The sequence below is a fragment of the Cornus florida genome, unplaced genomic scaffold (genome assembly GCF_030987335.1).
Source record: "Cornus florida cultivar Cherokee Brave unplaced genomic scaffold, ASM3098733v1 CherokeeBrave_3.0.0_Hap2_Chr09, whole genome shotgun sequence".
In the NCBI taxonomy this organism is placed as follows: Eukaryota; Viridiplantae; Streptophyta; class Magnoliopsida; order Cornales; family Cornaceae; genus Cornus; species Cornus florida.
The window spans coordinates 86525584-86597672 of NW_026775579.1; the positions used below are offsets into that span (position 1 = coordinate 86525584).

Genomic DNA, 72089 nt, shown 5'->3' on the forward strand with positions numbered 1-72089 from the left:
TTAATTAATGTTTAAATTCATGGACTGAACCTGTTCTGGGTTGTTTTAACAAGGTAGAAATAAAAAAACTGAAACTTGGTAACCTTGCTCTATTGAGTAACAGTTTGGTTTTCAATTCAAGTTTTGATTAAATATCATTATAGGTCCTTGTTTTATAATCAATCTGGAATTGAATTAGACCTTAAAACATGCACTAAAAGTTACTGCAAGAACTGGTACTCACAGAAAACAGAGAAGACGACGAAGCGGACGAAGCTGATAAGGGGAAAAGGGAGCAGGCTCTTAGAACCCCTTAGAGCCGGCTCCTAGAAGGTAGAGCCGGCTCTAGGATGTTGTGGAGCCTGCTCTGAAGAAAATAAGAGCAGGCTCTTTTAATTTCTAGAGCCTGCTCTCTCTTAAACTGTCCAAAAACTGCATTTTGTGGTCCGTTTGGCTGAGGTTTGAATTTTTTAAAATTAATTGAAAGCTACTGAAGGTTGTAATTTAAGGTTTAAGACTTATAAAAGTGTTGGGAAACAAGCCTACATTCAAATAATGAGGATGGAATTAATCCGAGTTTAGATAGAAAACTGGTAGGAGGATGAATGGAAATTAAATTTCTATTGTTTACTGATTTTGGAATTTTGCTTCCTCTGCCAAATCTTAAACTGCTAATCAAGTTTATGTTGTGATACAAGCATATAGTAGTATAGTCAAATGTATGCATGGATGAAATTAACTGATCGTGTAAACGGGATATGGATTGCATCAGTTATGGTAATTGTTGGAGAAGTAAATTGCATGTCTTTGTTTGTCGTTTAACGGACTGTAATTTGGATTTCTTGGTTTAGTACTGTTTTAATTACATGTACACAGTGTTCTAAGCATAGTAAATTCTTGGAATTAGCTATGTTTGGTTGGAAGTAAATTGATATAACAATTCAGTTAATTTTATCAATTAGTGGACTTGATGCATGATGTAAATGCTGTATTTTATAAATAACAAATTTAATGGTTGGAATATAATTTCTAGGCCTGGACTGAATGCCTAAGTTTTATAATTATGGATTGATTTGGTTTGTGCATATTTTGGGAGTTGGGTTAATGACTATCTAGTACAGTTTTATCTCGTCAGTTCTAGGGTTAGAGTTTAGACGTGCAAAGCAGATACAGCTATTCATTCCTCCAATTATGTAGGAATCTTCTCTATGTTAGTTTTGGATTTTCTTTTTATTATTTTTTCAGTATCTTTTGGAGAATTTTAATAAGGGGTCCAATGGATGGATTCCCGAGTTATAAACTTATGGAATTTTGGATTATCAGGTTTTAAGTATTTAATTATAAAGGATTTTATTTCTAGATTCTTTCAGCTTATGATTTTTATTTCTTATTTTATCTTGTATTCTGTGTTCGGTTACATATTGATTGTTTGATATCCCTCGGGTTTGGACCTGGGCCTGATAAACCCGTGTCTCGGATCTGAGGGGTATCACAGCTATCGCCACCACCTTCCACCACCTTCCACCACTGCCACCGCCATAGCCCTACACTACCACCGCCGCCGCCTTCCAACACCACCACCGCCGCCTTCCACAACCACCAACGCTGCCGCCATCACCTTCCACCACCGCCATCGCCACCTTCCACCACCACCGCCTTCTACCACCTTCCATCACCACCTTCCACCACGCCATCGCCACCACCATCGCCACTACCACCATCGTCACTACCACCATCGTCACCACCTTCCTCCACCACCACTGCTGCCACCAATTTCCACCATTACTACCGCCACCGCCTTCCAACACCACCACCTACACTACTACCATTTTTCACCATCCACCACCACCACTGCCACCATTTATTTTAAAAAAATTATTAGAGAATATCATTTTGTTATTTTAATTTAATTTATTTGTTACTAAGAGGGATATTTTGGAGAATTCAATAAAAAATTTATTCCATTCTAAATTTTAAATTGGTCCAACCAAATACTAGAATGAATGATTATTATCATTCTATTCCTACACATTTCATATTTACAACCAAATAATAGAATGAGAATGACCATTCCATTCCATTCTCATTCTCATTCTCATTCCATTCCCACTTGCATTCCATTTCATTCCTGCACACCAAACGTAGCATAAGTGTCATTGGTTGTTTTAACTGTTACTCATTTCTTTGTGATAAATTGAGTAAATAGTTATTTTAGGGTAAGTGCAAGAAACATCCCTTAAGTATACCTTTCATAACATTTTTATCTCTATTTAAAAAGGTATACAAAAAACATCCATATTCTTTTCAATTTATACAAAAACACCCCTCAATTAATATAATGCCCATTTTACCCTTTTACTCTTCCAAAAATACCCCTACCAAACTTTATTCTCCACCCCAAAATGGAAACCACCGGGTAAAGCGAGTACATCGTGCTTTATGCTCGACTGGTTTGTGGAACCGGCAATTAAAGTGGTGAAAGATATACATAGAGAATTACAAGTTGAAAGACATACACAGAGAATTAAATTACTTAAATCCCTGACATAGAGACTATAGAGAGTAGAGAGAGAAATGAAACCCCAATCTATACTACACCCAATTTTGCTTTCACTCTTCTTCTTCTTCATCATCACTGAATCAACAGACATCCAATTAGGATCAACCTTCTACGCCTTAAACCAAAATAGTAGCTGGAACTTACCAAACAACATGGCTCCGGCGCCATTATCTGGCAGTCCATCACCACCGGTCGCGGCTTCTCCTCCGTTGCCCTCGACGACTCAGGACATTGTTTCACCGGAGACTAGCCGGAAATGACGATGGCTTCAGCACGCGACGACTTAGGAACTGGTGGATTTTGACCACAACTGGCATCCCGTCATCTTCTTACTCCCCTTTGCATTGGTCTCTGAAACCGGGCTTGGTTCACCTTCACCTGCACTAGAAAACTGCTTCTTCGGTGTTATATTTTATGATTTTTTATGTTGAGGGGTCGGCCAAGGAGAAGGATCCGGCACTCATGGCTGGGATTTGGTCCCTTGGCCTTGACTTTGAAATATCACACGGATGCGAAGTACCACGGCTCAGTATCGTGCACGTCGCCATCACCGTGCCCAGGTCCTCTTCACAGCCGCGAGTTCACCGTCACAGCTGCCGCAAGTTCACCGTCACAGCCGTAGCGAGTTCACTGTCACAGCCGCCGCGAGTTCACCATCACAGCCCGTTGCTGCCGACTCAATCCAGCCCTCCACCTGCTGAGCTCTCCTTACCGTTCTCCATCTCTTGCTCGCCACCGCCTCCATCACGGTCGAGCCACATTGCCGAGTTATCTCTCGCTCGTCGCCGCCTCCATTACAGCCGAGCTTTGCCTCACCGGTCGTCCCTCACCACAGCCGAGCCCGTTTTCTCCTTGCCCATCGGTGCCGCGCCAACTCATCACAGCCGAGTCCTCCGTTCCAAGCCAATTAAGCAGTCATTTCAACCCTCACCACCCAAACCCAAATTCCAGTTAAGGGCGTTGAGGAACTAATCCTCTAATTTCGTAGAGTTCTCTGGCAGAAACCCAATTTAAGGAATATGAGAGAAAACAGAGGGCTTTGACAGTGGAGAGTTGCAGATTTCGACAAGTTGATGAACCAATCCTCTTATGGGTGTTGGGTTAAACGGCGATGGCTAAAGAAGAAGAAAAAGGGTCAAACCCTTTTTAGTCCTTTCACAATATATATATTTTATATATATATGTTATAAAATGTGTTGCTAACGGCATTTTAGTTCAATTTGTATAAATATGATCTATTTCCACAAATGTCATAGTTTAGAGGTCTTTTTTGCACTGGAGGGATGCAATATGCACTATAAGTATACTATAGGAGTGTTTTTTACACTTAACCCTAGTTATTTTATTCATGTTGTTAAACATTTATGTATTTGAAAAATTAATAAATTAATTGATAATTAGTAATTTTTTATTTTTAAGAAAATGTAAACCTACTAAGGATGTCCTCTTATAATATTTTCCAACTCAAAATATATGTGTTTTTGTTTTGAAATCCCAATCCAACTGCAGAAGAGAGACTCGCACTATAACATAGTTTTAAGCACCCAAAACTCTCAATCCAATGGCTAAAACGAGTGTTCTCATATATTGTTATATATAAGAAAATTTTAGTATATTATATATTTTAATATATATTTAACGATGGTTATGTTTGATGTGAGATTTTTTTTTCTCTCTATGTATTAAATATATATATATGTGTGTGTGTGTGTAAAAAAGAGAGAGACACTCCACTTTTCTCCAATTCCACTATACTTACAATTTTCTTTAAAATGATAAGAAAGTCATTGAATTCATTAATGCACCGTTCCTTATTCTATAATATCATAATTACCTTTTATACAATTTTAACTTTCTCTCACATTCTTTACTCCTTTTACTACTTTTATTATATATATATTTTTTCTTCAGAGGTCCTCTCAAATAAGATAATTTATTTCATATTGATAATTTTATTTTTGATAGTCAAAAGAGATAATTTATTCAATAGTTTTTTCTTTTTCTTTTTCTTTTTCTTTTCTTTTCTTTCTTCTTCTTTTTTTTTCTTTTTTTTTTTTTTTTTTTTTTTTTTTTTTTTTTGGTATAGTTGAAACAGAGAATTTATTCAACAAAGTTAACCTTTTTTCCGGTCAAAAGAGGTAATTTTTTTATTTTTTATTTTTAAAATTTTTGATAGGTCAAATAAGTTATTCAGTAGAAATAATCTCTCTTTTTTTTTTTCTTTTTTTTTTTTTCTTTTTCTAGGGTCTTATCAAAAAAGATAATTTATTTTATATCTCCTTTTTTTTATTTACATTTTTTTTTTTTGGATCTTGACAAAAGAGAGAATTTTTTAAAAATGATTACTTTTTATTTTTCTGGGTCTGATCAAAAGAGGCAATTTATTCAACATAAATTTTTTTTTGGTTTTTCGGTCCTGTAAGGAAAAAAAAATATTATTCAACATTTTTTTTTTATATATTGTCAAAAGAAACCTAAAATATTAAATATTAGAGATAAGAAAGGAAATTTGAGAGGTCATTTGTATCATTTTAAAAATAATCATCATTTACTTGTACAGTTAAGGTTAGAATTATCATTTTATTTAAAATTATAATGTAAATGTAAAAATATAGATTACGAATATTGTTTCCCATAAACAAAAAAAAAAAAAAAACATAGCATGCCAGAATTGAAGCAGTCCACCCACTTATGGAACTGGTACCCACACAGAGGAAGTCAATAATTTTGCATGATGACAACCCTTAGCTTATGATTAATTAGTAGTGGCAACACAATATGTAATGTTTCAACTTTTGAACGGTTCAGATTGTCTCAGCATATAGTGGCATAGAGATTCAGGAGGAGGCAAGTTTTTAAGATCTTATTTTTGAACTGTATTTTTAATTTAAATGATAAATGTGTTGTGCAGTCGATATACATGAAAAAAAAATAATACTTTACGAGACTCAACTACAATTTTTGTTATTTAATCATTTTTTGCCACTTTGTATTATATTCTTTCAATGTATTTCTAATTACTTTCTTTTGTGGAACATTTGAGGAATTTAGAAGACTAAAAACGAAGCCTTCATAACCCGAAAAGAGTCCATTTGAAATTATTGTTTACTCACTTAAAATGGTTTTCTATTTAAAAAAATCACTTTTTATGTTTGTAGTAACTGAAAAAACACTTATAAATGCCTGAGATTTTAACTCATTTATATAATTTAAAAAATGTGTTTTGAGTACAAGTTTTATATTTTAGGTTATTTTGACAATTTTATTCATTTTTATTTTTTATAAAAATAATTTTATCTTCTCTTTTACAAAATCCTACGGTTGTGGAAGAGTAAGGATTGCTGGCCTTAGTATACTTTTCATTAGATTTTCGTCTTTTTGTCATTAGTCATTATCATATACAAATATTGAAGAACAAATTTAGTCATTTGAAAAATGGTTATATAGTCAAAATTTTATATTAAAATTCATTTATATTACGTTTAGAAATAAAGAATTGACATTTTAGAATTAGAATCGAAGAAAATTTAGTTTAAATTTTGAATTAAATTTTTTTTAATTTCAAATCAAATGCATCGATTCGGTGGTACACCCAAACATAACATTACAGTAAATCAAACAAATCAATCAAAATCTTACCCTCTTTCTTTTGATCAAATTACACACTAATTTTGATCATTTCATCTAATTTTATTTTATAGTTTTTTTTTTTTTTTTTACAAACAAATCACTTTAATATTGATAATGTGATGATATGATTAAAGCATTATTTTATTTGCCCAAAATATGCTAATTTCAAGAAAACTTTGTGAGAAGAGTTTGAGAGAGACCTCGTAGTAAAATTATTAATTGAGATTGGCCGAGCATAATTTTTGTATAATTTTTTATTTTTAATTTTATAAAAGAAGAAATTATTTCTAAAATTACAATCCAAACACGTGCCCTAACCATCTCCTGAAATTTTTATTATTTTTTACAATTAATCTTTTCCCATCAATCACATTTAATATGAGACATGAATGTCACGTTCTCACTGGTTGCTGTTTGGATTACATGTTCCATTATAACTTTAACATTGAATTGCAAACTTCCAACGTCTCTTTTACTTTCTACTTTTGTAAGTCCAATATTCTTGTGATTTTATGTGGTTGAGAAAAAAACAAACACAGTTTTAATTGAGAACTAAACATCCAAACATCGAACCGATTCGTATCATCTATATGTCAAACTCTGCTCTAAAGGTACAGCTTGGCAGGGAAAGAAAAAGATAAAAGAAACGAAAAAAAAAAAGAAAAAGGTTATTGTGTTTTTTCATAGATTGTCTCAAGTGTAATAAATAGGCATGTTTGAATACAGTCAGTCACAGTTCAAACTTATTTGAGATTTGGAGTATTCTTTAACTGCAATGTATTTTAAATCTTATGGCCTATCTGGTTTAGTTTTTTTTTTTAATATATATTTTCTTTTTAACTAAAAAAAAGGAGAGCAATACATTATTAAGCTTGGTGACTGTTTTTTTGCGGATAATTTTTTAAAACTTGAGAGAAAAAAGAAGAAGAAGTAATGATAGATATCAAACAAACGTGTTCTTTTTTAATCATTTTTTAACTTGTATTATATTTTTACTCTATTGTACAAATGTGTCATCTTAATTTTAGTTTATCTTCACTTCATATTAAATTGGCATATCTGTTACTTATTTGGATATCTGTTACTTATGTTAATTTTGTAATTACACCAACGCAATTATTAAGGGACTGCTCTACCACTGAGTTAATGGCCAATCATGCGAGTCACCCACGAACTCGCTATGCTAAAAGCCAGAGAAATCTCATTTATCTCTTTCTCTTTTTTTGCCCATGTGTGTCGGCACCCAGAGGACACGTGATGAAAAAAAAAAAAAAAAAAAAAAAAAAAAATCCTATCAACTTATTTTCAAACAATAAGCTCATGAGAGATAGGTTTTATATATTATATAAAAGATGGACAATCAAATCTATTCTATTTCTCAATTCAATAAAAGTCCTAGGTAAATAAGGTCTTGTGGTGTGTCAATATGTATGTCTATTAAGGCCTAATATATCAAAGGGTCTTTGTTTAATGGTATAATTTCTTTATCTTCAAAAAGGAATGGAGGGATTCGAACCCACGCGTAGGCAAAAAAGTGTGTGAATATTTGCTTTATGAGGTGATAATTTATCAAAAACCTTATAACATAGTGATATCTACTGAACCTTTTAATCATTTGGGTTTGAGTCTTTTTTACCAATGTAAATATATATATATATATATATATATATATGTATATATATATATTGAGAATTTAATATATGATCCTTTGGACCAATTTTTTGTTTCTGCAAGTTGTAAAAACAGTGCAAATTCATAAGGATCAGACTCAAAATTTTTGGGTTGGGTTCAGGTTGGGCCGGGTTGGCCCATTCAAGTTGCACCCTTTGGCTCAGTTTGGTAGAGTGGGTTTGAAGGGAAAGGGAAGGGAAGGTGATGGAGAGTTATAAAAAAATTGTGTTTGGGTAAAATGAGTAAAGGGAAAGGGAAGGAGAGGGAAGGGTTTGGAGGGTTATTTATAACAATGTACAGTAATTTCTTTAACCTTCCAAAAATGGAAAGATAAGGAAGGAAAGGGAAGGCAATGGTAGGCAATGGCTCATATAATATTTGTCATGCCAATTTTACCCTCAAAATTGCACTTGATATTAGGGCATGTATTCAGCGCGGGAACAAATGAAAGCATGTATTCAGCGCAGTAACAAAGGCTCCAAAATTCACTGCTATAAGAAGAAATAGGAGAGAGAAAAGGGGGAAGTGGGTTTACGTATGGGAGAGAGAGAAGGGGAAGTAGGTTCACATTGTGGTCTCGGTGCCGGAGGAGGAAGTATATAGGAGAGAGAGAAGGGAAAGATTTGTAACGGTTAAATTAATTAAAAAATCTAGGGTTTACAAACAGCGCTTTTGGAGCTACACAAGCCTTTCGAAAATTCATCTGATTTCATCATCTTCTTGGAGTATTCGATCTCGAGGTGTGTTTCTTCAATCGATCTAAGTTTTCCTCTTTTATTATTATTATTTTTTCCTTAAGATTTGTCAGCATATAGTTGGAGATTTAATGTTATATTCTACGGAAAAAATTCATGCGATTATCTTTAATTATGTCGATGGTTTTCTTGTGAACTCTGTAATTTTGTGGATTTCTCTCTTTTATCTTTTTGTTATAGTTAATGTGAATTTAGAAAGGGAAAAAAAACACACACTTGATCTTCATTCTAGTAGCTAAAATTGGTATTCTAGTAGTTAAAATTGGTTCCCAGAACAATTTTTCTTGAAAGGAGCCGCCTCCCATTTTTGGGAGCCTGCTCTACTCATATTCGAGCCTCTCTACTGTAAAGCCTCTCCATTCATATTGGAGCCTCCTCCTCTTTTTATAAGATTTGAATTACTTGAGCCGGCTCCTCTTGGGACAAAAATGTTGTTGCATATTTAAATCTCAAAATTTATCTTTTAAAATATAAAAAGGACATGATAGTAAATTTATTATTATTCTTCCCTTTCCTTTCTCTTCTCAAACATGATTGTTATCCGTCCCTTTCTTTTCCTTCATTAATCAACCAAACACGATTGAGGATTAAACTAATCCTTCCCTTCCCTTTTCCTCATAACTAATATTAACCTCCCTTTCAAACCTATCCTACCAAACATAGCCTTAATGGTAAGAGAGTGACTTCCCGAGACAGTTCATGTATAATATCATTCGCACTCCTCTTTTTTTTAAATTCAATTGGAATAGATATTATTATCTATCCAAAGATGAAAGCCCCTATGCCTTTTAATTTATTTCAATATGGCCCACACCCAATAGTCCTACACCAATCATATTCTCCTCCATACACAAGGGTGGGAAATGATTTTATTTGTCGCTCAATATATAACTATAGTAGTCCAAATAACCAAAAGAATACAACATATTTCAAAACAACTAAAACAGTTTTTTTCATCGAGTTAAAAAGAAAATGAAAAAAGCGTGGACTAGTGTGACGTTGGACGCTACGAGTTTTAAAATAGTGTAATAGATGTAGAAGTGTATAGATGTGTAATGTAAAAATATTTATGCAAGATAACTGAATGTTGGAGAGATCTAAATGGATAATCTTTATCGTTTGTGAGATTACACCTTATCCGTTGGATTGTGTTATTCATCATCGTTCGTGAGATTGCATCTTATCCATTGGGGATGGTGTGATATCTATTTATAGGGAGTGAGTTCATTTATAAGAGGCAAACTACAAACACAAAACAAAAAAACACACTCTCAATGTGGAGCAAGCAACCAAGGTGAGTATGAAACAAATTTACAAAGTGTATAGATGTGTAGTATATAAATACTCGTGTAAGAGAACTTCTTAGCCATTAGGGAATGTGTCTATTTATAGGGGATTAGTATATTTACCTATTAGAGAAGTGAATGTTTTGTGGGATTACATCTTAGCCATTAGGGATTGTGTGATGTCGATTTATAGGGGCAAGTTCATTTATAAGAGGCAAGCTCCAAAAGTAAAATAATCCCAATGCGGAGTAAGCAGCACTGAGTATGCAACAAATTTACAAATGTACAAAAGAAATACGAACGAATTTTTAAATAAATAAAAAATATTTTGTTCCCTTTAAATTTCTTATTTTCGCTAAACTTATAACTTCTATTAAAATCATTACCAAAAATCATTACCGAAAAAGGTAAAAAAATAAAATAAAATATTCGTAGTAAATAGCAGCTATGTTCCACTAAGGAAAGATAATAATAATAAATAATTAAATAAATAATTGCAACATAGTTATAAACTCTAGTTAAAAACTCCCAAACTGCATCCTTTCAAATAATCTCTGAAGATAGTTAATTTATAAACTTGTTCACATTAATAAACAAGTATCCCAGCTTATCCGTTGTATCATAGTTGTTTTCAAAATTTAAAAATTTGTTTTAAAAAATCCAATACTTTTTCAAAATATCACAAGGATAAGTATCTTCCTAAGTTTATAAGGATACGGTATAGTACACGTCTCACACATGGTTTATGAGGATAAGGATAAACTGGTGTTCTTAATTGTTGAGTCAATAGCTTGTTAGAAAGCAAATCTCAGCCTAACAATGGAGGAAATATATACCACATTTTAAAACTCACTATGTCTTATCCAAATGATGTTTTTATTGGGTTAGATCTCACTCAAAAGAAGTTACCCCCGAGGAACAAAAACTTATCCAATTCTTTTTTTTTTTTTTTTTTTTTTGTTAAAAAATCTCATCCAAAAGATGTTGCAACCAAAGAAGGAAAAAAAAATCATAATAGTTAAAAAAAAAAAAGGAAAATAGAAGCATATGATTTTTGTAGTGAGTATAAAATTTGAAAAAAAAAAAGAAAGAAAAAATTTGGAAGGGTGGTACATCAAAATTTAATGAGTTAGTTTTGTTATTTTTAAAGTTTTTAAAAAAGTTTTTTTTTTTTTCATAATTTTTTAAAAAAAGTTTTGTTATCCTAAAAAAAATGAGAAGAAATTAATAAAGAAAACTAATATTTTTAACCAAACTTTATTTATGATACCAAATTTGTCTTTATTTTTATAAAATAAAAATTTATGAAAAATGGTATGAAAGTAGGTTTATTTTTTTTTTTTCTCATTTCTCTAGAGACAAAGTATATCTTTTTTATTTTCTTTTTCATCTAACCATGTTCATTAACATAACTACCTTTTCTTTTCTACAGGAATTTGAACCCTCCCAATTTTTATATTAAAAAGTGATAGAATATCGTTAAATTACAAGTACAAAATGAAAATGAATTAGTTTAAAATTTAAATTCATTTATTTTAAATTTCAGTTCCAAACTAGCAGATGTTATTGCATGATCCACTCGCATTAGTTATACAGCTTTTAGGCCCTAAATTTACAATAATGCCCCACCACAATACAACAAGCTCAGATGGTCTATCAGACTCTCTCTCCATCACTGCTGAAGTCACATCACATGCATCATAAGTTATTAGGACTGAACAATTTCTGATTACCACGGCTCTTCTCAGTTCAAGACCCAAAACCCTAAAATATCCCTTCCCTTAAACCCCACCTACCACCACCGTCTCCGCCGCCATGCAGACCTCCTTAATCTCCCCACCACCAGGCACCACCACCACGACCGTCACAAGCACCACCAACACCGTCAAAACCCTTTTTCCCTCACATATCCCACTCCATTCTAGACGCCACACCTTCTCCCTCCGCGCCGCCTCCCCTTCAACAGAAACAGTGCCGCCGCCACCGCAGACCGTCACCGTTTCTGACCCATCTCACAAGCTCAACAAGTACAGCTCTCGCATCACCGAACCCAAGTCCCAGGGCGGTTCTCAGGCCATCTTGTACGGCGTTGGCCTCTCTGACGAAGACATGAGCAAGCCCCAGATAGGCATTTCGTCAGTTTGGTATGAGGGGAACACTTGTAACATGCATTTGTTAGGGCTAGCTGAGGCTGTGAAGGAAGGGGTTAGAGAGGCTGGCATGGTTGGGTTCAGGTTCAACACAATTGGGGTCAGTGATGCCATATCAATGGGGACTAGAGGAATGTGCTTTAGTCTTCAATCAAGGGACTTGATTGCTGATAGTATTGAGACTGTCATGTCTGCTCAGTGGTATGATGGAAATATTTCTATCCCTGGCTGTGACAAAAATGTAAGCTTTATATTATGCTGAATTTTATTTTACCATCAACATATTTTGTAATTAGTAGTGGCAAAATTTTTAAATTTTGTAGTCTGATTGTGATTTTGTTTATTTTTGTTTATACCTTATAGTTTTTGGGATTTTTGAGAAAAAATTTAAGCCATTCTGTTATAATTTAGATCTTATTTAAAGGGGTATATCATATATATATATGTGTGTCACAAAAATGTAAGTTCTTGGGTTCTTCATTGATTTTTCTATTGTGCAACTTTGTGGTGGTGGCAAGAAAGTAAGCTCTTGGCAATATGTTTGCGCTTTCTTCTATTCTAGATATTTATGATTTTCTTCACTAATACGAGTAGTCAATTTGACCGCATAACTAATAATTATGAATCTCTCATGTCCTTCTCCATCTCCTTTAAATTGACTCATACAATGTGGTTCTTGTTGAATGCGCTTAAAGTATTTATTTGCGTAATGGTAACTTCCAGCAGAAACCAGCATCAGCCTTTCAATGCAATGTTGCCTTTCTACCCGAAATCAAATGATGTAGTTAGGCTCATTTTTATTCCTAGCCAGCAATTGGCGCATTTCTAGTTTTCAACAGCTTGGATGTGCTTCAAGGGAGCATCTGGCAGAGCCTGATGCCAGAGCGGGTCACTGCTTGCTAGTTATGTCGGCCTCAGCTTGGCCTTCTGTGGGAACTCGTGTGTTCACAAAGGTTTTCTCGGTTGTTTTGGCTTTCTGTGGGAACTTGTGGTTTCACAAGGGTTTTCTCAGTTCTTCAATTTATTGTCTACCTATGCTATTGCTATTTTTCCTTGTCTGTGTATGCAGAACTATTACGAGCCTTCTTCATAGCAGTAAAATTGTAGGCCTACCTTCAATTTCCACCTTTATTGCTACTTACAGCACGCATGGTAGATTATAGTCACTTTGTAGCAAGGATTACAATAACTGTTAATTAATGCATTATGTTAAAAAAAAAAATTATATATTTTTTTACTATTTAAAAAAAATAAATTTAATGCCCTTGGATTATGATTTATTATTGATTTGTATTGAGAAGACACTTTTGCTTTCACTACAATTTTATATCAATAACTATTGTCACTACAAATTTTAAACCAACCACACCCCCCCCTTCTTTCCCTCCCTCCCTCTCGCTGTGTCTCACACACACACGGTTGCTCGATAACATTTTGCTTCTGAAAATTTGATTTTATTGTTCAACAGTCAATAGTTGTTGAGTTGCACTCCTGTTTTGAATACGATGTTACTAATTTTTGCAGATGCCGGGTACTATCATGGCAATGGGACGGCTGAACCGGCCAAGTATCATGATTTATGGTGGAACTATCAAGGTTACTCACCTATAGATTTTGTTACTGAATGTGCTTTATTGAATTTACTTCTTTATTCTTTTATATTGACATCAGACCTCTCACACACACACCCCTGCTATTCTGTTGAGAAAAGGATTTTTCATACTGGGTTGTGTCCATGTTAAATTTAGTTGAAGAACCTAAAAGTCATTGCTAAGAAATTTTAGAACTCATTTAGAAAGAAAAATGTGGTTATTTCTTTTATCATGTAATCTTCTCTGAAGGTGAAGAAATTGAGAATGTTATGCCAAACAGATGGCTTGAATTTTTGTCAGTCTTTGGCCTTTGTAAGGGCAATAGTTTAGAGTTTCAAATAAACATACATATAATTATAAGATCATATCATAATGAAAGAATTTTTATCTAGCCGATTATGGTTCTGTATCTTGGGATCTTCTGTTGTGGTAAATTAAGAAATGAAAAAGCACAAAGATGTAAAAAGACAATCATACACAAAGCAAAACTTCAATTTATGCGGTTTGGCTTAAAGCATACATACACTAGCCAAGACATTCAAGAAATTTCATTATTGAGATCACAAGTTGATGACTAACAAATTCCCTGCCTCTGAACGAATTTAGTTCTCTCACTCAAAACCCAAATAATGCATATAACAGGACTAAATACATGAATATCGATTTATAACTCCAAACTCCAAATGAAGTCTGAAAATTTGGTTAAAGAAAAGGGGCCGTGCCACCAAAAAAGGCTCTGGCCTAGCATCCCTTTTGGGGGCCATGCGCGGCATGCGCCTGGATCACATTTAACTTCATGAGGACCCACAAATTGTGAGGTAGCACATAGACTACACCAGAGAGATAGAATTCAAGAAATCATCGAGACAACTAGGGGGAAAAGAAAAAGAAATCATCAAGGCAAATTCATTACTTCATTTCACAGATCTTTTGTGCTCCTTTGGCATCTTTAAACAAAGTTTTACTTGCCAAAGAAAAAGAATGAAATATTGGAGTGGCTAGGAATATATAGCCTAGCACAGATAGGGGAGACACGAACAAATTGCTCTTACTGATTTTGTTGTTGATTTGGCAGGCTCGTTGCTTACGAAAATGATGACAATTATGTCATTCTTTTAACTGCAATTATGTGCAGTCAAAATGTTAGAAAAAAGGTAATCTGATAGAAAATACAATGCTATCATCTAGCCTAAAAGGCACATGCATCAATCAGATCACATATTACTCAAGAAACTGATTGCAACGTCTTAATATACCTTGCTTATGTTACTATACCACATTTCTTTCTTTGCCATTCTATTTTGTTCCAGTGACTATAGTCAAACATAATCTAGTCTGTAATCGTGTTAAAGAAGTTATAGTGTCAGAAAAACCCGAAGGAATCCAATCCAAAGGGAGATATCTTTTGTAAAATATTCAATTCATAATCACTGGCTACGTTTTGAAATCTGTTTGCTTGGGGGAAACTTGATGCAAAAAATGGAATCTTCTGATGGGTCTTTTGTTTCCATGTAAACTGTGAAACTTCAAAACTGGAACTAGGTTATGGGATTTCAAGGAGGTTCATGGATCCAACAGTATGTGTGCACCATGTAATTCATTGTCCTTCAGCAGATTTTATTTGATGAAGATAATGTTGCTCATCAATTCTTCATTTTAATTGTCTCATTTGCAGCCTGGTCATTTTCAAGGCCATACATTCGACATAATATCTGCCTTTCAGGTATGTTTCCTGTTTCAATATACCCATACTGCCATGTGTATACGCATGCATTAAATTGCATATGTTTATTTTATTTTCTTCTTGTGTCTTATTGCCTCTTAAAGATGGTTGAATGTGATAGGTGAAGAAAATTACTGCCCTATAGGGATGCTTCATTCCTTTCTTTCTTGTGGTATCTGGATTTGATGTAGTTCTGTTTGGTGGTTAATTTATCAAAGGTTGCTCTTTTAAGTGACTGGTTTGATTATTGGAGGGTTTGGTGATACCTCATGGTGTTGTTTTATTTTGTGAATTGTACCATTAGGGTTTTCTATTTGTTTGCAAGACCGTAATCTTGTATACATACATACATACATACATATATATGTATGTATGTATGTATGTATACAAGATTACGGTCTTGCAAACAAATAGAAAACCCTAATGTGTGTGTGTATATATATATATATACATACATACATATATATATATGTATGTATGTATACAAGATTACGGTCTTGCAAACAAATAGAAAACCCTAATGTGTGTGTGTATATATATATGATGGGAAATGGCTTTATAAAGATATTGATGAAAATCAAAGGAAAATACAGGAGATCCTTCAGCCGAAGGAAACTAAAACTACAAGAAACTGAAAACAATAATATATAAGAATATAATTCTTGACAAACTAATAACAATTTACAATCATCAAGGAGGACGTAGATGCCCTTTAGATGACTGCACAGTGACTGCCCCTCCAAGGAATAGAATTAATGACTGCCTGGATAGAAAGACACAATTCCATGATCTCTCTTATAAGAAATATTGAAACTCAAAATGCCTCTCCTAGGCTTTCTAGAAGAGAGAATTTTCACTTAACCTATTCCGAACAGTTTGAAGAATATGAGGGCCATGGGGTTTATTTATTTGTGTGTTTGTGTATATATACCTTCAATGTGAATTTGCCTTTGGATTTCCAGGAGAGGTGTTCATTAAGACTAAAGTTATCAGAATTTGACTGCTGGTTGGATTAGTGGACCAGCAAGACCATAGCCAGTCCGGTGAATTGGTAGGGCTACTTTGCCTGGCTTAGTTAAAAATGCATATTATTCATCAAAAAAGTATTAGAAGATTTCTCCAAGAAGAGTTGAACGACCTTAACATCATATTGAGCACTCCAACTTCTAGTTCACTGTCAGTGGTTTGTTAACGGATGCTCCTTCGAATATCTTCTTATGTACAAACTATTGATCACGCATGTAGCCCGGCAGAACTGAGTGATCTAATCATCAACAGTTGAATTAGTGCAGTGGTCACATGTTTCCATCTCTTATAACTATGATTCAGAATGCTTATGATAAGGTCATGAAGAAGATTAAAATGGGAAGGTTTTCCTTGTCAGCATTGGTATATTTGAACTGTCGTTCTTGAACGGCTCAGAGCATACAATATAGCAAATAAAATTTATGAGTTAAGTTTTCAGTCTTTCTGTAGTGGGACATCACAGATAATGGAAGAATGTATTTTATTAAATGTTTGCTTTTATTAAGAAGCAGTTAAGGATAATGAATAGACTCACCTAAGTGCTTTGTGTTCAAATTAATGTGAATGCCAACAAGAAACCACTCTACTTGTTTCAAATCCTGTATAAAAAAGTAGATTCATATAGTTTGTGTGGGAAGCCTAAGTTTTCCTTGTTAGTATATGGGTAAATTAGACTGACCTCCCTCCTTGATTGCCAAATTACATTGACCTCCCTCCTTGATTGCCAAATTACATTGACCTCCCTTTAAGTTTGTATCTTGATAACATGGACCACCCCTCCATTAATAGCAGTTAGTGGTCATCGCGGTAATTGCTGATGTAAGCAGCTTTTTTGTTTTTAAGTTCCTAAAATGCCCTTTTAGTTGATGTTTTGACAAAGTAATTAACCTCACTTGCTCAAACAAAATTACTGAAACACACTCCAAACTTGCCATTCCCTTCTTCCCAAAGCTCTTGGGGTCTCTTCAACAGGTCTCTGCAACCAAAATATTCTTAGCTCTCTATGTTGAATTGTCAATCTGCAATGGAGCAACTAAGCACATTCAACTTTGGTTGTTTTCTTCATCGTCACACTCTTCTCTATTGCTGTGTCGGCTCAAGATTTGGGTATGGCACCAGCGATGGATGCTGGAGCGAGGTGCTCACTACTGATCCCTGGAGCAATTATGTGCATGTCTCTGCCTACACTTATGGAGTTTTAGATGTCTATGATTGTTGATATATGTATGTGTGTGAGAGAGAGTGAGAGAGAGAGGCAATTGGTTAGGATTTTCTGATGTATTATATTTGTTTTACAGAGTTGAATAAAGCTTATTCTTATAGCTTGCAAATTTGTGTGAGATCTAATATTTTCTTATCAATTAGTTCTTGTTTACATTATTAAAATAAATATAATAATGACATACAGTAATGGATGAAGGATGGGCATGTGGGTTTATAACAGATACGGTAATCTGTAATCTGATTTTGAGAATGGAGGTGAAGGATGGGCATGGGGTTTTCTAACAGTATAGATTTGACAGATGGGTAATAAAATAAAAATAAATGTAATGAGGACAGAATCATAATTTTACTCTTTCTGTTAACGCCACCCATCATATATATGTTTGATAGGGGAGGCTAATGTAATTTGGAAACCAAGAGGGGAGGTTTGTGTATATTGACGATATTTCAGGGGTTGTCAGTGTAATTTACACTTAGTATATTGGAGGCTGCGGCTTTTGTCCAATCTCCATTTGAATAAACATATTAGGGCTGTAGCAGGAAATTCTTTTGCATACATTTGTTGTGATGAGAACTTGTTTCGTTGAGGACCCCGGTTTCACTATGGTAGACTTTGACTGATTTTCAGCTATCAACTATGAAAGAACGATTAATCAACTATGAAAGAACATTTTATTTCTTTGACTAATGTTAGTTATGTTATAGGTTTATGGAGAGTATGTAGGCGGTTCTATTACTGATGAACAGAGGATGAATGTAGTTCGTAATTCCTGTCCTGGAGCAGGGGCTTGTGGTGGAATGTATACAGCAAATACCATGGCTTCTGCTATTGAGGCAATGGGAATGTCACTTCCTTACAGGTGAAAAAATGTGCTTAAATACTCGTTTGGATTGGCATTTATTGTGTCCTCTACTTATTATTATTTTTGCTTTGGTCCCGAAAAGCTCTTCGACACCTGCTGAAGACCCTTTGAAGTTGGATGAGTGCCGCTTAGCTGGAAAATATCTTCTAGAGTTGATAAAGTTGGACTTGAAACCACGAGATATCATTACTCCAAAATCACTACGTAATGCAATGGTTATTGTCATGGCACTGGGCGGATCCACCAATGCTGTCTTACATTTAATTGCTATTGCAAGGTGAGGAGTGCCTTGTGCTGAATATCTAATTCCATTATTACATATAATGGATTGGCTTATTGTTGGATCCTTGGCAGGTCTGTTGGTTTGGATTTAACACTTGATGATTTTCAAAAGGTTAGCGATGAGGTTCCATTCCTTGCAGATCTTAAGCCTAGTGGCAAGTATGTCATGGAGGATGTACACAAGGTGTGCACAAAGCTATTTTTTTCCAGTAGAGTATCTCGTGCTTTTTAGGTTTTTGTGACTCTTTGCATGGTATTGCTTGGAATTCATGATGTTTTTCTCTAAGCTTTTAGATGAGGTGTTTATTGCCATGTTTGCTACTTTTCTTGATAATCTTTCTAACAATTACTGATACAGATTGGAGGAACACCTGCAATCATTCGCTATCTCTTGGAGCTTGGATTCTTAGATGGGGATTGCATGACTGGTATGCATATTGGAATTCATGAAACAATTTATAGCTAAATTGCAACTGGTAGGTTGTTTGTAATGTTTTTAATATTTACATAAACTACATTGCCGTTCCACAGTCACGGGGAAGACACTAGCTGATAATGCAAAGCTATTCCCTTCTTTGGCTGAAGGTCAGGTATGATGGCTTCCTTTTTGCCCTTCTACCTCCTTTGTAGCTGTTGATAAATAATTCATATAATTTGAGATAAATGATTTATCTCTTTCACTCTCTTCTAGCAAATAATAAGACCGTTGACAAATCCCATCAAGCAAACTGGGCACATCCAAATATTATATGGCAATCTTGCACCAGAAGGTTCCGTAGCAAAAATTACAGGAAAAGAAGGGCTATACTTCTCTGGTGCTGTGTTCCATTCCACATTTTTTATTATTATGATTTTCTTCTTGTTACCTGCTTGCCATTGTTTTGTTTTTTTGTTTTTCCTATCATTGTTGTTTTGAGTATCTTCTGTGCAGAAGAGCTATTGATTGTAAACTATTGTTCACCAGGTCCTGCTCTTGTCTTTGAAGGAGAGGAATCTATGATAGCAGCTATCACGGAAGATCCTACGACTTTTAAGGTATGTCCCCCTCCTGCGAATTGGTTTTGGTTCCTGTATAGTGTAATTTTTCTTTTTTTCCATGAGAATTACCTTCTAGTTTCATACTATATCAAGTGAATATCATTTTTTTTAAATATTTTTTATAAGTGTAAATTAGGTGAATATTATTGTTCTTGGGCTCAATAGAGTACGCGTTTTTCTTTTTACATTTTTCAGTAATAAAATTTTGTAGTAGAGCTTATGTTCAAAATGGGATATCTTTTCCTTTTCTTGGTCTGGAATGGGATTTATAGATCTGGAATTTTTCTTATTAATTATCATATTCCAGGGAAAGGTAGTTGTTATTAGAGGAGAGGGACCTAAGGGGGGTCCGGGCATGGCTGAAATGCTGACACCAACAAGTGCAATAATGGGAGCAGGTCTTGGGAAGGTATAATGATGTTCAATCTATGTGAGTTTGTGATAATTATTATTTCTTAATTGTACTGACTTGTCCAAACATTGTTTCTCTTTGGCATCTGGGTTGTAGCTTGATCTCTTAATAAATGCTTGTTTTTTGTGATCATATGAAGGTAGTTCCGCCCATCCCTGCCACATGGAACGATTTATTTTTCACCCTTTTTGGGTAATTGGTGTTCTGTTTTGGGGAGCAGAATGCGGGGAGAGTGTGAACTTTGGAGTTAATAAACACCTGCATGTGTGATCCTTAATAGACATGACTTCCTTTAACACTTGAATATTTTTTCTGTTATAAGATGATCTTTGTGAATGCACTTTCTGTTAATGCTTTCTCAGTACATGTTTCATCGACCTAACTTGACACTGCTGATGTCCTTTTCTTTCGTACATTACTTTGGATATCACTTTTGAATAATGCAGAATGTTGCATTGTTGACTGATGGAAGATTCTCAGGAGGTTCACACGGATATGTTGTTGGCCACGTATGCCCTGAAGCACAGGTATTTTTTTTCTTAATCATCTAGTTTGAATTGAATTTTACTGAAAAAAAAACTATTTCTTTCTTACATCTCTTAATGTTTACACATTCCTCTTCATAATGTAATTTGTTATCTCCTATTTGTTAGTCACTTGATCATTAAATAAGTAGGCTTTCTTGAGACAAATTGGGCAAATGAATATGGTATTTTTAAGCTAATAACGCATAAGGGTGCACAGGGAAAGGCCTCGATGAGAAATGCTCCAATGTATATTAACACCTATATGAAACCTGATTAATGGAAATATGGTCATGTGTAATTGATGGGAATGATATGTATCTTCAGTAATGTGAGAAAGATCATAAAAATGTAGTTTCATGTTTTTTTGGGTACCATCATTTACTTGGTGAAATGAATTTTTAGTTTTTGACAGTGATATAGTTTTGAGTTTGTTTCATGTCATTCCGCCGGACCAAAATTTTTCATCTGACCTTTTGCCATCTCTATACGGTCAAGGTCTTGAATGACAATGATGATAGTTGATTGTTTTGGTGTTAGACAATGTCATCTCGGAGGGACACAAAGCCCCTTTTGTTTCTCCGAAGCAGCACCGTCCTATTTTGTACCTTTTTCCCCTCATAAATAAACTAGCCATAGAACTCAAAACGGAAATGTCGATTGTCAATCTGAAAATCCATGCTTCCAATATTTAATGAGGAATATATTCCCCAAACTGGAATTTCTGTCAAATCAGAAGTGCTGAATTTGTTGGGGGCATTGGTGACATGGTGGGGAGGGGATGCGGAAGAAATTTTGAATGAAGGATATTGTGACATGGTGCAACATGGATGGACCATAATGGTTCATTGCAAATTTAAAACCTCAATTTTCTTCTATCAATCTTGAAGATGTTTACAAGGGCCTGAAAAGAAAAGGGACATCAAAAGACACTGGAAATCTGTAATGGCATAAAGGATACATGGGCATAAATGAAAGATAAGCCACCTAATTTAGAAGATTGAATCGACACCTTTTTCCTTGGCTAGTATAAATTGATACCTTATGCATGAGGATGTTATAAGCTTCCACAGTTCTTTGAGGAGTGCATTAAAAAAATTTCAGGAAGGTGGTCCAATTGGTCTAGTCAAAAATGGAGACATCATCACAATAGATATTCGTGAGAGAAGAATGGACGTTCATTTAACAGATCAGGAGATGGCCGAGCGAAGGATGAAGTGGAGTCCCCCTGCATACAAGGCTGACCGAGGAGTTTTGTACAAGGTATGCAAAATCTGATTTGATGACTATTTACTATGTAGGTTGTGACGCCTTTATTGAAGGAATATCTTTTTTTCATTCCAGTACATCAAGAACGTGCAGTCAGCTTCAAAGGGATGTGTGACTGATGAATAGTAGAGTTCGAATTTGTTAGGAAGGTATAGAGTGAATCTACAAGCCCGACTTATTACAAGCCACAATTCGGGCGCCTTGTTGCGGCTCTTTAGGGTAACTTTATGGTTGTTCCTTCCCCTGCAATAAGTTATGTTCATTGCGTTGAAGTTGATTAGATTGTACATTTTCTGTACAAGTTTTCATTGAAAGAGTTCCATGGATTTTTGGCTTTATAATAAATCAAATCTGAAAAAGAATATATATATATATTGATTAATTAAATCCAATGGCAGAATGCATGGAAATATTACTAACACTTGCCATTATTGTTCATTACACCTGTCAGTTCAAAATGTTTGGATATTCCATTTCGATTTCTTCTGTAGGATGGGTATTTGGTGTGTTGTCTAAGCCTTTGTTTTCCATAAAATTGTTGAATAGTATCTTATAAACCTTACGTACATATATTTTTTCTTTAGTTGGTACACACATGCCTTTATTGAGGCTTGAACCCTTAACCTCCTTTTGAGAGGTAAGGGCTAGATACCGTTAGGTCACTGGCCCGTTGTGTAGGCGAATGAACTATGAGTTTGTCATTTAAATCTAGTTTGCTTATGAGCATTTTGCTCCCCTCTTTATGTCAACAAAGCTCTTGGTTTACAGCCCAATAGTACATGTATGACTGTATGTGTAATATTTGTGTTTGTGTGTGTAATGTTGCTATGAAAATAGTAAGAAGTGTATATTGTTGCTATGCAGATGAAAATCTGTGTTCCAAATGAAATGGTTTGATCTGTACCTTGTTAAGCATGGCAGGTACCAAAATATTCTATGATGTGTTCCCTGCTCACCTGCAAATAATCAAATTGGTAGTCACTGTTGGTTGATTACTACATCCGAATTGACTCGGCTCAAAATTCAAATCATGCTTTTGTCTGTCTGTCGGTCTGTTATAGATCATCATTATCATACTTTTGTCTGTCTGTCGGTCAGTCATAGATCATCATTATGAGGAATTTCAAATACAGGTCTACATAAATTAACTAAACAAGTTTTGACAAGGATTATAATAAGCTGTCAGTCTGTCACACATGCCCAGGGCCGTAATTGCGGTCTGGGTCGCCAAATTTAGTTACCCATTCCATGATTCAAACATTGGGCCCACAATTCGGCGAGCCCATTGGAGGCCCACAATAGCCAAAAATGTAGTTTTGGCTCTCTGAAACCATTCTCCCATTGGACTTTCTCAAAATGTGTGTATATATCTATCTATTAAAATTGAAAAAAAAAAAAAATAAGTGCGGTATATTTCACTATGTGACCCATAAAATCTAAAGATTGTACTTTTACAATAGCAACTATCCTTAGCACAACTCGAAAAAAAAAATGACTTTTTGATGAAAGCAGAATATAATTTCATTTGTTATAACGGAATGAGGATAAAACGGATCATATACTTATTTATTTAAAAAGAATAACCAAAATACTATTTACTGATTGTGTGATTTAGATTTTTGAAAATAGTCGTCTGAATATAAAAATAGTTTTTGAAATTTGAATGGACATTGGCCGTAGTAGACTTGGCAAGTAATGAAATTTATCCAGAGTCGTCATCGGACCGATAGACGTAAGAGGCGGGCTTTTGCACTGGGCCGACTCTCCTCTAACCCCACTAGAACTTCATACAATATTGTTGCGCACACTGGAAGCTTTTTTAGCCCACCAATCAGCGCGCGAATTTAACAACTCAAAGCCTTTCCACGCTCTTTGAAGCCGCGTGCACACCACTAAAGTATAAAAGCAATTACATCGTAATTTCAGCACACTATGGTTCTATTTGACATGCGTTTTGTTTTTGTTTTTGGGTTATTATAGTGTCGATTTTGGCAACAAAAACATGTTTGGTGCAACCTTATTTTATTTTACACAGTGCTTAAAACACTTCGTGAATAGTGGCCCAAACCAAAACACAAAAAAGATATTTTTTCTTGTTTTGACAATTGTTCATGGCCCAAAACTATAATTTTTGTTTCCGACATTTTCATATCAAAACATTTTTCACAAAAGTGCTTCTAATTTTTTTTTTGTTTCCAAACACTCTTACAATAAAAACATTGTTTTTATTTTTACCCAAAAACAAAGTCTTATGACCAACCGCCCCATAAAGAAGCTATATAGTACACCATAATTCCAGTGCACTACACGTTTCAAAAGCGCGACTGTGATTATTTTAGAGAGAGAGAGAGAGGCTGTCCAGCAACATTTGTCTCTCTCCTCTCTCGGACGTGTCGAGCTTAGACGCTGCTACTGCCTCCGTAGTGGGGTTTGAACCAACAGTGAAAACCCATCAAGGGTTCAAACTATCCTCACTCACCCTCTCTCTCTCTCTCTCGGTATCTGATGTATTTGGGTTCTCTGTTGAAGCTTCAAGTGAACTGGGTAATTAATTTGCACCGTTTATTTGGCTTTTGATTTTCCACTCATTGTTATTTTCTATTTGTTCAATCTTGGACTTAAAGTTCGTTTCTTTTTCCCCCAAAAATGTGTCTATTTGGTGGTCAATTTTTATGTTACTTCATATAGCATTATTAAGTTGTTTATGGGATTGATGTGTCATTTTCTTTTAATTACATAAGTTTTTTTTTTTTTTTTTTTAAAGTGCTTTGATTACATGAGGTTCTACTTAATATTCGAATTGATTCCATATTGTACAACGGGATTATATGCATCTCTTTTTTCTATGCATGCATTGATTGTATCTATTTCTGTCTGTGTCTATGCGTGCATGTATATAGATTGTTTATCAGTTTGTTTTTATTTGTGATGAAGTTTATCATATCTTTTTTTTTAATGGATATATATATATATATATATATATATATATATATATATAAAATTTTGGGATTCTATATATTGTTTGTCAGTTTGTTTTTATTTGTGATGAAATTCTATTTATTTATTTATTTTTTTCTTAAATGGAAATATTTGGATATAGGAATCTACTCTTGTTTTGTAACTTGCACATCAAAATGTCAATTTTTTTTTAATACCATGAGGTTCTATTTAATATTCGAATTAATTCCATATTGTAGAGTGGGATTATAACATGCATCTCTATCTCTGTTTTTCTAGGCATGCATTAATTGTATCTATTTCCGTGTTTCTCTATGCATGCATGTATATATAGATTGTTTATCAGTTAGTTTTTATTTTTGATACAGTTTATCTTTTTACTTATTTATTTATTTTTTTTAAAATGGAAATATTTGATTTTTTTTTTTTTTTTTAATTTTTGGTAAGCTACTATTATTATTTTTAATTTGCACATCAAAATGCCATTTTTCTCATTAGCACTAAGTGTACTAGTATTTTGATTTGGTATTTCTACATGGTTGTTGTGGTCTCCTTGTTATTCTGGAGAAGGAATCTTGTACTATTGTTTCTGTTCTGTGTTTGATTTATTTATTTTATTTTTATGTTTACATCACTATCTGTGAAGAACATAATAATAGTTCTTCTTGTAGTGTAGAGATTGGTGGGTTTAGGGGAAAACTAAATCAATAATAGAATCTTGGGATTGTGAGTTGATCAATGCAAGAATCAAGATGTAGCATCTTCCTTGAAATCTTATTCAAATCTGTTTGATTTTGAATACTTTCCTTTTTATATAGTTAATAGCAGAACCATCTTTGGCTTATTGTATTTGCTTTCAATTTTCAAAAGAAGCAAAAGCAAATTTGGTGGGAATTCTAATATATTTTGCAAGAATTTTCCCATTAATGGTTCAGTTTCAAGAACTGAAACAGTTTAAGAGCTCATTTTTTTTTGAAAATGATAGCGAGGCCCAATAATTTCCTCTAAATTATGATGTTTCTGTCACCACGGATTATGCTTCATCTATGCTCTAAACCTTTTGAAGTTTAAAAATCCGGCAACGGCTTTTTGACTTCTACTGATTGCTTTTGGTTTGGTTTGGTTTTTTCTCAAATTTATCTTCTGATATTTGCACTCAAACAATACTTTCTTCCACACCTGTGTGGTGCAACCTCCTCCTTACAGTTGATGTGTCATAATCTTATAGGATCACAGGCCTTTTTATAATATTAAATAAATAAATAAAAAACAAAAAGAAAAATAAGCTACTTTGCGGGTGGGTCCCACTACTACCAAGTGGCATGATATGATTGTATTCATGCTGATTCATGCCACATTAGCTGTAAGGAGGAGGTTGCTCCTCATGCGTTAGGAGGTAGAGATTTTTCTTTCCACTCCCCTTTTGTACTCTTGCACAGTTGCACCCCCTTCACTTTCTTTTCCCTAAAAAAAAAAAAAAAGAAAAAGAAAAAAAGTCGTCCTTTAAAAGCATTCTCATGCTCCACCATTATCCCCAAAACTAATTTTGTGCTCAACTATGAAGAATAATTTTGTCATTAATTTATTAAAAAAATTAAGCAGAGTGCAAGAGTACAAAATTGGAGTGCAAATATCATTTTCCTTGCATATGGATGTAATTGATTATGCTTGTTACCATTAGAGATGTATTTTATAATTTCTGCTTTATGTTTTTCATTTATCTTTCTTATATTTTAATTATCTTATTTCTTCTTTCTTTTTCCTCTTCTTGTTTTTTTATTTTTTTATTTTTGGTTGATAGTAGTTTGACTGTTAATCTCAAGTATAAAATTGCTTATTACGGCTGTTACTGATTTTATTTGTTGGATATGACCTGTTGGAACTTTGATTTGCAGAATATGGATTATACGAAGATTGATGTTAATGGCAGGGATTGTATCGAGAAGGAAGCTGATTCATCAGTGACTGGTCATTCAGGAAACACTAATTCTTCTGATGAAAGGGTTAGACACCGGTTAAGGGATGGGGGTAAGGTGGTCATTGGTAATGGGCACAGGAGAAGTTTGGCCTCGAGCCCTCCAAATGAAAAAACTAAATCCCACAATGAATGTACAGTATCTGCATTGAGTAGTTCTTCTTCCAAGAATGCTCATTTGTTTAGCGGAACGGTGGCACACAAGACCGTCAGATATAATGACAAAGATCGTTTTCATTCTCAACATAATGGGAAAGGAAAGGCTTTGTGTATTTCCCAGTCATCTGCCTGCCAAGAGGATCGTCCTGTTGTAGATTTGATGCAACAGAAGAGGCATGCTCAAGAATTCGAGCAGGTTTTCCCACGTGGAGCATTAAGAAATTCTCAAGTGGAAGAAACTAGGAAGGTATTAATATCTACTAATAGATTTTCTTCTTTAAATGGCATGGGATGTCCTTCAACGGCATCAGGCAGTGATCGAAAAGGTAAAGGTGAAGAAAAAGTAGTGGATGCTTGTAAAGGTGATTCAGGTTTTGCTCGTGGTAAAGGAATTAATTTTGTCAGTGATTCTCAACCTAATGCTGGAAAGTTAATGTCTGCATCTATAAATTCTATTAGCTCACATAGAGTTACAGGTCGAAAAAGATCGGTGAGAAGCGGATGTGAATCTCCACATGACATAGTGAAGGCCAAACAGATAGCTGAGAAGCGAAATAATTGTCGTATTGATCTTGAACATAATGATTCCTGGATTGTGGCGTCCAATTGTCCTCATAGAGTGAAAGGGAAAGGGGTTATGGATCATCATTTTTTAGCAAAAGAACCGCGTACTAAAACTACGCATTTGTCTACCAGGTATGACATTTGTGTGCCTTTCTTTGGTTAAACTATTTCTTTTGTTTGTGATTTTTTTTTTTTTTTTTCTTTTTCATTTTTGTTAGTTAGGAATCATGATTGTGATTGTAATGCTAAGTTGCTGCTAAATTCTGTAGGATAATTGGAGTTATCTATTGATCTTTATCTGTTTCAGTACTTCCCTAAAGGCCATTATTCTGTATTCCCATACCAATGAAGGGTTCTGGTTGGGATGGATTATGTATATGCCTAAACCATGGTTTTATTTTGAAATGGCATTCTGATGCTTGGCAGCCAGAGCACTAATAAATGCTCCTCCTCTAATAATTAGCAGAATCCAACTTTTATTCTGTATTTATGTGCTACAGTTCTGTCCAAACCTTTTGGGATCCTTACATGGATAATAGTTTAAGTGAAAGTCTGAAAATGTGAGATGGACTTATTTTTGTTGTTATTATTAATTTTTTGGTGCTATTGTTGGTAGATGTTTTGGTGCATCAACATTATCTGTCCTCTTAGTATGAGATATTCATATTTCATAATTATAGGGATAATGAAAAGGCCAACAGGATCAGTGATGTCACTAGAGATGCATTCGGATGCTTTGATGGATTGGGTGGATGGAGAAGTATGCATAACCGTATGAAGAAAACAACTCTACCCTTGTCTGACGAGGATTGGCGTCTTTCCAGGAGAAAGGATGACTATAGTTTTGTTCATCAACATCACAAGAAAAGGGTGTTGAGAAAAAATGATGGAGATGGAGTTAGTAACAACACTGTTAATGATTCTGCCAAAGACTGGGATCAGGACTTGTTTCAGCATAAATCTGCCTCACCTGTAGCTGAAACAATATCTCATATTATGTCTCAGTTGGATGAATTTGATGCACAGTGTCATGCTGCAATCTCACTTATGGAAAAGAAGAAACCAAGCTCCACTTCAAGCAATCATGTCCAATGCTCTACATCAGGTTCGGCCAATCAACCCCATGAAAACAGTTTGTTGAGAAAAAATAATGAGGATGGAATTTGTAACAGAATTGGTCATGATTCTCCCAAAGACTGGGATGCAGCCTGTCAGCATGGGTCTACTGCAACTGTTGCTCAAACAGCATCGCGTATTATGTCTTATTTGGACCAATTTGATGAGTGTTGTGATGCGGCAATCTCACTTATGGAAAGAAATAAGGCAGGCTCCACTTCCGGTAATCGCGGTGAATCCTCTAGAGCAGGTTTTGATGATCCTCAAATCACTTATCTCGGCGCAAATATAATTCAGAATCATCAGCGTTTGGGCATTTCAGATCCAGTTGGAATAAGAAACATTGCCTCTCGAAGTATAGGTTGCAGTAGAAATGATGACTCAGATGGCAGGGCAAGACAGGTAGAATCGGATGAGATGTTGGCTCGTGAACTCCAAGAACAATTTTATTATGAGGTGCCAGAATTTGCAGAGGTTTTTTTCTGGCTGTCTTATGTCTTAATTTTTTCCTTATTATTATTATTTTTTTAACTTATGGACTATGGTGAGATGCTTTATATCATTGTCTTGTTTGTGTTTATTCTACTATGAAAGATTAATGTGCACATAGAATTGGGATTGCAGTTGCAGGAAGATTCATGGCATGCTTTTTATAGTGGAAGCCGTCATGTATCTCACCGTGTAAGTGTGCCTCTGCATATGTCATGAATCGTGACCCTCTAATTATATACAATTGTCAACTAGAATGTCATAGAGAGACAAGAATGTCAGTTGGTGAGAGCAGTTTTTACTTTTTTAGCAGTTTTTTTTTTAAGTGCTAGGGCCAATAATGTAAGAATCTTCTAGTTTCTATAAGAATGTACAATCTTTCCCATATTTTGGTATCTTTCAACTCTCTCCAACAATCCACAACTTACTACTTTGAAAGACTAGAACTAACTCTTTCCCATATACCACGTAGACATCCTTCTTAGTGCTTGCGTGTCGCCTGCGTGGCGCAACTTCCCTGCAATTATATGGGGTGTTACATAGAGCTCTTTAAGAAAAAAATGGCCAAACACTATTTTTTAATTAAATTTTATGTTAGTCTGGTTTTTTTGAAAATTTACTGCATTTTTTTTCATAAAACCAGGTCAATTTTTTTTAATCAATCTAAGTTACTGAATTTTCCTTTGGCTGTCTGTTATTATATATATATATATATAATTATAATTACTTAATCAGATGGTAGATGTATGTGCCTGCCTACGTAGGTTTTAAATGATGACTGATGCCTTCTTTTGCGATGCAGTTGCAGGGTATTAATATTGTGGATGCGCTAGAGGCATTTACTAGCAGAGTGGCTGATAACTTGCTTCCAGTTCAGCGTGTTTCCAATCAGTGAGAGAACTTTTTATATTTGAATAGATTTATATTTTTCTTCATTATAAACAATTATTGTTCATATTGGAAAAAAGATGCAGCTTGTGTTTGCCAGGCAAGTACCGAGTTCTAGCACTGTTCTTTACTCAGTGTTGAATTGACTGGAGTGTTATGATTCTGATTTTAGAAGTACCAAAGTTTCTACGTACTGCTTTCAGATGCCATTTTTTTCCCTTGTTGGAGTTGGCATGAATGAGCATTTTGTCCTACATTAGTTGCACAAGCAAATGCCAGGATGAGCATATGAAAATTTAAATGAGTTATTTCACAAGCCTCGGGGGCATTTTAGTGTCACCTAATTTTCTTTCACTTTCTTCACACATCCAATTACTCTGTTTATACTGGAGTTTTTGAGGATTTACCAGCTGATATTTTTTCACAAGATTCTGCAAATATGTACATTAAAAATCCTCTAGCCTGACTCGTTTCATAAATTTATCTGTCTGTCATTGCTGTGTCATCTGATCTATATTTTTCCAATTGATGAATGGAGTTGCAACCTTCCAGGAAATTTCTTTTTCTTTTCTTTCTTCTTCTTATTTATTTATTTATTTATTTGTTTTTTATTTTTAATTAAGACTTTTAAAGACTAGTATTTTCAGCTTGTATAACTTTTTTTTTTTTTTTCCCTTCTGGTCAGACATTATGAAACGTTATTGGCTCTAGATGAGAACAACAGATATGTTGGTGCATCTATTGATCAGATTAATGAATTGCCACAGACAACAGTTCAGGTAAATACTTGAATATTACACCTCGCTTTTTGTTGCATGTCTGTTCTGAGATACAGGGCAGTAAGTAGATCTTCAGGCTTGCTTGCTATTGATTTTGTTCTGTTTCTTTGTCATGCAGACTGATGGTTTCGAAGAACCTTGTGCAATTTGTCTTGAAACCCCAACCACTGGAGATATTATACGCCATCTACCTTGCTTACATAAATTTCACAAAGATGTAGGAACTTGTAACCTTTTCTTGTTACAATTTATTTCCTTTTTATGAGAAGCCACCAAATATCTAACCTTTCTAACCCCCTCCTCACAGTGCATTGATCCATGGCTCGGAATAAGAACATCATGCCCTGTTTGCAAGTCTTCCATCATTTGATTTGCAGTAGGGGTTCTTATGCTTCATGTCATGATGTTTTTGCTTCAACTGAAACCAAAACCTTGAAGCTATATTATTCAAGGTGCTAAGGTAATCATAGATGCAACTTTTACTGACTTGAAACTTTTGGTAATTTCAGATCTGTGTATACTGATGGAGTGACTAGTTTGATTTTTGTCTGTATGATCTCTGAGGAGAGGGAAAAATAATCTTTAGTGTATATATGTTATTGCCCTGAAAGTTGTTTTGTCTGGGATATGCTTTTGCAAATGACTTATAGAGGTCAAGATATGATATGTGCTTGACATACAACCAAGCTTTATGCATGACATTTATGGGTTGTTTCATTGCCCTTAAAAGGCAAGAAGTCCCGCTTAAAACCTCACATGTCAAAATCAGCCAGGTTCTTGTATTCACAGCCGTTGATCCAAGGAACCCATTGTAGTCATTCAGTTCTTTTATTTAGTGTGTTAAAATGTTATACATAACACCAGCAAAGCATATGCATTTTTATCCGTTAGCATTAAACACATTCTAACCCCTCCCCCTTCCCTTGCATCATTTTTTACTTTTATTCGCGTTGTGTAGGCGATGAAGGTGGTGGTGCAGAAGAACACGATTTCTCACTCCCTGTTATGTCTTTCACTTGTGAAAATCCCTTTTTTTTTTTTTTTTCTTCATTGTTTCTACCACTTAAATGAGCAGTGGTGTGGACTTCTCTTCTTTTCATTCACCTTGCCAACTGGAAGTTGCATCAGTGATGGAAAATGTAAATTGGTGGAAAAGAATTAATGGACTACTGACGTAGAAAGTTATCTGGACATTTGATGAGCTTGGAATTAGACTATAGAGGTAAAAAGTTATCTGGGCATTTTATGAACTAGGAATTGGATTGTTCCAAAGGCTTTTACAGGTGTAGTATGGGCATTTGCATATGCTGAACCTTGGGGAGTGAGTACGAGACATTAGCCTATGGGTTGACTTGGACTGATCCTAACTCAAACTGGGTCAAATATGGTTGGTTCGTAACTACAATAGATGATGCCACCATCTAAGCAGAAGCTGACCAATTCCCACTATGCCCCTGGTCCTCACTTCCTGGTCCAACAAAGGCCAAGACCCAATTAGACTTGCAGGAGCATCAAATAGAATGATCAAAATATGATAGGATGGGAGAATTTGTCATTTTCCTTATATTCAATGATTCCGGAGAAATATTTTTTTCCCAAGTTCATTTGAGAGGAAAAAAAGAAAAAAGAAGAGAGGAAGAATTAGTTTTCTTACATTTGGTGAAATGTCTGAATCCAAATCAAATCAAACGAACAAAGATTGAGATCGAAAGTGGTCTTGGACATGAATGAATTAACAAAACGAATAATCTTTAAGAATCGATGCATGGTAGACTCTCAATGCTTGTAGCCATCAATGCATTAAGATCGAGGCTTTTTTTCAATCCAAAAATGTGCAGAAGAAATTACAAAGGAATGGAATCTGCCGAGCTCATTTTTAGAACCATCCCACAGAAACCCGTTCTTCACCTTTCAATCACCGGCCATTAACTTCCCTCACCCTATCCAGGAATGGAATGTGTGTTTTTTTTGGGGCCGTGCTTGGACAATATAGACTATTCAAAAACAAAATTTTTTTTTCTTCAGCAAGTCAAACATTTTAAAAAAATAATGTTCTTAGACATGAACTCAAAAACAAGTTTGTGATTTGGTATAAGCACATTCCATCATGGAATGGGTGATGCAGGGGTCTCACAAAATCATTCTTCTTCTTCTTCTTCTTCTTGCCCAATGTTGAAAATTCGCTGGTTTACGTTACCATCTACACGTCGTATCCGTATCCTCAAAACTTGATTCCACTGAGGAATATTGACGCCGTATACGCCGCCCATGGGATACATGAACATCTGATTCCTGTTGACTGCACTGTCACCCATTACAAACGAAATTTCATATCGACAGTCCACAGATGGTGAACCGCAGCTCCAGGCAGCCACTTGAGCAGATTGATTATCCCTGTGACATCGGCTGGAGATAGTAATTTGATGACATTTGACGTGTCCAAGGCTTCTAGTAAACCAATCGCGGTCATTTTCAGCATTTCTATGATACCATTTAGTCTCTGAATTTCCTCGTTAAGCGCTTGCACTTGGCCTTCTTCTCCGGCAGCCAAATTTCTTAAAATTTCTTCTTGTTCATGCCTCCTAAGTAATCCATTATCGATGGCACAGCAGAAATTCCTAATTTTTGCCCATGTGGGGTCCTGAATCTGTATTAAAATAACATTAATGGAAAAAGAAAGAAAGAAAAAGAAAAAGAAAAAAAAGAAGAAATTTATATATATACCTCTAGAATTGGACCCCATGGACCAAAATTTGGGTCTTCCGGGGGGCCATCTGGAATTACATTTGGAATTGCAGGGTTGTCGTTTGGAATTGCCGGGTTGTCATCTGGAACTTGAGGGTTATCTGGATCTTCAGGGTTAACCACCGGGACAATGGGATGAACAAAAACATTTGGAACCACAGCAGGTTCTGCATTCACATCATCAAAATCTGCAGGGTTATCAAAGTCAGCAAACTTTCGTTTCTTCCTGACTCTAGAATTCAGTAAACGGAACGCTGTCGGCTCCAGAAGTTCTCCCAACACTTCACTGGTAGAATTTCTGTAGTTGTGAATAACAGAAACTAGAAACTTTAGGGTCTTCATGTCAATATCAGTTATGCTGACCTGGCTACAAAACATATGGAAAGGCTTCAATCAGATTTTTTGCAACAAAATTAGTATGCATATGTATAAAGAATGCACATATATAAAGAATGCGTTTGGTGCACCAGTCTTTGTAATTTTAAAAACCCAGACTGACAAGCATGAGGACAAGGGTTTCAATATTAGAGCAACTATTTTTTTTACAAAAATAATGCTAAAAGTTAAAGTTTCTCCAGTCTTTCCCTCCTAGCACTCCACATAGGGACCAACATTGCATAAAGGCAAAATCATTTATTGTTCACTTATTTTCTGCAAATTAATGTAAATTATTGATTGACATTGTAAAATCAAGTAGGTGAATTATTTGAGATTATTCTTAAGCAGTGTCATTTAGTCACATAGGCATCAAGAAGTCAAATATTCATTTTCAATATAGAAGCTCACATATCATAGTAAGAAACTGACTACTTACAGAGACTGAGAAACAGCAGACATAGCAAAGACCGGTGCAGCAAACGCATCAGATTCGCACACTCTCAATGGTTCATCATTGAAGCTCTCCACGAACTCAAAATATTCAGTTACAATTCTTGTTCGACAACACTTCTCATCTTATCCGAAAGCAAATTTAGCTGGAATCCTTCCATAAGCAAGGCTACAAACATAATTGATGACAACTTAGATCCGCTACTGCCAACAATGGAACTGTAAGCTTGATCTACCGTATGTTGTGGACAACATGTAAGAATCATGCAAATTGATCTTGCAATTTCGCGTAGAGCACTACCAGGAACAAGAACCGAATTTGAAGAAGCCACAAATCTCAACAATAAGCAAAGTTTATCAATAATGTCAGTCACCATGTCTATTTCAGCATGACGCACCACAAAACACCAAAGTTCCATAACAATCTCCCAGCAAAGGAAGTGAGGATGCAATAAGTTTTCGAGCAGGAAGGATTCCATTTCACCCCAAGCTGGACTGGAATAGACTACAGTCATGAATGTTTTCAGTGCGTGCAGAATGTTAGAAAACATAGGCTCATAAGCTAATTCCGGGGTTTCACTAGAACCATATAATATAGGAACTTGCAAAGCAAGGACGGAAGAATACACCTCCTCATCAATTAAAACTTTAAAAAGCCATCCAAGCTTTCTAGTGATCCCTAGTATTACATCTTCTTCAAGATCAGCAGCACTTTTCAGAAATCTAAGAAATAAAGCAACCCGACCAAGCAATAATATTCTTGCTCCATGCATAGCATCACAATTTAAAGAAAACATTTTATCGATTGAAGAAGTCCTATAGTTACTATTCCGACCTCCAGGGATAATCATTAAATCACTTTCATCAATGAACAACCAGTCCAGAATTTGGAACTTGTGTTCCTGTTTCACTTGAAAGGAATTTAATAAAGAATTCAGTAAATGGAACGCTGTTGGCTCCAGAAGTTCTCCCAACAATTCACTAGCAGATTTCAGGAGTTCCCCTTTACTCAGTGAGATTCTGAAAGTTGAGATCATCAGGACACATAGTGTTATATCCCTGTATATTGAAAAGGCTTGGCATGGGTATTGGGAGGATATTCTTACTGCATTAATCAGGTAAAATTTTATTGGTAGGAATATCCTTTTAGCATCTGCCACAGAAACCGCTTCCTTCAGCACAGAAGACCAATTCTCAGCTGCACATCTTAAAGATTCATTTGCCAGTGAAATTAGAGTGAGAACAATGTCAGCCACATCCACCTTTACTGCTAAAGCGCCATTGCCAAGCTGAAGCAAGGTAACCACAACTCTCCATGACAAATTAAGTATAGCCACAAGACTCCCACCATCTTTAGCTGCAAGGATACCCAATTCACACAAAATTTCTATGCACCGAGTTGCTATATTGATAAAATGATTTGCATTATCGGCCCCTTCAAAATCTATGATGTTTTTAGCTTTATCAATTCTTGAATTGAAGAAATCCCAATTTACATCATCAGAATACACCTTGCAAAGTCGGATCACAGCATCAAGGACTCCCAGTGCTATCTTCAGTATTTCCAAACCAAAAGCACGAATTCTCTGTTTGGTTATGATAAAGGACAACACTTAGCAAGTGATACTAACTAGTTTTTCGGATTGACAATAAATTATGCTGGCAGATTAAGTTCTGAATTCTGGAAAATAATAAGATTGGTGTTTCAAATTAAGATCATGCTTAAGGTCAACTGAAGTTCTAACTGAATTTGGTGCAACATGTTCAGTTCAACCAGCCAGTATAGAAGAACCCAGGTTTGAGATCGAGTTTGATTTGACAAAGAATATTGTTCAAATTGAACGATACTGATGGGGAAGTACATGTACACTAAGTAACTTACAGGAATCCAAGTCTACATTGAAGGAAATACTGCCTTTTTGTCATAATTACAATAGGTGAAATGAAGGGGAACCAGAGACATACTACTAAAGACTAATACATATCCTTAGTTTCACCAACATAACTATGTGAAGCTTGGTTCCTCAAGCTGAGGTCATTAAGAAACTGAGCCTTATACTGAGGTATTAGAATGGTTCATCCAAAAAGTTGATGAGGTCGTTATGAAGCTGAGCCTATGAGTTCAGTTTCACCCAGTGCTAAAAGGTTCTTTTCCTTACTCAAAGTGCATAGTTCTCAAAGAGCCAACTCGTGTGACTGCAAAATTATAATATATGGAAAAAGGCTGAAACCGTTTAACAACATTTTGAACACTAATTTTGCATCTAAAAGATAAAGAGAAAATTAAGTGTTTCCTTGTTTCTACCAATTTCCCTAAGGAGTTAAATATATTTTGTACTTCACATGCAATTTATGTCATATGAGATTGATTTAATTTGCTTGATAACATGTTAGTGGCAACTCTCTTAAACAAAATTTTCTCTACCATGAACGGGCACAGAAATAATAAATGCAAATATTTAATACCTTAATCACCAATATTGAATCCTTAGTCAGATTTAACTGTTCGATAGTGAAGTTCTCAACAATAACCATCAACTCCTTGTCAACTTGAAGAGGATATCTTGCTAGAGCCGAAAAACTAGCAGCAGAGTAGCTCAACAAATCCAAAAGCAACTGAAAAAGAAAAGTTCAAAGCTGTCAAATAGAACTGGATTGGCCTAAATGCATTAAAAACATGTCAATGCAGATAAACTAATGCCAGACCTTGTAAATTTTCAGAAATCAAAGAAAACACGACCAGATTACCACTTGCAAGAAAATAAATAAAATCACGAATATTTATACAACAAAAGAAGTTACATAAGATCTCATCTATGAAAGAGGAGATGCATCGAGGAAGAAAGAGATGTTTTTAACATAATGAATGATGGTAGGTGATTAATTCGAAGAAACACAGATGAAGTTATAATGAATGATGGTAGGTTATATTCAGTTATAATGAATGATGGTAGGTTACATACACTTCATCCGTGTTTCTTGAATTAATCACCTACCATTATTCATTATGTTAAAAACATATCTTTCTTCCTCGATGCATCTCCTCTCTCCTTACCCTCTATACAAATTAGTCTTCCTCTTGTTATTGCTGCATTTATGGGTCTTCGTTGTATATGTCCATACCACCTAAATCTACTTTATTTTATTTTATCAACAACATACATCACTCCTAATTTTTCTCACTTTGATTAATGACCTTATCTCTTCTAGTCACTTCTACCTCCATCTTTACATTCTCATTTCAACTACATGAGCTTTTTATTTTTAAATTTATTTTTTATTAGTCCAAAGCTCTGCTCCATATATAATAATAGGTCTAATAATTGTTCTACAAAATTTTCCTTTTAACTTTTTGTTATTCTTTTGAGGGCAAGCCTTGGCACAACAAGAAGGTTGCTGCATTGTGACTTGGAGGTCACGGGATCAAAAGAAGGAAACAAACTCTCCTCATTGCGGAGGTAAGACTGTGTACATCTGACCTTCCCCAGACCCTCGCAGTGGCGGGAGCCTCTTGCACTGGATTTGCCCTTTTTTTACTTATTTGTTATTCTTTTATCACTTAACACACCACAAACCTGTCTCTATTTTGTCCAACCTGATGCAATTCTACTGATAATATCGCCATCTATCTCGCTCTCTGGTTATTATAGATAATCCTTTGGTTTTGAAGTGTGACCATTTTATTATCAATATTTGAATCTTCATTAAGTTTACATTCCATATATTCAGTTTTAGTCCTATTAATTTTTAAACATTTTGATTCTATTGCATTTCTCCACAATTCTAATTTTATTGTTACGTTTTCTTTAAAGGAAAATCCAATAACCCTATGGCATTGGCACACACCATGCACCAGAAAATGTTTCCTTGTTATTCTTTTATGATTTCATCTTAAATTACCATGCATAAATATGGGCTTAGAGCTTGGTGTAATTTTACATTTATAGGAAAGTCACAAGTCTCATCACATATGGTCCGAGATGCTGACTACGTTTGTTCCAAACAATTCAATAATACAAAAGAATACAAATGTCATTTCCCCGTTCATGTCCAAACTTATATATCTACTGTATATAAAAAAAACCTTGGCAAAATTTAGATGTATGTATAGAAAAGTTACACCACAGCTATATATTTGTTCTCAGCAATATAAGAAATTAAATACAAACTCAAAACAAAAAATGCCAATGCAAAACATAATGCCATTTTTTTAATGTGCATTAGGTAAAAATAATTTAAATAGAAAAATTAAGTATCTAAGAACTTAAAGAGGATACAAAAGTATGGAAAACTGAGTATCATCTCCTCTGATTTCTTATAAACACTTTGCTTCTTTTAAGTTCTGTCAACAGACAAATGATATTTTTTCCCAACGATGAATCCAGGAAAGCATGGCTAGGAAAATCCAAATTTAAGTATTTTATGAGTTCAAGGAGATTGGACTGAGAAGCAGTTGCATGAACAGATTCTAATACATTATTCAACATTTTGCAGAATAGGAGTTAGTATTGAAGTGCGTTTATTTTCTAGTATTAGTATTTTTATATGCCATAGTTTAATATGATTTATAACACAGTAAGTTATTTAAACAAGTAGCACCATTTGCAAATGATATCATGGTGTGCATATGCCTTGATATAATCATACTTCTAGATTCAATCATCCAATATATATTCAGTCAGACATATATGACTCTGAGAAAAATGATAGTGCAATATTGATTTAAATAAAGAACTCTACAGATTTTAATGGATAATAACACACTTCAAATTTAGATAAGCCAGCTTAATAATCGATGAATAACTATGACCAGCACCATCTCGTCCAATTTCTCAAGAATGAAATATATCAAGGGGAATTTTGGGTCCAGCACTAGCTTCTTCCTACATGAAGCAAGTTGACATAAAAACTACTTGATTTGAAAAAGAAAAAAGGATAATGCAAAATGAAGTTGGCACTCCTCTTTGCATATTTCTGTGAAAAGATTTGTTCTCAGATAACTAGTTGAGAGGAGAAAGTGCTACTTTTAACTACAAGAAGTTGGCATTTCTTCCTACAACCTAATACTAAAAAAAGGAGGAAGAAGAAATCATACAAATTGTAAAATCGATCTTTTAAAATTAGAACTCAATTTCTGTCAAATATCATTCACCTGAAAAAAGAGGTTACAATGTTCTTCTTCCTGAGATTCATCGGTTGACATAAGTGTCATCTTCAAATGCTTTCCACACCATATGCTTGCCTGATTATTAAACTGAAGATATTAAAAAACTTTTTGCTGCCAAGTTCAAGAAACTAAAATATATCTTCTGTTAAGATAATTATTCAATAACCTAATGAAGTAAATACAGGCCGGAAAAAAAAAAAGATCTACCTTGGTCCCTAGGGCAAGAAATAGTCCAAGACATCCGGATATGTCTGATTCTAGGTATTTGGCAGCCACATGTACAATAGTTTTGTTTAGCATGCACTGAGAAATGTCCAAACATGTGAAGTCTTCCCAAAATATCTGGTCCTTTGTTAAGATAAATAATATGATAAACAGTGGAGAGCAATCAAATGATACGTAGAAGAAATTACACATGGAACCATGGCCATTATATAATTGACAATCAATGTAGGTTGTTTAACTATAAGAGTGTACAAATGTGAGTTGTTGCTAACTAACCATACCATCTCATCTTTTGGAACACTAAATCGATAGATTTTGAGAATGGAATTTCTCACAATTGCTTCAGGCCATAGTAACCACGCATGCAACATTAAAAAAAATTATAAATATTAGGTAAGAAGATTTTTTTTGAGGAATCAAGAAGATGAGTTATTTACAGAGAGAAACAACCAATTATTACAAGTAAGAACTACTGTATGATAGCTTTACTATATATTTAATAAAATTTCGAATTGGCAACTCAATTATTTTCTAGAGCTTTCTCCTTTTTAGATAATTTTTCTTTTATACTACAATTAATTCTATTGCTGGAATAATAGCTTCTTGAGAGGACAAACTTTGTGAGAACAGGATTGTGGTCCAGTGGTGTTACTGTTAGCCTTACTTCTTACAAGATAAGAAGCACAATACAGTATCACAGTTCCAATGCAGGAGCATCACCTCATGGTTGGTTTTCCATTCAATCCTTCAACTCAATCCTCAGATCCTTTCTAGAAGCCAATTTTGACTACAGTTCACCATTTTCATTCCAAAAAGGGAAAATGTCAAATAAGTCAATTTGCCTTGTAAAAAGTTACCTGGCTTTTGCATGCATCACTTTATTCATTTCCCTTCAATTATTTTTTATTTCGTGTATAAAATAGAAAAGGGAAAGAAAAGAAAAAAGGAAGAAGAAAAGAATAGAAAACATAAAACGACGAAAGATAGCAACCAATGTACAAAACATGGAAAAGGGAAATTCGTTCAAAATTTGAACACAACACCAAGAAGATAAAAAACTAAAAGCCAAAATTTGTGTGTGTATGAGTTGGGGGGGGGGGGGGGGGGGGTTGTGACTTATACAGAACAAAATTAACATTTCGTAATCAGAACTCCATAAAACAGATCAGAGTTTAATGACACAACAATTTATGAAGTTGGATTTGTCATCTTCGCAGTGTGGAAAAAATGCAACTAATAAGTAATGGGTCTAATAAAAGTAAGCCACTTACTGGAAAGAAATATAATGTTCCAATCAATTCAACTAAATAGAAAGGAAATCTTTGAGATTGTATTTAAGGAATATCTTACACTTTCCATACTGAGTGCATAGAGTAGTTTCTGTTGCACAAGATTTTTAATTTGTAAGCTACAAAAAACTGCTATCCCTCCTTTCTTGGGACCAAATGCTTGAGTTTTAGATTAATATTTGTTAAATTTTAGTCCTTTAAGAAGATTAAGATGCTAGATATGCCCAACTCCAATGTGCACAAAATTTAAGATGTACATGCAAGAGAATGAATGACATGTTATAGTAGGAGTGGTAGGCTGGATACTGTGAGAGATTCAATAAGAGAAGCCAATTCAGATTTCCCAGATATATCCAACTCCCCAAGTTTGCTAATCAGTTGAACGCGGCTCTCAACAACCTGTAATATTCAGAGTGTAATTGGATAAAAACAGAAACAAGCAGAAACTATTAGTTTATTCTATTGCTGCAAAATTAAAAGTTCATTCACAAATCTAGAGTATACCGGATAAAAATAACATAGCAAATATGTAAAGATATTAACCTCAAGCAATTTTTGAGATAAGATGACAAATTTTATTACTATAATTTTTTTTTTTTTTTAAAAGATACCCCTTAGGAATAAAGGACTTTGTCAATCTGTTCAAACTGCATTTACATGCATGCCATACTACAAGGGTCAAAATTGTTGATAGTAGTAATAAATGGCACATTCTCAAGTTGCTTCCTAATGGAGAAATGGTAAATATGTCTCACATCATACATTATATGTAAGTAGCACTTTGAAAGTGTGCAAGGCCTGCATTGTGGATTATAAATTAAAACTCAAACTAGTAGACTCTACTGGATTAAGCTAAAAAAATGGAATCAGGAAAAGATTGTAGCAAATTAGTAATCCCAAATAAAATTAAACTAAATGACCTTGCAAAACTTGACTCAAATTTCCGAGGAGCAGTCCATCAATCCATATACAGGCATCAAGGCTCTATTTGGTCTCTTAGAAAATTTTAAAAACTTAAAAATATAATAATAAAATAGAAAAATACTCGTCTATATTTATTAGAACCTGAGAAAGCAAACTCCGATTATATCTAGTCTCTGTCTTATAGAACTATATGGCTTATTAGAGCCTTTTTCATTTTGGAAAAAGAAGCTAATACAACTGAGAATGTATAACACAGCGATATAACACGCAAATGAAAAGCGCACACAAGCTTCAAAGGGATAGAATGAACAGCTAATTTCCTAAATTCTCTACAAATTTCAGTTTGATTGCAGATAATTTGGTTGGAAACAATAGGATGACAGAAATTCAAATCAAATCCGTAAAATCGATCCGGTTGAACTGAATAACAATTTAACACAGTGATATAACGATAAATATATTCATCTGTAAACTAATTGACTTACACAATAGGAAGATCTAATGCAAGCATATATAAATGAACGACACGAATGAGATTAAACTGTGCTTAAAAATGCAACGAAGCTTACATCTGTCGCTTTGATGGCTTCGAGTAAGCTCTGCAAGTCGTTATTCAAGTTCTCTCCAGCCATTTCTATGTCTCTCCCTCTAAAATTTTCTCTCTCCTCTCTCTAACACTCTCTTTGGTCTCCTTTATGTGTTCTCTCTCTAGATCTATTTTTCCCTCTTTGCTTTCCCGCCTTTTCCAGGCTGAAGAAGGAGGAAATTTTTTTTTCAGAGATATTCATCAATTTCCCGTTATATTTTGATTTTATGGTTTTTGAGGCCTATTCTCAAAGAAATACGATTTTTCCCCGAATAAAAAAATTTCTTTGGGAAAATTTAACCATCCACTTAAGTTGAGGACTCCAAATTCTTTTCTTTTTTCAAAATGAAAATTTATTCTTATTATTATTATTATTTTTTAAAGTTTAAGTAAACACATCCGTTATGTATTTAAATACTTAATCTCTTCGTTTAAGAAAAACTCGGGTAAGAAATTATACCATCATCTAGGCTAGAGTCCATTAATTTTTTTTTTTAATTTTTTTTCTCCTTTCCTGGAGTGCCAGTTAACTAATTTTAATACTTGAATTTATACAATTATCTCAAAGAAAAATCTTTGTTAACTTGAATATGCAAAGTTTTAGACAAATTTAACTAACAATTATAGATCAAAAGGTGTTAAATTTGTTGATAAAAAGTAAAAATATGTAATAATTACCAGTGAATTTGATGAAGTAGTAGAAGAATTATAAATAGTAAAAGAATAAAAAGTAAAAAGGTACAAGAGATACAAAAATTACTATTGAAATAACCTTTATATTATAAATAAAAAAGAAAAGGAAAAAACAAAGCATATATCAGAAAAATAAGATAACTTTTAGGCTTTATTTGGTTATGTGGAAACAGCAAGAAAAGAAAGGAAAGAGAAAAACTTTAATTTTTTTTTAGAGGTTGGATAGATAGAAAGAGAAAACTAATTGAAAAGTTTATTTCTATACTTGTCTATTTTCTCTTAAAACTTTTTATGCACAAAATACAGGGAAATAAATTTTTCGTGTAAAATGTTTGCCTTTTTATTTGACATTCCTATTTTACAAATTAACTTAATCGTGAAAAACAATTTTTTCTTTTATTGTTGTACTGGATTTCTAAGGGGCAAGTTTTCTATAAAAACAACTTTTGTTTTGTTTTGTTTTTTATTTTTTATTTTTATTTTTCACAAGTTCATATATAATTCGCAACAACAAAATACAATCAAATCTCTCTAAAAGAAAATTAGTATTGCTATCAATACATCTCCGTGTGTTTTTTTTTTAAGTTTCGCTTCCCATACACTAATAATTAGTTATGAAGTCTTATTTTAAATATAAATAATTATATTATTAAATTTAATAATCCATTATTTTACAATTTTCTTGCTAAAAATATACATCAACAAATACAAATTCATTTATTTATTAGTATTTAAAATTATAAGGGCAAATTTGGTATCTTTAATGAATTTTTTTTTTTTACTTTCATACTGTCCAAAATAACAAATTAATATTTTTCTACAATTTTTTTGAATAAATTTTCATTCTAACCAAATGCATGTTAGAAAATATTTTTTTTTTTCATTCATTTCACTTTTCTTTCATTTTTTTTTTATTTTCTTATTTATTTCTATCTAACCAAACGGAGTCTTAGACCAAATAAAATACTTAGCTTGAATTTTTTACTTGGGATGCTCTTGGGCCCAACGTTGGGCAATTTCAGACTTCTTTATAACATCCCTAAATATGATTTGATTGGGCTACCAACGGGGCCAATATTTCTCAAATCCAGGCCCAAGCCAAACTTTGCACGCTAAAACGCATTTTACTTGTGTAGTTGATTAGCATGGTCAACCCTTTATTTTTGTCCCGCTAATAGTTTTGGGCTTATTATCAAATCCTATTGTTTTGGGTTTGACCATTCAGAATAGGGGTGCATACAGTTTGGTTCCTTACGGTTTCGACCAGAGCCGTTCACAACGGTTCCTTAAAATTAGAATTGGAACCGTATAGGTATGGAACCAAATGTAAATCGGAGATGGTGCGTAGGTGTAGAATGTAGATCGGAGAAGCCGTGTGACCGTATCGCACTTTTTTGTCGCTGATTAATGAGAAGATGAGAGGATGAGATGGTGTGTGGGTATTTTATTTTGCAAGTGATAAAAGCATAATATAATTTTATTTATTGATAAAACTAATAATAGTGAATTAGAAAAAAAAAAAAAAAAAACTAAATATTAGTGATACTTACATCTGAACATTTCTAATGAATTGTCTGTCTAAATAATTTTTAATTTTTAATCGATTATTTATTATTATTATTTATTTTCAAAAAAATACCAAAAATACCTTCTTAAGTGATAAAAATGAAAATTATTTTCAGTAAAAATAGTTTTATATTACTACCTCCGTCCCTTTTTAATTGTCCATCTTTGGTTTTATAACTTTTTAAGGGGACATGTAATTAATACATTGTTCTCTTTTAAAATTACCAAATTATCCTTTTTAATTTAAATATATATAGTTATAATTAAGTTTGAAATTTTTTTAAAAAATAAAAGACAATGATAAAAATATATAAAAAAATATATATTTTTACTCTTTAAAGAGAACAATTAATTTGAAACATGTAAAAAGAAAAAAATAAAATGGAGGGAGCAGTAATTGTCAAGGTGTACAAGTTATTGGAACTTTCACTAAAGAAATATGTACCATTCCAATAAAATTTGTGGCTCTTAAGTCTTAATAAAGTTCTCTCAACAGTGAACTTGAGTCTTTGACCGGATATACAAATCATGATGCATGTTTGCCGCACCCAATAATTTATTCTGGTTTGATAGAATGTTGGTGTGCACACTGGAAGCTTCTTGAGCCCACCAATCAGATCGCATGCATGTAACAACTCAAACCAGCACTTGTCTTTCTCCTCTCTCCGACGTGTCGACCTTAGATGCCATTACTGCCTCGCTAACGGATTTGAAACAACAGTGAAAACCCATTCAGACTTGAAACTCTTCACACTGTCTCTCTCTCTCTCTCACACACACTCTATATATTGGTATCTGATTATTCATGTTTGGGTTCTGAAGCTTTATCTGAACTGGGTAAATTTATTTTTTATTTTATTTATTTATTTTTTAAATTTGCACCGTTTATTTGGCTTTTCGTTTTCCACTCATCCTTATTTTCTATTTGTTCAATATTGGACTTAATGTTCATTTTCCGCCTAAAATGCCTGTTTATTTGGTGACCAATTTTTATATAATTTCAATATTTCATATTAGCATTAGTACTAGGATGTTTATGGGATTCATGTGTCATTTTTTCAGTACCATCAGGTTCTATTTAATATTCGAGTTGCTTTTCATATTGCATAACTGGATTATACGCATCTCTCTATTTGTGTTTTTCTATGCATGCATCGGATTCTGTTTCTATTCATGCATGCATGTATATAGATTGTTTATTAGTTTGTTTTAATTTGTGATAAAATTTATCTTTTTTTTTTTTTTAGAAATATTTGATTTTTTTTATGTTGTTTAATTGGATTATATGCATTTCTATCTCTGTTTTTTTATGCATGCATTGGATTTTTCTGTGTGTGTCTATGCATGCAGGCATGCATATAGATTGTTTATCAGTTTGTTTTTATTTGTGATAAAATTTTTCTTTTTTTAAAGAAATGGAAATATTTGATAAAATTAACACATTTACGCCATTGATAAAGACCATGTAGTTCCGAAAATCAAATAACCTGACGGACCATGGTCTACTTCAATTGAATTACTTAGAGGGATGAACTTAATTCACAAAAATTAACCATACTTGTACTAAAAATTGCAATCGAATGTTTATCAACAAATATTTACTGTTGTACCAGATACTAAACCCTATAAAGAAGTGATCGTATCTTCCATTGGCACTGGGCAAGATGAACACATTTGTCTACTTTTATAGAAAACTAAGATTGCAAAACTGAATAAGATAATCAGGGCCCAAGTCTTCTATAATCAACTAAAAAAAATTTAACTCATTCATAATTTAATATTCTATTTCAAAAACAAAATTGAATGAACGCATAAGAAAATATAGATGACCACATGAAAGACCAAGACCGAACAATATATAACATCTTAAAAGAAATTAATGATGGCCATTCGTAATGGTTGTAGTCTTACTATGGTCAAGAAGCGTCCAATCCGAATTTGCCTACGTCTTTCGGATCTTTATCCTAGACTTACTTGGCACCTTGACATGGCACTAATACATCATATAAAGTACCTGGACTATGTAAAAGTGACTGTTGCGCCAAGGCTCGCCTTGACTTTTTAACAATACCGCAATATTCAGCTTTCCCATATCATTTACTAAGGGAAGGCCTTTTTTTTTTTTTTTTTTTTTTTTTAACAATTCTTTAAGCTTCTGAATTTTTCGAAATCATATCAACGTGACGTACGATTTTCCGCATCTTGTATTCTATGGCAAATGAATTTGTAATCGAGTTCATACAAGTCTAACAACACTTCTTATCCCTGCAAGTTTATGCATAAGGAAGACGTTTAAAGTTTCGGGAACACTAACATGATTCCAACAACAGAAAGTCAATGTTTATTGATTGATCTTTCCGAAGGCTACTAATTGGTGTAATTTGTTATCTATTTTCTTTCTACATTAACCAAACTGACCTGTAGAGCGATAAGCTTCCAAATTGTTTGTTCCACTCCTCATCCGTATGGAGTTCATTCAAAGATACAGAGGGCCTCACCTCTTGCAATGCATCCTCAAAATCCTGCGTAAAAACATTCGAGGAATCAAAAATGATAACATAAACTACAAAACTAACAACTTGAATTGTATTCATACTAAACTTTATTGCATGGGCCTCTAGGTGTTCTTTTTCACATGTGTGCGTGTTATTACCCGGAGAGTTACTGGCCTCGTATCCTTCTTTTTCAGCATTGTAATTTCTATACATGCCCTGTCTCAAGGCCTCTCTTGGTGGACCCATGGAGGCATCTTTCACTAGATTTTTCATATCTGATCCTGAATACCCTGGAACAAATGGAGAAAAAAAAAAATGGAACACAAAGAAAGGAAGTATGAACAGCACAAAATTAAAAAGGATAGCCTAAAAAAATTTGAACAACACTACGTGACTAATATATGTCATTACAACTTTGACTTACAAGAGATGACTAAAGCTGGCATGGGCAACATACTTCCCGAGAATTGGCTTCAGAAATTGATCAGAACATTCCAACAAGTTAGGATTGTTGTTAGTGCAAGTCCATTTGGAGAGACCGGTCTCATGGGCATCTTATCCAATTCAAACGTGTGCGCAAGCATATGATCAGCACTGATCAAAGTACAACTCATGTCTACCTGTGTCCGGCCTAGTGAATGTTTATCTGATTTTGAGTCTTAATTTCGAAATCCCAGATTTTGAGAATGATAGGGAAGAGAAAGTAATGTACTCTCATGTACTCTCATGGAAGATTGTTATGTAAAAATAAGCATTTTTATAACTGAGTTTTCACAAAATAGTTTTCAGAAAACTTAAACCAAACAAAGTTTCTGTTTTCAATTTTCTGAGAACAAAAAACTTTTTCGATAGTTGCAAACCAAGCAAGCCTTTCTTCTTTCAAAGGTTCTACCTCAAAGGGCGGGGGCAAGCATAGGCCCAATGGACAACTGCCCTGGCCATGCTGGCCCATTAATTTTTATTACAATTAGGCCAATAATATTCAAACAACACCCCAAAAATAATAATAATAGTTTCTTACTTCCCCTCTCCGTCCCTCCCCAAAATAATAATAATAATAATAATTTCTTTACTCTTGGGCCAAAATATACAAAATTCCCCTCAAATAATTATTTATCCTTAGGTACATTAGTGTTTAGGGTTAAGTGCAAAAATCCCCCTCTAATATAGGTTTTGTGCACAAATAGTCCCTCCTTTTTGAAAATGTACATTTAGTTCATAAAAAAAAAAAAAAAAAAAAAAAAAAGAGGTACAAATAAGCCTCCGACTGCTTTTTGACAAAAAAAATAAATATGAAAATTCAATTTTACCCTTTTTTATTCCTATTTTGACCCTAAAGAAGACTCGCAGCTTCTCTCACTCCTCCCAACCATGGCCGACTCAAGAAAGTTTATTAATGTTTCTTGGTTGTAACATATATAAAATACTGAACTCGTTAGCTTTTGATCGATTTGTTGTTATGTCATTCTAATATGTTTAATTATTTTAGTTGTGAAAAAGTTAAGGTTATTTAATTTGTTATTACAACAACTCGAATTCTAACATGAAATATCAGCCCAACTTGGAAGACCGAATTCAATCCGAAATTCCGGCCAGATTTGCTAGCCTGAATTCACCCCAAGCTTATAAAATTATAGACGGGCTGGGTTTGGGTTGATGGTGGGATTGAAAATTTCATATTTTGGGTTGTGCCCAAGTTGAGCCTCCAACCTGTCCACGGAGTTGCACCCCTACCAACATTCAGTCTTACAAAGAACAACCGGTCTAATAGCTAGTATTTTGTAGAACTTTCTTTTTAATCTTAACGCATGACGTCCTCCAAAGACGAGTCCGTGCACCTCAAAGCATTATTGAACACCGCCAATCTTCTAACTCCCAAACTCCCCTGTTGAATAGTCCTACACACCTCAGTTTACAAGGTGATATTTGAACTCATCCCCACAGGAAATTCCACAGTACCTTTCGAAATGTATTGCTTCTTCCTCCCAACCAAAGTCCTCTCATATCTCTCTACCACTGGATCCCAGATGGAGACCTCCTCATCTCCAATTTCTCCTTCATTATAAAACTATATTTCATGTTGTATAGGTACTAATTAGTTATTGGTTCTTTTTGGATCTTATCTATTTCTAGGTCATACAAGTTTTGAGATGCTAAAATCATGGTTAGTTATTTGTGCTAGACTTCATTTCATAAACATACTGCGTCACTGTTGACCTCTGCAAATTTAATTCTCCTTGTGATATTGTTGAAATCTTTAGATGTGATTTTTCTTAACACAAACAACACTGGTGCATGAGGCTGCCATTGAAACCTGAAATAGTAAGATGTCTTATACCACTCTTTTTTATTTTTTTATTTTTTTCATATTTATCTCTGCTTGTCTATTGTTGACATATTCGGAAGCCACATGCCATAGATTGCTCTGTTTGTTGTAGACAAGAGTATGTTCTTTCTTCCTTTATGGTAATGATTTGTTGCCCTTTCCACTCAGCGGACGTATTTTTGTAACTCCAGATTTGTCCTTTAATTTCTGGTATTCTACTTTTCTCTTTTTGGGTTATCAATTGTCTAGTTTTCCACTGTTCAGTTTAGTCTTCAAAGAAAGCAGTGTAGATGCAATTTGAGAAATCTGGAATTGCAAGTCATAAAGCACTTAAAAGAACAAGACTCGTTTAGTAGGATTGTATAAACTCAAGTTGTGGTGGGCACATTTTGGTGGTCAAGACTGAGTGAAGTGCTTGATAGTTGCAACTTCAACTACTCCTAATTATGCGCAAGTGAAGATAAAATTTTGCATCCTTGTAATTTTCACCTTCGAGTAGCACAATGAGATTAGATTATTCTTGCATGAAGGGATATTCAGTGAAGCCACTTACATAGATAGTACAAGTTTGTGCTTTGCTTCCCTTTGCTATTTCTTACACTTTCAGTAGCACTGTGTTCTGCACAGTTTATGATCCCAGTTGTAGATCCATCCCCCAAATGGCCAATCAGCGGTAGCCTAACCCAGAAAATGTCTGAAGCATGTAATTCTTCCCTCTAAAACAAACGACTTCCAACTATGCCTGGTTCAACCTTTATTCACTTTCCTTGCAACACTTACTTATCTCCTTAACTGTTAGATCAAGCATCATAGTGGAATCTATTAAAAGTGTTTCTAATATGTGTGTGCACCTGCGTCTATTAAAAAAAAAAAAAAAAAGGTAGTTAAGTGTTTCTTGTTTCATATGGATGAACGAATTCAGAACAATAGTTGATTTTGTTCAGCTGAGCTGCCACTTCGCTATACAGTTATTTATTTGTTTATTATTTTTCATTTTTTGTCTTTATTAACTTTACATAACAAATGTTTAAAGTTGGGACTTAAGCACACATTTGGTGCCTTGCTAGATTCCATTGGATTTTAAAGAATTTTCTTGTAGCTGTCTATGCATTTGTTCTTTTACCTTTGTTCGTTTTGTTTTCCATCTCCTTTGGGGGTTTAGTGCTATCATCATATTTTATGTTCTTATGCTTGGAAGCTATGTCATGTCAGCTTGAAGAGGTGACATTTGATTACAATTGTGTACGGTGTTTGGGGCTGCTGCCAAAAAAATGTGTTTGTGGTTCACCTCAGTGTCTTGGTTGTATAGGTGGTGATCCCCTAAATACCCAAGTAATTATTCAGGGTGCATGTTTTAGATGAAGAATATCCGGAACCTGTAATGGTTAATTGTGATATCTTCGGATTTTCGGATGCGGGTTGGCCAAGTCCACGCCCGACTACCCGAGGATATCAAACCAATCAGCAATAAACGAACACAGAATACAGATAAGATAAACAAGAATAAATAAAACTGCTGAAAAGAAACTAGAATGATAATCCAAAACTGAAAATCTCAAAATAAAATTTTATAAATAAAGTATTAATCTGATACATTCAACTTTTTCAATTCCAATATAACTCGGGAATCCATTTGGTGGACCCCTAATCAAAACCAACATTGGAAAGCGAACAACTGAAAAGAAGTCCACTGCTAAACCATGAAGAAACCTCCTACGTCGTCGGTAGAATGAGTCGTCTTGCTCAGTACAAACAAGCTCTAAGACCTGGAACCGTCCGTTACCTGAAAATAATAGTGGGTCAGGTCCACGAACAAGTTCTATCCTAACTACAAGTCAAACAGAGACCCGATACGCAGATACATCCTAGATGTCTCAACCATATCTATATAGTCCGTAAATATATATGTACAGATATTCACACTACAGGACATCCACTGGACTATATAGGGGGTCTCAACCTAAATAGAAGGCAACATGCAAAAACGCACCCATAGGTGGGTATGAGTACCTAGACCTAACAGGGTACACCTCAACCTATCATAGCCAGCTACGCATCCACTGCATATACGCGCCCTAACCAACGACTCTGAGTCTCAAGCTCATATTGTGGTACCGTAATCATATATTTAAAATCCGTTCCTATCCATTCATAAGAAATCCCGTTGTTATCTTTGTTATCTTTGACTCAACAAGGATAACAAGTAATACAGCTAGTCATTCAGCTTGTGCAACTTATTTGACTGAGCATAAATATAAGTAAGATTTATTTATAATCCATTCCCTTATTCCAGTAGGATAGGTTTTAGCGTTTCTGAGCTAAGCCATCCTAGTATGTCACCGTCCCATACCGGTGCATACAATCCTTTGTATCCGTGTAAATTACAACAATTAAATAACAGTTTAGCAATTTACAGTCCATAACCATTCCAAATAATTGCAAAAGAGTATTTCAGCAATTTAAATCCAAAACTATGTAAATTACAGACTATGAATAATAGTACAACAATTTTAATATCCAAAACCATAATCCAGATTAATTGCAGAATAATTTATATAACATTTCAGCAATTAAGGTTCAAAACCATACTCCAGTTAATTGTAGAATAATATATTAGATTTCAAAAATTAACATCCAAAACATGATCCAGTTTAAAAACCATAATCCAAATAATTGCAGAGTAGTGCTTAATATTACGGCAATTAAAATCCCTAACTCAAATTCATGTATTGCAGAAAAATATTATATATTTCAACAACTAACATCTAGGATATGCATAGATCACACTTGTTAATTAAATGATACTAGCATGCACCTACAACCAAATTTATAAATATATACATACTCCATTAAATTGCTAAAACTAAATTAAGCAATTAAACCTCTTTCATCCATTAACAACCTGCACTGCTGTATTCATTCCTACAGTTAAATCCATGAGTTCAGAAACATTAATTTATCAAGTGTGGCTCTAATGTAGCATGGTACAATGATTAGAATCCATGTTCTATCCCTTTTTAATTTCTAGACATCGTTTGCACCATTAAATCTTTTTGGTTTGTTAAGTCCGTAAACTGTTGCGACTTGCCCTAGATTTTTCCTACAGTTTAAAACCTTAGCATCTAAATAAGTTTATACATACTAGGGCATTAATATTCCATGGTTTAGTGTTTAAAACCATCACAGTAGCCTAAACACAGTTCTGAAACCTACAATTCAACCAAACTAGCCCCAAACTGTTTCAGAACACTTAAAAGATCACAGAGCCTACTCTTATAATCAAAGAGCAGGCTCTAACCTGCCTAGAGCCTCGACTTTGTTCCTTCTTCATTTTCGACCATCTGCCTCGTTTCCGGCCTTTTCCTACCCCTCTGTTCTTCCTTAAAACTGGTCCTCACTGTCTAATAAATATACAATGTTAACCCCCAGTCCTTAATTTACCACAGTACAAGTTAATATAGTGATATAAAACAACGACCAATTTAATGCTTTGAAACAAACAACGAAGAACAGAGTTGTAAGAATTATTTTCAGACAATATGCACATATACAAATGATCTAATTAACATATTTCAAGCATGTAAGATTCAATTAAAATTCAAATACAATCCTAGAGATCATCAAAGGATGCATATAACACAGGCAAAGGGAGAGAGACAGAATAGAACTTGCCTTTCGGTTTCGGTTTGAAACCTTTCAACATCGTCTTCTTTCTAGGTTTTCCGGCGACCTTAGTTGCCGTTGAATCTCCTCTACTGCTCTTGGTTTAACCCGACGAGCAACTCAGTCCTTTCTCCTTGGTCCAACCTTTAGTCCATAACTGAAATCCTAACGAAACTCTGTCTCTCTCTTCCTCATAATACCCTCTCTGTTTCTCTATGTCTCTGTTTACGAATAGGGTTTTAAAAACCCTTTACAAAATTATCACAGTATATTTATGTTGGAAAAATATATGCTTAATGTGACTTTTAAGATATAACAATCCTTATACTAATATGTCATGAGATAATTAACAATATGCTAATAAATCATTAATTAAATATGCAATTCTATATTTAATTAAATATGCAAAATAAAGCAATAAAATAATAATAATATGCAAGGAATGAACCTAGACCGAGGCTAGTATTGGATACTATGTCCTTAAGACAGATTCGCCCCGCTATGGTGCTAACGGACTCAGTAACGTCTATCTCCCAGGATACAACGGTCTACATCCACCAGTAGCAGCACTACAAATTCGTGGATACGGCGAACCTCCTCCGTGTAATACTCTCTCTGACTCAAAAATGCATCTATATACTATATAAATGCTGAATTGGGTGTAATCCGAACCAAATGGTTCGGACCAATCTTAATATGGCTGGATGAAATTGGATTAGGGTCGAAGTGGCTCGAACCACTTAACCTATGGTTTGAACCCACTTGGGTTGGGTTCCAGTCTAGAGAGGGAGATAGAAGAAAATGAAAATGAATGAATTGTAAATGATCCAAAGGGGGGTATTTATAGAAACAGATATACCTTTTCGGATTGGGTGTATCTCTTCATTATTGGACACATTCACATGGTGTCTGTTCACCACTAGACACATCTATTCTAATAGGTTGCAATGGTTCACATGGTGTCTGTTCACCAATAGACACATCCATTCCAATAGGTTGCAATGGTTCACATGGTGTCTTTTCGAGTGGGTGCAACCATGGGTTATGATGGTTCGGAAAAAGGTGTAACCCTTTGAAAAAAAAAACTAAAAAGTGGTTTTTTAATTTAAAAGGTGTAACCCTTTAGAAAAACTAAAATATGGTTTTTTAATTTAAAAGGTGTAACCTTTTAGAAAAACTAAAAAGTAGTTTTTTTTTTTAATTTAAAAAGCCAACCACCCAAAAAACCCACTCATTTGTGAAACCCATTTAAATAAGCCCAGCCCAAAATTAGGTCCAATTCAAAATTCCAAAAAAAAGAATAATCTGGACTTTACAATTAGGCCCAAGCCCAAGCCCAAATCATAAACTTAGCTTATTTAAATTTCAATTTGTTTCAACATTTTTTCCATGTGGGACAAACACTTCCCACATTTTGCATACCCATTTAGGCTTATCAAAACACCACACTTTGGAGCTAATTTCTCATTCACCCGGAAACGGATTTCAGAAAGTAAATATACCACATTCATCTCCTTATGGAGAGAAACGCGCTTGTCTAGAGATCCGTAAAAAATTATTAACGGAATCTATTTCAAATCTCATCCAAAGTTTATGTTTTTAATGCCCCCGTTTCCAACAATTTATAGGCATATATAAAACCTACGTCTACTTATATTTAGAGATGGAACCCCAACTAAACCCTAGTCGGCCAATTTCGTTATACGATTTAAAACCCTAGAATTTATAATACACCTTAAATGACGGTAATATTATAATTTAATTAATAATAATTACTAATTATTAACCTAATCCATATATACATATATACCCATATATACATGTATATACTTCCATGGGTAAATACTGTACCCATTTACACTATCCAAAAGTCCGTGAATCCTAACCAAGCCCAACCTTATTTTAAATAAAAAAAATAAAATAAATAAACAATGCATTTAATTAAACATTTCAAAGGCCTCTTAAGCATATAATTCAATTAGAACAAAGAATTCAATTAACCAATTAAACATTCCAACACAACAACTAATCATTTAAATCAAATAAAAAAAATAATTAAACATAAAATCAAATAAAGAATAAAATAATTAAACCCATAATCAAATAATCACATAAAAATGCCATAAAAATAATTTAAATTTCAATTTTATCCTTTTGAAAACTAAGGGTATTACATTAATGAACTTGGTAAAAATGATGACACAGTCACCTTTGATAATATAATATCTGCATCCAGTTCCTTTAATGGTGCAGAAACTCAAACTGCAGAGAATCTACTAAAAAGCAAAGATGGGATGGACAAACCTGCAATTGCTGTTGGACAGTTGGAGACTACCACCAAGACTCAAACTGCTGGACAGTTGGAGACTACTGTAATGTCTGTAATTTAAAAAGAAAAAGAAAACGAGAAAAGAAAAAAAAAAAAAATGGAACCCACTAATGTTTAAGTGGCCATAAGACCATGTTTTTGAAAGCTTTGTAATCTAATTCTCTCTTCTGCCGTCTCTGTCTATATCTCTCTCTCTCGGTTTTCTTTTGTTTTTTTTTTTTTTTTGGTTTAATCTTCATCTCTTGATTTCTCCTTCATTTCTTATCGGATTAAGGTGCCGTTTGAGGCAAAACGACGAACACGACGAGCTCTACGTGCTAGAACCAGAAATTCCAGCTTTTTGTCCTCTTTGGGAGCTTGAATTTAAGAACTCATTTTTAGGGATTTTGCTCATTTTGAGGTAGGGGCATCTTAATCCACTCCTTTCTTGTTCTATTGTGAATTACACCTCCTTATTGTGTCAAACATATTTAATTGGGAGTTAATTGTATCTATGATTGTATGAATGATGTATAGAGAATTTTCAAGAGCTTGATTATGACTTGTTTCATGTGTAAAGTATGTTTAGATGTTGTTTTATCATGCCCACTATGTGTTAACATGCTGAAAATGACTAATGAGAACATGTTTATTTAGATTGTGCCAAATTTTCCATTGTCATAATATTGAGATTATATGTACATCCATGCACATGTCATTGGGATGTATGAAATGGGAAAATTTGTCTTGAAATGAAAATGGGGGAAATTTTGGGAGAAGAGTTTTGTCAAATAGTTTTGATAAACCCGGTCGCTACGGGGTTACCAACGGGCCGGAGGTTAATATAGCTTAGAAGGGACTAGGGAGTCGCCCTAGCGTGGTTGAGCTATTCGGCCCCCTCGATTACGCTGCGGGGTTACCAAAGGTCTAGGGACGATAATCAATCCTCCTCTCGTGTAGCGACGGGGTTACCAAAGGGCGGGCTGTATTAACATTTAAAAGTAATGGTTTTGTGAATGAAAATGGGAAGTGGCATTAGCATGCATTGCATTTCATTGCACTGCATGGTTTATAATTGGAATTGACGTGTATATTGTTTTAATTTCCTATATTGCATGATCTCTATTTCTCATTGGCCTATGCTTTGTTTGGATTCACAATGACACAAGAATTGTGTTTTAAGTGTCACCTACTGAGCTTTATGTTCACCCTACTATTTATATTATTTTTTTTCAGGTCTTGGAAATGAACCGGTGGACGACAATTCACCTCAAGCTTGATAGTTGTTAGAAGGTTGTTTGTTATTTTGTATTTTGACCATTTTATGTATATTCATAGTTGTGGGAATGTAACTAAGTTAGTATGCATGGCATTGTAACTTAAGAACGAACTTATCTTTTGTTTGATGTAAATGAAACTAATGGAATTATGGTATATGTTTCCATGTAATTGTATCATGTAACGTTGTAAGACAGGAATTTTAAATCTTAACCATGTATTTTGGGACTGTAATTATGATAATTTAGATTAATTGGTTTATGGATGTTCCACCATGAGAGGAACTATGTTGAGGTATAATGAACGGATGAATGGGATGCTGGATGATATTATGTGTTTTGTGTATTGGGACAGGTTGTTGAATGCCCATTTTTAGGGGAGGTTATGCTGAATTTTTTTAAAAATTTTGGCATCAACTAGGGTCGTTACAAATTTGGTATCAGAGCCTATGGTTTGGAAACCATTAGGACGACGGGTAGAGGCCTACATAGGATTGCATGTGATGTTAATTTCATTATGTATTGACTATTGCTACTTGCTTATTACTTGAACAAGCATGTTTAACTGCTTATGTGCTTACGTGCTTAAATGTCTATGGTAAAATGTTTCTTACATGGTTTTGCATACTAAGTGTCATTACGACATCATTTCATGTTGAGTTGTCTATAGTGGACTTTAGTGTTATGTCATTGAACCGTTTTATCGTTTTGTAGCACGATGTCACGGCGTGAAGAACAAAGGGAAGGTTGCTCCAGGCCGACTAAGGGTGATGCTGGTGAGAGCTCCAGCTTCAATCCGGAGGAGCTAAATGATGAGGACACACTTCTTAAGGACTTGATTCCCCCGAGAGTTGTCCCCATAATGAGGGATAATGTTGAAACACCCGTCGAAGTGGGTGAAGGTTCTGTGGCACTGGAGTTGAATCGTTTGTTGCAAAACGTCGTGAGGGCAACGATTGCTGCTCAGTCGCGGTCGGCACCACAACCTATAGTTCAAGTTGAGGAGACGTCAGCTCAGAAGTGTCTCAAGATTATTAAGGGGTTTTCTCAGCTGATGCCGGTTATGTTTGAGAGCGGTGCGGATCCAATGATAACAGATGACTACATGGAGCAAGTTGAAACTCAATTGACTTCTATGGATGTGACGGAGGATCATTTGAAGATCATCCTAGCTACTTATAAGTTTGCTAAGGATGCCAAATTATGGTGGAAGTCGGTTACGAGCCGGTACAAGGTGGAGGAGATGAGTTGGGACAAGTTCAAGGAATTGTTTTATGAAAAGTACTTTCCGCTTTCCAAAAGATGGGAGTTACAAGACCAGTTTCATAACCTTATTTAAGGGAGTATGTCAGTGGCGGAATATGAGAACAAGTTCACTTCACTTTCTCGCTTTGCTCCAGAGATGGTGAGAGATGAAGTTAACAAGACTCGAAAGTTTGTTTTTGGTCTTAATGATCGAATGAGGCCATTGATCACGACACAGTTCATCAAGGTATATTCTGAAGCAGTGGAAAGGGATTTAATGTTAGAAGCGGATAACAGAGACAAGGATGCGAGAAGAGAACAGTGGAAGTAGAAGAGGGGTGCAGGGCTATCCTCAGAAGGATCTTCTTGGAAGAAGAATAAGGGTGGTTCATTTCAGTTTCAGGGGCGACAATCTACATGATCTGTTCCTACTACTCCTATGCCAGTTGGATCTGACAAGGGTGGAGTTGTTTGTTATCAATGTCAGCAGCCTGGGCATTACAAGTCCAGTTGTCCCATGAGATTGACTTCAGTTTCTTCAGCTCCGAAGACTTGTTATGGGTGTGGCCAGCAGGGCCATTTGATTCGGGACTGTCCGAGTCAGAGAGCAAGCACCACTAGTGGCAGAGGGTCACGGTAGATGCCGTCACAATCGACTACGGTTCAATCAGGTTTCAGACCACCGCCACCACCACAGCCTGCCTTGTCTTCTCAGGGCTCACGACTAGCTAGGAGGGATACTCCTATTGTATCAGCACAACAGTCTGGTGTTCAGATTAGTAGTTCACAGGCACAGGCACCGCAGGGGCGTATCTTTGCCCTTGCATCAACTGATGCATCTCCTGGATCTTCAGTTCTCCGAGGTATATTTCCAGTGTTTGGTTCTTGGGCCCGTGTTTTGTTTGATTCTGGTGCATCTCATTCTTTCATTTCATCATCATTTGCACTTGCATCGGGGTTAGAGGTCAGTTTTATGGATCGGGCATTGTGTGTTGATACGCCAGTTGGAGTTTCAGTGTCTTTGAGCCGAGTCATGATGGACTGTTCCATTGTGATAGCCGGGCGGACTTTTGTGTTTGACTTTATCCTCCTGGAGATGACTAGATTTGATGTCATTCTTGGGATGAATTGGTTAGTTTCCTCTCATACCACGATCGACTGTTTCAGAGGAAGGGTTACAGTTTGTACTCTCGAGGGAGACTGTTTCTTTCTCGTGGGAGATCGAAATGATTCCCACATTTCATCGTTTTATGGAATTCGTGGACGGAGTCGTGGTGATTACTTTTTGGCTAGCCTTATAGCCGAAGAAGATGATGTTGTGGAAGAAGATTATCCTGTAGTTGTTCGTGATTTTCTAGATGTGTTTTCAGAGGATTTGACAGAGTTGCCTCCACACCGAGAAGTGGAGTTCTCTATTGAGTTAATGCCAGGTATCGCGCTGATTTCTATGGCACCGTATTGTATGGCACCAGTTGAATTGGAAGAATTAAAAAGACAGCTTGATGATTTGAGGATGAAAGGTTTCATCCGACCGAGTGTGTCACCATGGGGCGCACTGGTTTTGTTTGCTAAGAAGAAAGATGGTTCTTTGAAGTTGTGCATCGATTATCGGAAGTTGAATCGTGCCACCATCGAGAACAAGTATCCTTTGCCAAGGATAGATGATTTATTTGATCAATTGAGGGGAGTCAGTTATTTCTTGAAGATTGACTTGAGGTCGGGTTATTATCAGTTGCGGGTTAGGGATGAGGATATCCCGAAGACAGTATTCCGTACACGGTATAGACACTATGAGTTCCTTGTTATGCCTTTTGGCTTGACTAATGCTCCAGCGGCATTCATGAACTTAATGAACTGTGTTTTTCACGATTACTTGAACCAGTTTGTGGTAGTTTTCGTAATGACGTTCTTGTGTATTCACGATCTCGGGAGGAGCACGAGGTCCATTTGAGTATTATATTACAGATTTTGCAGGAGTACCGATTGTATGCCAAATATGAGAAATGTGAGTTTTGGCTATAAGAGGTGAAATTTTTGGGGCATGTTGTTTCAGGAGGCGGAGTGTCAGTTGAACCATCAAAGATTGAAGCTGTTTTGAATTGGGAGCAACCCAAGAATGTGTTTGAGATCCGAAGTTTCCTTGGCCTGGCAGGTTACTATCGGAGATTTGTGAAGGATTTCTCCCGTTTGGCAGCGCTTATAACCCGTTTGACCCGGAAAGGGATTAAGTTTGTGTAGAATGAAGCCTGTGAGTCATTTTTTCAGGCGTTGAAGACAAAATTAACTACGGCTCCAGTGCTGGTGGTACCTGAGCGTGGCTTGGGTTATGTGATCTATTGTGATGCTTCACGTGATGGTTTAGGGTGTGTGTTGATGCAGGATGGTAGAGTAGTGGCTTATGGGTCTCGACAGTTGAAGACTCACGAGTACAACTACCCTACTCATGATTTGGAGTTAGCGGCAGTTATATTTGCCTTGAAGTGTTAGAGACATTACTTGTATGGTGAAAGATTCGAGGTGTACTCGGATCATAAAAGTCTCAAGTACCTTTTCTCCCAAAAGGACTTGAACAATAGACAGAGAAGATGGGTTGAATTCTTGAAAGATTATAATTTTGACTTGCAGTATCATCCGGGCAAGGCAAATGTGGTAGCAGATGCCTTAAGCCGAAAATCTCGTGGAACTTTGGCCTGTCTGGCTATTCAGAAGTGGAAGATGCTTAAGGATTTGGCAGAGATAGGATTGTATTGTTTTGATGACGATGTCGACAGCGAGCCGGCATTCTTGTTTAGTCTTGTAGCTTAGCCTACTCTTATTGTACGAGTGATTGAGTCACAGAGACAGGACCCAGATTTAGATGCTATTCACGCTTTGATATCTAGTGGTAAGACAGTGAAAGATTGGGCCTTGTATGCAGATGGGGGTCTACGGTTCAGGGGTTTGTTGGTGGTTCCTACGGTTTGTCGTGAGGACGTCTTACGGGAGTTTTACACTTCCCGCTTTGCAGTTCATCCAGGTGGCACCAAGATGTATCACAATTTGAGACGTCAGTATTGGTGGAACGGGATGAAGAAAAAATGTTGCATAGTTTGTGGCTAGACGCCTTACCTGTCAGTAGGTGAAGGCCGAGCATCAGAAACCAGCCGGTTTGTTGCAACCATTACCTGTAGCGCAATGGAAACGGGAGCATATTGCTATAGATTTTGTGATAGGTCTTCCATGGTCACGGAGGGTCAATAAGGCCGTATGGGTCATCATTGACAGATTGACCAAGACGGCTCACTTTTTGCCTATTAAGGCAATAGATGATGCAGAAAAGTTTGGTGTTCTTTGTGTGAAAGAGATTATAAGGTTACATGGAGTTCCTGTAACCATTGTGTCAGATAAGGATGCTAAGTTCACTTCAAAGTTCTGGGAAGGACTTCAAGTAGCGCTTGGTTCAGCGTTGCATCTTAGTACGGCATTCCATCCACAGACAGACGGTCAGTTGGAGCGGACTATCCAGATTTTGAAGGATATGCGTCGAGCATGTGTGCTTGACTTGGGTGGTAGTTGGGAGGATCACTTTCTACTTATTGAGTTTGCCTACAACAACAGTTATCAGGCGAGCATTCAGATGGCTCCATTTGAGGCGTTGTATGGTAGACCTTGTAGGTCTCCTGTTTGTTGGACTGAGGTAGGCGAGACAGCCGCCTTAAGACCTGACATTGTACTCGAGACTACTGAGAAGATTAAGTTGATAAAATAGAGGTTACTTACAGCTCAGAACCGACAGAAGAGTTATGCAAATAAGCGAAGACGGTCGTTATCCTTTGAAGTGGGAGACCATGTTTTTCTACGAGTTTCTCCACAGAAAGGATTGATGAGATTCGGGAAAAGTGGCAAGTTGTCGCCATGATTCATCGGACCGTTTGAAATTTGGGACCGTGTAGGATAGGTTGCCTACAGACTTGTTTTGCCACCACAGTTGGATAGGGTCCACAATGTTTTCTATGTATCGATGTTATGGAAGTACGAGCCAGATCCATCTCACATTTTGAGTTGGGTTGATGTAGATATTGATGAGGATGTTTCCTATGAGGAAGGACCAGTTCAGATTCTTGACACACAACAAAAAGGTGTTGAGGAACAAGACGATATCAATGGTGAAAGTCCTTTGAAGACACCACGGAGTCGAGGAGGCTACATGGGAGCTCGAATAGGAGGTTCGCTCCAAGTATCCAGAGTTGTTTTCTTCTCCAGGTATCTCTTGATTTCGGGAACAAAATCTGTTAAAGTTGGGGAAAATGTAATGTCTGTAATTTAAAAAGAAAAAAAAAAGAGAAAAAAAAAATGGGACCCACCAATGTTTAAGTGGTCATAAGATCACGTTTTTGAAAGCTTTGTAATCTGATTATCTCTTCTCTCGTCTCTGTCTGTATCTCTCTCTCTCGACTTTCTTTTGTTTTTTTTTTTTGGGTTTAATCTTCATCTCTTGATTTCTCCCTCATCTCTTATCGGATTAAGGTGCCGTTTGAGGCAAAACGACGAGCACGACGAGCTCTACGTGTTAGTACCAGAAATTCCAGCTTTTGGTCCTCTTTGGGAGCTCGAATTTAAGAACTTATTTATAGGGATTTTGCTCATTTTGAGGTAAGGGCATCTTAATCTACTCCTTTCTTGTTCTATTGTGAATTACACCTCCTTGTTATGTCACACATATTTAATTGGGAGTTAATTGTATCTATGATTGTATTAATGATGTTTAGAGAATTTTCAAGAGCTTGATTATGACTTGTTTCATGTGTAAAGTATGTTTAGATGTTATTTTATCATGCCCACTATGTGTTAACATGCTGAAAATGACTAATGAGAACATGTTTATTTAGATTGTACCAAATTTCTCATTGTCATAATATTGAGATTATATGTACATCCATGCACATGTCATTGGGATGCATGAAATGGGAGAATTTGTCTTGAAATGAAAATGGGGGAAATTTTGGGAGAAGAGTTTTGTCAAATAATTTTGATAAACCCGGTCGCTACGGGGTTACCAACGGGCCGAAGGTTAATATAGCCTAGAGGGGACTAGGGAGTCGCCCTAGCGTGGTTGAGCTATTCGGGCCCCTAAATGACGCTGCGGGGTTACCAAAGGTTTAGGGACGATAGCCAATCCTCCTCTCGTGTCGTGGCGGGATTATCAAAGGGTGGATTGTATTAACATTTAAAAGTAATGGCACTACAACAAATTTAACCTTTTGTGACGAACTTTTGGTGACAAAGCTCATTTTGTCACTAATAATGGTGTTCTTAGTGACAAAATATTATTCCGTCCCAAAAAATACACTTTTTAATGACTGAAAATTTTATTTTGTTGCTAAAAGCTCGGCGAGAAACTCGACAGGCTTTCCCGCAGTTATCAAAAAGTTTTGGATGGAAATTTTTTGTTGGGGTTAAATCTTAAAAAATAATTCGTCACTATTTTAGCACAATAATGTGTCTTTTTTAATGACGTGGTTACTAGTCTGTTGCCTTAGCCCGCCACTTGAGCTCAAAGTTTTTAAAAAAATATCGTGTTTACAACCTCGTCACATTTTCTCCTCCCAAAACCCTACCGTCACGCTCTCAAACCCTAACACCGCCTCCACCACCGCCCAGGCTTCCCTCTCAACCAATCCACCCCTCAACAAACCCATATCAGTCATCTATTCGACAACTAACAAAGATCGCCCAACCTCCAACTCCCAATCCATAAGTACGTCTTCAATTCCGCTGCCTGAAAACGTGATCAAGAGGGCCGAATCTGATCTCCATCAACTAGCGTGGCCGAATATGAGTTCCATGTGGATTCTGGAGGTACATTTGTATTTATTTTAGAGTTTTTTTTTGAAAGGTTAAATTTATAATTTTATAAAAGTGTAACTATACAATAGTGGAACCGCAGTAGCAGGATTACAATAATCAGCCCAAAGTTTTACAGTTGTAAAACCCTAGCGGTCTAAAATAAGGAGTATGTACAAACCTCATAGTTGTTTGTCTAAGAAAAAACAAAACAAAACAAAAAACTTGTCAGTATTAATATGTTCAAACTTTAGTAGCCGATTACATACTAAGGCCAAACACACAATTTCACAGCCGATGTCCCCAAAATGGCGAAGTGGCAAAGGGTATATATATATATCTCCATTGAAAGTGCACTTTTGAATTGATTATTATTATTTTTATTTTTTAATCCACAAACTGTTTGACAGAATGTCTCCATCCATTGAAAGTGAAATTTTGAATTGATTAGTTAATTATTATTATTTTTTTTTATCCACCAACTGTTTGACAGAATGTCTAGCAGTCTAAAATAAGGAGTATCACATTACGGACTTGTGAACTTTATAGTGTTGATGAAGATCAACCTAAATTAGGAACATAGCACAGTAATATGATGGAACTGCTCCAATAACACTCTTATTGTGTGGAGCAAGTGCTTTAAAAATGCTGATGATACAAATATTCTTAGTTAATAGCAAAACCTTGGAGATGAGTTACTTGCTAACCCTTTATATATTCCATTGCTGCTTTCTCTTGAAGTTGAAGATCCACTAGTAAATGTTGTTACCAAAAAGTTGAGCACTGAATAGAAATCTTACCAAGTTTTGGGCTAAATTTATTGTTAGTCAATATTTTGTCCTCTCCTTGTTGACTTCATGCGCATGGTAACTACACTAGTGCTAAAGCACTGAATCTTGCTATGCTTGGTCTATTTTTCTAATTTAGAGGTCTTTTTCAATGTAAGGTTTGTGTCTTGATATTTTCATGTAGCTTCTCCAATTCACTAAACAAATAACCTTATATTTTATGCAACAGGATAAAAAAGAAAAGAAAAGAATGACATGGAATCCTTTTTCTTACATTAATTAGAAAATAAAGAAAGTGATTAAGAAATAAAATCACAAAGTTGACTATGTTGATATTGTTGGTTTAAGTTCACCATTGCTGCAAGCATCATAAATTCATAATTGTGGCAATGCATAAATGCAGATCACTTTAAGGAAGGAAGGAAAAAAAAAAAAAAAAAACAAAAAAAACCTCTTTGTATATAAAATACACGCACACACACTTATATGAGTCCAAAGGGTAATAAGTTTTGGTGTACCAACTACTTTCTTTTCCTTTTATATTTTGTATTCTATTCAAAATATATATGTAGGAGAGGGTTTTTTGTCAGCTTATATTTACAGCTGATGTGTCTGTTTTTTTAGTTCCAAATGTTTCCTCTTGTAGTTTCCTTTTTTATTTTATTTTTTTATTTAATCTTTGTTGGATTAACTTGAGCCACTACTACATCACTCTTGTTTTATTTCCTTCTTTGCCCTTTGCTAAGTTGTGTATTTTTTTTTGTTATATATTTTTGTAGTCTTCTATCAACAATTGGCTTATTTAATAAAATTAGATTAGGACTACCTTTCATGTATTAGGACTAACTTTCCTGTAAGTCTATTGTGTGATATTTTTTCCTTTATTGTTTGTTATACAGAATTAATAATTCAATTGTCTGTTTTTACTCACGAAACTCTGGTGGTGCAAACTGAAATTCAATGTGAGTAGTGGGCAATCCTAACAATGAGGTTACTTCCAAGAACTTGCTGAGATGATGACTTAGATAAATAATTTTTGTATTTGTTATATTTTATTCATTTTTTATGTTGATAATGTGTATCTCTTTGAAGAAATTCATTTTAATCAAGATTAATTGCTTAGAGAGTAGTATTTAATTTTTATGTTTGACTTTCACAGTCCCCATTGTTCCATTTAGTGAAAAAAAAAAAAATCTTTTTTTTTGCAGCTACTAGAGTGGCTTCGTGCGGAATTTCTGTATTCAAAGGCGAAGTGCATAAAGCCACAAAAACAGTTTGAAGAATTTTAAGATTCAAGAAGACTAGTGATAAGGGAACTTTGAGGTGCTGCCATAGAAGGAGAGTTGGGAGTTTGCTTATATGTTTTAGTTTGATCTTTTGTATTAAACAATTGGAAATTTAGGATATATTTTGACTTGGAATTGAACAAATGTAGAAATTTATTAAAATTTATGTTAATTTTGTATTTGAACTCAGAATTATTATGTATTTCATAATAAAACTTAATGTTATGTTCAAATTTGGGTTGCTATATAGAGTTTGAAATGTGTGGACCTGTGTTTCTATTTGGACATTTTTTTTAATATTAGTAAAAACGATAAGGAGTTTAGAAAGCATGCAAAAATTGGTTTTTAGTAACAAAAGGCATTTGTCATTGGGTAAGTTAGTGACGAAAACTTTCGTTGCTAATGCCCATAAAATGGGACAAACATTTTAGTCACTAAAAGGCAAGCAGATGTGACGAAAAGTATGGTCGCTAAAAGTCATGCAATAGTGATGAAAATGGTTACATTTTTGTCACTAAAAGGCAAGCAGATGTGATGAAAAGTATAGTCACAAAAAGTCATGCAATAGCGACGCAAATTTTTTTGTCACTAAAAGCGAAGGCAATAGTGACAAAATTCTTATTTGTCACTATAGATGAACCGAGACGATTATATAGCAACGAAATATTGACGAATGATTTTTCAACACTAAAAACTTTTAACAACGAAAATTTAGCTTTTTGTGACGAAAAAAAATGTTGCTAAAGGTCACTTTTGTTGTAGTGTGGTTTTGTGAATGAAAATGGGGAGTGGCATTAGCATGCATTGCATTTCATTGCACTGCATGGTTTATAATTGGAATTGACGTGTATATTGTTTTAATTCCCTATATTGCATGATCCCTATTTCCCATTGGCCTATGCTTTGTTTGGATTCACAAGGACACAAGAATTGTGTCTTAAGTGTCACCTATTGAGCTTTATGTTTACCCTACTATTTATATTATTTTTTTTCAGGTCTTGGAAATGACCGGTGGACGACAATCCACCTCAAGCTTGAAAGTTGTAAGAAGGTTGTTTGCTATTTTGTATTTTGACCGTTTTATGTATATTCATAATTGTGGGAATGTAACTAAGTTAGTATGCATGGCCTTGTAACTTAAGAACGAACTTATCTTTTGTTTGATGTAAATGAAACTAATGGAATTATGGTATATGTTTTCATGCAATTGTATCATGTAACGTTGTAAGACAGGGACTTTAAATTTTAACCATGTATCTTGGAACTGTAATTATGATAATTTAGATTAATTGGTGTGTGGATGTTCCACCATGAGAGGAACTATGTTGAGGTATAATGAACGGATGAATGGGATGCTAGATGATATTATGTGTTTTGTGTATTGGGACAGGTTGTTGAAGGCCCATTTTTAGGGGAGGTTATGCCGAATTTTATTTTAAATTTTGGCATCAACTAGGGTCGTTACAACTACCACCAAGACTCAAACTGCTGAGATCTTATTAAAAGATAAAGATGAAATCCATAAGTCCATAACTGCTGTTGGACATTTAGACATCACTACAGAACGTGATCATTCCATGAACAAATTGAAATCTGCTGCTTCACAATTGCATTTGGAAGAGGAATCAGTGGGAAAATTACCATCTTCTGTTCAACCAGTGAAAGCTTCTCTACAACCAGATGATTTAACGAGCAAAACCATGTCTTCTGTACAGCAAGATCTTTCGATCTGTAGTGAATGAAACTATAAATGCATCCTTGTGTGTTCAGAGATTAGAGACTTCTTTGATAACAGCGACTAGCAAATTGTCGTCTGATATGGTTGATACTAAGAGGAAGTCCAAACCTAGCACAGGTGAAGATTCTTCAAAATCACGTTCTCGATCGCCTGAAGAGTTTGTCCTCATCTTCTTCTGTTAAAAAGTGGCAATCCAATAATAGTTATGTGAATGTCAACAAACCTCAGGTGGTGACCAACAAGTCTCTCGTGCTGTCATACAAGCCCAGAAAGCTACTTGAAGTTTATTTGAGTGCCCATTTCGAAGCTGGTAGGTGATTTTTTTTTTCCTCTTCACTGAGGGTATTAGTGTAGAGGTACTATAATAATTTTTGCCTTCCATTTCATCCAGTTGAGGACACTTGATGAGTTGCTAGATGCTGCAGGGAGAATCAGCAAGAGCAAAGTAAGCAGTTTCTGCCCATTTATCACCAGTCTTTTATTCTTTATCCTATGATGTGGTGTTTATAAATTTGGGAATTTGAGAACTTAAATGTTTTTTCCCCTGATATTATTCAGTACGTGCTTGCATGTTCTTATTTTGGTGATTAGTTAAAAATGTGAATGTGTATGTGTGTGTGTGTGTGTGTGTGTGTGTGTGTGTGTGTATATATTGCACATTCATTTCATTGTATCATGCTTTGATGTAATTAATCTTCTCTTTTCTTCATATTAAGTTTTTGGAGCATTTATGCCAATTCATTTTCATGGTGGCATATCTGGAAAATGTCATAAAAACTCATTGTTGTTTGACAGTCCTTTTATTCATCTAGTTTTACCATCCATTCTCCTTGGCTCTTTATTTATTTTACAAAGCAGTTATGTTTCCCTTAGCTTTATATCTTTAGTTTTTCTGCAACTATTACTTGTATAGTAATATTCGTGCTTGTGTCGCTGTTTGATATGCATCTTGTCATATCGTTTACATGTTTTCAATGCATCTGGCTTTTGAACAGGATGCCATCAAAGGCTACTTGAAGTTTCTTCTTCTAACTGCAACTTCAGGTGATAGTGGCAATGGCGAAGCAATCCAGAGGTCATTTACTTCTTGCCTTTCATTTAGCAGTCTTATCTAATGATTGAGGGTTCATTGTTTGGTGCATTATTAAAAGTTCAAGCTGCCATGCATGGAAATGGCATTTGAATTTGAGGGCAGTGACTTTGTGCAAATGATAAGAATAAGTTTAGGTCTGTATCTAGTTCACCCCTCCCAGCAACCCCAACTAATGTGGACCGTATTAAGCAATGGCCTTTTTTCTCCTTCTTTTGGTGGCGTGGGTGGGTGGAAAGGCTTGAGCTCAGCTATGAATTTTTGTATTACCTGTTCATTTTAATGATCTTTTCACACTTTTCTTCTTTTTTTTTTGCAGCAATCGAGATCTTTCGATGATCCTTGATGCCCTCCTGAAACTAAATTTGAAACAGTTTTGTTTCATATAATTAGTAAAAATGGTAATTTCCTGAGTTTTCCTCAATAATTGTATTGTAGTTTAGGGTCCATTTCATGAAACTGTGGTTTCTTTATTCCTTTGTAGGCTTGCAAATGTTGTACAACAAAATGAAGTGGTATAGACGGGACTTCCATAAAATTCCAATTCCGCGTAAACTTCTCTGGGTATGTCTGTTAGTACCTCACAATCTTCTACCAACTTCATGTTTTCCATGTCTAGAATAGCTGGGGAAAAAAAGAAGTCAATTTGACATTATTCCATAGTTTGGTGTGACAAATTCTATATGGTTTTACCATTGGATGTAAGGTTAGCAAAGGAATGGCTTGGGGCGTTCAGAGCATACTGATTGCTAGTGCTATTGGGTTGGAAAATGATTTCGCAAACCCAACTCATATGATGAAAAGTATATTTCATGTTTGAAGTTTACTTGTAGGGTTGGTTGGGAATGAATTCAACTGTGGGATCGCTCAGGCCCATCAGCCAGATTGGCTGTGTTACATGGGCTTGGGTACGCGTGTCAAGCATAATCGTGTGTCAATACAATATATTTATGAATTCCACCTAAGGACACAAGGGCGTGAAATATTCATATTAATTAATGTTTCGCTTTTATTTCTGTAATAACATAATGATTTACGTGAAATATTCATATTAATTAATATTTTGCTTTTATTTCTGTACTAACATAATGATTTATGTAGAATAGAGAGTTTAACATAGACTGTTAAGTTGTCAAGCACTTCACTCGATTTGAAGCAAAAGTGAAGCAATAAGGGAGTTTTATGTATAATTATATATTAAACTTGAATTATTAGATGTGATGCGTAGGTGTATGTCCAACTAGACATGTTAGACAAATATCCCATAGCCATCTCACAGTCATGGATTCTACATGGATTTCCATGCTTTTTGAAGAGTCCATGTAATGCAGCAGCTAGTGTGTTCCTGCTCATAACTATATTTCATTTCTTTCTGATAAGAAACAAAAAAAGAAAGAAGGGGCCATTGCCTAGTGCATTGGTAAAAGCTTGGATGGACTAGCCCGAGGTCGTGGATTCCAATCTTAGATCAGTCACTGTGTGTTAAAAAAAGGAAAATGTTAAATTTTGGTTTGTACCAGTTTTCCCCCTCCAAACACTCTGTGTAGGTGTGACATGTCTTCAAAAAAGAAAGGAATGCGTAGGGGAGAAGGAATGAGAGATCCTCCCGCAAAAATAAAAGTCTAAGATAAATGGGAGAGAAAGAAGGAAAGATACCAATACATATCAGCTTCCAGTAACCAAAAGAGCCCCATCACTCCTCATGTTTGGTAATATGGTCATGATTTGCATCTATGTAATTGGAATCATAATGAATAATATAGAATGTCTACCATATGCCAGCGTTATGGATCATCAGAAGTACAATATGCCACTCAATGATCTTCTTGCAGGTTCTGGAGCATCTTGATGGGAAGGAGGTACTTACTTTACAACATATTAATGGAGGTACTCCTCGTCCTGGAGTAGAGAGGTCAGAACAAATTATAAGCCTTTTGTATTGTTAAATTACTTTTTATTGTTATTTTTGCTTCCACAATTTGGCACGTCATAATTGATAATTTTCAGATATTTGTTTAGTGAAATTTAAATAACCTTTGCTGGATTGAATCTGCAATGATTGTGTGGCTATTAGCATCCTGCATATGTGGATAACTACTTCGGTTCTTTGTAATTTTTATTCTCACATTACATTGAATTGTATGCTTTTATGCAGGATTATTCTTAACTAGATTATCTTTCACTAGAATGACCAAAAAACTGATAGCCTGGTTGACATAATGAGCAAGAGCTGAAACATCAAAAGACTTAGATGACATGAGAAATTATAGAGCAATAATAGTATCTTGTCAACTACAAATAAATTAAGGAATAAAATTAAATAAATGAAAAAAGATCAACTGATATTAAATAGATCTGTATTCCTAATTGTGGCGGCCTTTTTAGACTTGTTAAAAATTTCAACAAACATATAAACTAAAGCTTTAGTTTTAGCAATGGTGGTTTTATAATTCGTTGAATTAAGATGCTTTTTAGTGGAGTTCGTATTTTGATTGCATATTTAAATTCGAATAGGATTATAGGACAAGTGGATTGAATACATTTGACCTCAACTTTTGGAAGCCATTAATTTGGATTATTGGCCCAATTTTGAAAAAGAGTTCGTTCAAAATTGATAAATTTTTTTTTTTTTTTTTTCAGTTTCATTAACACAACAAAATTTTGGGCTAGTAGATTCTAGAATTGGTCTAAATTCTGTGAATTTCTTTTATAAGTTTTATTGTTTAAGAACTTCAATTTTTGATAGAATCAAAAAGTCCAAAATCTGGAAACACCATCTAACTTAATATGTGAACATTTTGAGGAACTTCTGCATAAATCCACAGAATCTATAAAATTATGGGAAGCTATAACCTCTCCTCATTTCATCACAACACAATTCCAACATTTTCCCCATGTATCTTTCAAACCACTGACAAATTTCAGAAAAAAGGCAAAAATATGCAAAGCACAGTATAATAGAGAGGACCTCATATATAGACTCTCTCATGCTACCTCTGGGAGAAACTTCTATTGAGCATCCAAATTTCTCTCCTCTCTCACTTTTCAACTCGTGCGCGTTCTCTATATCTCAAGCCCCCTTCTTCCTACCAATCAATCCCACCTTTGCAAACTC

The 72089-nt window shown here is 35.0% G+C and overlaps 4 protein-coding genes across 7 annotated transcripts; 2 read left to right on the forward strand and 2 right to left on the reverse strand.

The window, feature by feature from the left end:
• Positions 1-11574: 11574 nt before the first annotated feature.
• On the forward strand, positions 11575-22371 carry LOC132274881 (dihydroxy-acid dehydratase, chloroplastic). Its single transcript, XM_059776229.1, has 14 exons — positions 11575-12272; positions 13556-13627; positions 15299-15346; positions 18302-18456; positions 18542-18736; positions 18814-18925; positions 19100-19169; positions 19273-19331; positions 19433-19556; positions 19706-19776; positions 20087-20188; positions 20638-20718; positions 21820-21978; positions 22060-22371. Exons 1-14 carry the CDS (start codon positions 11697-11699, stop codon positions 22108-22110), a joined length of 1875 nt encoding a protein of 624 aa, XP_059632212.1. The 5' UTR covers positions 11575-11696; the 3' UTR covers positions 22111-22371.
• Positions 22372-24306: 1935 nt separating this feature from the next.
• On the forward strand, positions 24307-31957 carry LOC132274882 (uncharacterized). 4 transcript variants are annotated; one of them, XR_009470536.1, is made up of 9 exons: positions 24307-24528; positions 26838-27772; positions 28321-29230; positions 29351-29437; positions 30048-30136; positions 30819-30912; positions 31031-31129; positions 31220-31372; positions 31871-31957. XR_009470536.1 is itself a non-coding variant. In XM_059776230.1 (8 exons), exons 1-8 carry the CDS (start codon positions 24490-24492, stop codon positions 31280-31282), a joined length of 2316 nt encoding a protein of 771 aa, XP_059632213.1. In that variant the 5' UTR covers positions 24307-24489; the 3' UTR covers positions 31283-31533. The 4 variants fall into 4 exon arrangements, 3 of the variants coding, with proteins under 3 accessions (XP_059632213.1, XP_059632214.1, XP_059632215.1); XM_059776230.1 differs by lacking the exon at positions 31871-31957 and having other exon boundaries at positions 31220-31533; XM_059776231.1 differs by lacking the exon at positions 31871-31957 and having other exon boundaries at positions 29381-29437; positions 31220-31533.
• A 1269-nt stretch (positions 31958-33226) lies between these two features.
• On the reverse strand, positions 33227-36349 carry LOC132273077 (uncharacterized). Its single transcript, XM_059774110.1, has 4 exons — positions 36278-36349; positions 34585-36071; positions 33637-34024; positions 33227-33559 (listed from the first exon to the last, which is right to left on the reverse strand). Exons 1-4 carry the CDS (start codon positions 36347-36349, stop codon positions 33227-33229), a joined length of 2280 nt encoding a protein of 759 aa, XP_059630093.1.
• A 535-nt stretch (positions 36350-36884) lies between these two features.
• Positions 36885-40214, reverse strand: LOC132274883 (uncharacterized). The gene is made up of 3 exons (XM_059776233.1): positions 39860-40214; positions 39638-39727; positions 36885-37101 (listed from the first exon to the last, which is right to left on the reverse strand). The coding sequence occupies exons 1-3, from the start codon at positions 40067-40069 to the stop codon at positions 36907-36909; spliced, it is 495 nt and encodes a 164-aa protein (XP_059632216.1). The 5' UTR covers positions 40070-40214; the 3' UTR covers positions 36885-36906.
• Between the last annotated feature and the right edge of the window lie 31875 nt (positions 40215-72089).

Coding starts and splice junctions, on each gene's coding strand:
- LOC132273077 (XM_059774110.1), bottom strand. CDS start 36,349: ATGTACTTCCCCATCAGTATCGTTCAATTTGAACAATATTCTTTGTCA. Junction 36,072..36,277: donor AAACTCGATCTCAAACCTGG/GTTCTTCTATAC, acceptor ATAACCAAACAG/AGAATTCGTGCTTTTGGTTT. Junction 34,025..34,584: donor AGTGTTGTCGAACAAGAATT/GTAACTGAATAT, acceptor TATGTTTTGTAG/CCAGGTCAGCATAACTGATA.
- LOC132274883 (XM_059776233.1), bottom strand. CDS start 40,069: ATGTGTAATTTCTTCTACGTATCATTTGATTGCTCTCCACTGTTTATC. Junction 39,728..39,859: donor TTCTTGCCCTAGGGACCAAG/GTAGATCTTTTT, acceptor TTTAATAATCAG/GCAAGCATATGGTGTGGAAA. Junction 37,102..39,637: donor ATTGTAACCTCTTTTTTCAG/GTGAATGATATT, acceptor TTTCTTTTTCAG/TTGCTTTTGGATTTGTTGAG.
- LOC132274881 (XM_059776229.1), top strand. CDS start 11,697: ATGCAGACCTCCTTAATCTCCCCACCACCAGGCACCACCACCACGACC. Junction 12,273..13,555: donor TCCCTGGCTGTGACAAAAAT/GTAAGCTTTATA, acceptor TAATTTTTGCAG/ATGCCGGGTACTATCATGGC. Junction 15,347..18,301: donor ACATAATATCTGCCTTTCAG/GTATGTTTCCTG, acceptor GTTATGTTATAG/GTTTATGGAGAGTATGTAGG.
- LOC132274882 (XM_059776230.1), top strand. CDS start 24,490: ATGTATTTGGGTTCTCTGTTGAAGCTTCAAGTGAACTGG. Junction 24,529..26,837: donor TGAAGCTTCAAGTGAACTGG/GTAATTAATTTG, acceptor TTTGATTTGCAG/AATATGGATTATACGAAGAT. Junction 29,438..30,047: donor GCCGTCATGTATCTCACCGT/GTAAGTGTGCCT, acceptor TTTGCGATGCAG/TTGCAGGGTATTAATATTGT.